Below are 72,089 nucleotides of genomic sequence, written 5' to 3'. Positions count from 1 at the left end.
CTGTCAGTGTGATCATGTGATGTATCTGACCCCAGGAATGTGTCAATAAAGTTTCCCCTTCCTGGGACAATGAATTCACGGTGTTCTTATTTCAATTTCCAGGAGTGTATATGCTGGGTGAGTCACTTACTATTGTCACCAAGAATAACTCCGAAAGTATGATAGGAACTGAAAAGTGTGTGGGACAGAAGATGAATGGGACAACAGGGGCCATAATATGCTGCTATGTGGGCTCGCTTCAGAGATATTTCAGAGATATGAAGGTCAACTTTGTTTTTTTTTAAATGGGATGCTTTGAAGGTCAACCAAGGTCAAAAAGGTGGCATGAACGTCCAGTTACAGAAGGCGTTCGAGGTGATGACCATTGGTATCAGTAAAGTGCTGCAATCTTCTTGTAATGGATTGAGTGGTATTCCTCATAAAAACGGCAGTTTGCAAGCTTGCTACTCTCCTTTAGAATCTGGACTCTAATAAAAATGGCACGGTAATGTTATTCAGAACACCGTGGCTTTGCGCGGCTTTCTCGCATGTTTCACTGAAAACAAAACGACGGACATTTATCAACAGCAGTAGAAGTTCTCCGTCTTCTTCCTGGTACACCAGCATGGGGTCAACCACCCCCTCACTGTCACTCATCTTAACGCAGCTGGAGGCCGCGCCCCATTACCGCTTTCTCAGAGTTTGAGTCGCCCTAAGCTGCCTATTGTTGCTTCCCTTCGCCGCTCCCCAGCCGCGCGCTGCCATCCGGCCGCGGTCAACTCTGAATACTTACCTGGGATAAACTAGCCTCCAGTAAATCGACGCGTTTTCACAAAGTTTTCATGTCGCGTGTATTACTTTAAAACCATCACCCAACATTAATTATTCCAATACGTCCATACTATACCCTCTACAAGATGCATTGTGCCTTGTCAGTCATTTTTGTTCAGTCCTACTTTTCACTCAACGTGAGTTCGGTGATCTTTAATGACTTCATGTAAGGGGCACAGTTCTTGCCATCTTACAATCTAAATGACAATAGATTTATTCAATCTTAACTTAACAAGACAAAAAAATAACTCGGACAAACGCTTTCACTAACATGGGGTCTATGGTGGACAAAGTGATCAGCTGGGGGTCGACACACGACACTAACCAGAACACTAATCGCTCTACCTGACTTCATACTCGTGAATCAGAGGTATGGCACAACTACCCCACAACCAAACATCTATACTCTACAATTCCAAAAAGAAAAATATGCTTCGAAAGAATAGGGTGCTGGGAAACATATATTGGAGACCTGCGCCGTAGCAGCGAATACTTTACCCTCCTGCTGGTCTGGGCCGCACACTTCGATGCGTTCGGCGACTGAAGTCCTGGAGGGCCGCAATCTGTTATTAATGGCGCGCGCCCGAAAAATCCAAGTTCGCGGTCTGGCATTCGGGTAATTGGGAACCCAGGTACTTTCCTATGAGCCTCTGAAGCCCCGGTGGATTCCACTGTGCAGGTGAACCCATTTGCTGGTCTGCTAAACCAATTTGTCTCTGTGCCATGACTATGCATGACAGAATGTTTCAAATGTTTGGACACACGACTCAAGGACAAATAGGTACACCCACACATTACTCGTTGTGTGCGTGATGCTAGACAGTAGTACCTCTGACGGTTCAGAAGGTAACTGGCACAGACTCTAAGTGGAACGCTAGCAAAGGACATAAGTCTCACCATTAGGTAGAGAGCTGCAGTTCGTTACTAGCGAAGTGCCAGTACAAGAGTGATTTCTTCTGTTTCTGTCCCCTTCCCCGTCATCTCGGTAGCAAAGCACATTTACATCTTAGATTTCCCGCCCTTTAGCACAAACCAATCATGAGCTGGAGCGCGACATTCGAAGCTGGGAGAGCGTCCTTCGCTCTGCATACAACGATTTGACCAATCAGATACTTTAAAGCTAAGTGGAAAAAAAAGATTCAGCTTTGCGGCCTCTTTCCCACACGTTTAAGCTGTGTCTTTTGCTAACAAGATGGCAGGATGGAACCACACCCCTCCATAAAAATCTTGTTATCTCCCCTGTTGCATTCATTTCGAATTTTCCAAAGAACGGCCATAAACATGCTAGAAGCCTCATGCTTTCACAAATATGTTTTGTAACACAGTCTGGACGTCTGGGCGCCTGTGACCTGTCCCATGGAAATTCGGAGAACGCTCACAGTTGTCCTGTTGGCTCCCTGTCTAACAAGGGCCCATCTTCTGCTTTATTGCCGGTCTACAATGCGCTGGCCATTGCAGCGGCGACTTCTCTGTGGTAGTCAGTCTACCTGGACACGGCTGCCTACCGACCGGAAATGTTTCCACCCAGGTTCCACAGAAAAAACGCGCTTCCCTTGGTCCACTGTCGCCGTGTTTTTACTGCAGTCGTTTAAATCAGCACCCTATGCCTTTGAATGCATTATTCCTTCCCTACAGCACGCAAGCAAGAGCATTAACTACTGCCCACCATTTCATCATGATGTATGAAGTCAAATTACAATAAAGATCATATTTCCTAAGAACATGACGCGGCATAGCACCAAATCAGAAGTGAGAGTGCCCTGCAATCTCTCAACTTATCGAAGCACGTGCTCTGATAATTCTCTCTCGTATATCGTGCAAATAGTAAATAATCGCGGAATATGGCATATCCATCTTAAGAGCCATTGACATGTAAACACCATTCGACGGTTTCGCAACACAACACTAACATGAACGGTAAGACTAGTATCATGGAAACAAGCAAATGTGAATGATGTATTCATTCGAAGAACAGCTCGATATGCTTCTCATTTACAGAGAATGCCAAAGAAATTTAGTGAGAGGTAGAGACTTATGCACTGAAAGATATCGTCAGTGTACACACCACAGATGCCGTGCATTTAAATATGTGTATGACAAATTGAGAACAACTGGGTCTTTAATGCATCGGAAATTTATCCGGCAAAGGAAAGTTACTAATGAGGAAATGGAAATTGGCACTCATACTCTTGCCACTGTGGTTTGAGAGCCTTGTGTTAGTTCACATCAAATTGCAAGGGAATCTGGCATGAGCCACACTACTGTTGTTTGTGCTCTGCATCGCAATAATTATCACCCTTACCACATCAGCCTCCACCAAGAATTAACTGGTATGGATTGTATGGGTTGCATTGAATTCTTCCGATGGTCTCAACTTCAGATTCAGAAGGATGACGCATCTATTAATTTGATTTTATTTACTAATGAGGCTACATTCTGGAACCATGGAAATGTTAATTTGCATAACATGCATTATTGGACAACAGAAAATCCATGTTGGCTGTGGCAAGTTGCACACCAAAAACCATGGTTGGTGAATGTATGGAGTGGATTTCTAGAGGACGGAATTATAGGCCACTATTTCATCGAAGGAAATCTTAGTGGTAGGAAGTACACCACATTCCTGCAAGAAACATTAGGTCTGTTATTGGGAGAAATACCTTTAGGAACAAGGAACAGAATGTGGCAAGAACACGATGGGTGTCTGGCACATTTTTCGCTGATGGCTAGAAATGAGTTGCAGAGACAATTCCCATATAGTTGGTTTGGACGCGCAGGAGACGTGTCGGGGCCGGCTCGTTCACCAGACTTGATGTCTCTGGATTTTTTTCTTGTGGGGATTCGTAAAAGACATTGTTTATAAATATGTTCCAACTACACCTGAAGATATGCAAGAGAGAATTGTCAGAGAATGTGCTTCGATAAGCGCCGATGTGATAACGAATACCACTCAGTCCATGATAGGAAGATTGCAGCACTGCATTGATACCAATAGTCATCACTTCGAACACCTGTAACTGGACGTTCATGCCACCTTTTTGACTTTCTTTGACCTTCAAAAACCTTACCATTACACATCATTGGATTCGTTTTGTTAGCAGCTATCAGAAAATATGTACCAAGCTGTAACATGCTATTTAAAAAGCAAAGTTGACCTTCATATCTCTGGAGCGACCCCACCTACAATAAAAAACCAACGTCATATTATGGCCCCCATTGTCCCATGCCACACATGTCTCTTTAACTTTTCAGCTCCTATCATAGTTATTCTTGGTGGCAATAGTTAGTGACTCACTTTATCTTTTATATATATATATATATATATATATATAGAGAGAGAGAGAGAGAGAGAGAGAGAGAATGTGGATTTTAGTTTCAGTGGAGCACATAACACAACTCCTTTCTTCATAAACTAGTAGACAGTTGCACCCACTTCACAGGTTTGACTACTAAGAAATTTTCCCTTTAACTTAGTTTGTACTGGTGGAGTCTTTACTTCGGATGTGCTCCAGCAGATATGCTGGCAACATGCCCGACACTGGCGATCAGCTGAGTGGGGTCCAATGAGCATTTTGGTTATGGAGTTCAGGTATGTTTGTGTGAACTGTATAAATTGTGAATGTTTGTGTTTTGGCTGCTGTGAGATACGTTAGACGAGTTAAACTTTTTCTTTAAACATCCAATTATTGCTGGTCTGACATATTGTTATGTAAACGAAATTTAAATATAATGTAAGAGAGTGAACCGTAAATGTAGCATGTTAGTAGTGTGTTATCTACAAGGAATGTTACTATTATCATACAGACGCCTGACAAGTGTTGCGTCCCAGGATGTTTAAGCAATTATCATTCCACTGGTGATAAAACTACATCATGATGTGATGGCTCTTGACAAATACAAACAAGCATTGTGAATGGCTGAAAGCAATTCCGAGGTAAGACTGGCTGCCTTCCAACAGATCTCTAGTCTGTGCAAAGCATTTTGAAGAAGAGGATATAATCAGTTTGATACATTTGTTAGAAAATGAGCAGAAATACCCATGAGCTCGACGAAAATTTGGGAAACAGATCAATAACAAGAATTTTCTCTATCCACGTAATTATTTAAGAAAATCACTTAAATCTAACTCAAACGAAAGAAAATTGAAACGAGAGGAAGATCTCTGTAAGATAAATGAAGAATGGCTTGCAGAAGATACAATTAAAAGTTTTACAGATGTGTGTGATACGTAGATATGGTTGTGCAAAGTAACACATGGTGCCATACCGTAATTAAATATTCTGTATATCTCTAAAGCTTATCAATGGAGGGCATTCCAAAAATTCAAACTATTCTAAAGACTAATAGTGTTTTATGTGTGTTCAGGTATGGCAAAAATACTGCAAGCCCCCATGATCAGACTTGAAAGTAACTTGGTGATTACACCTCAAAGACATTTTGCAGAAGTATATAACCACTTAAATATTCTGTGAAACTTCTTAGTACGATTGTGTCACAAAACTGAAGAGCTGTGTTGCATGTTTGAAGTAAAATTTTCCTGAAGGCAGTCAAGACACCGTTCATATCAATTTCTGGTATGAAAACATATGTTATGTGGTATGATAAAGGAAAGATACTTTGTCAATATGTTAATATACTATTTCTTAATATTAGAACATTCCAGTTCTGCATGTGAGTACTCTTCGACTGTTTGCTCCCTTAAACAGTTCAGGAGAACGTAGGTCCAGTAGTTATCATTTTCTGAAGAGTGTAGCAACCAAATTACCTTACTTTAACATTGGATGATATTCATGTGACTCAAAAATTTCGCTTCAAGGGAGAAGTTATAATTAGCGTTGTGAGAATTCATTAATAACTGAAGCTTCAATAGTTCTGACTTTTCTAGTGGTATCCGCATTTGGCAACATAAAATAATTTTTTTCATTCCACCCATTGAAATACGTATCTGGGCACGAATTATATGAAAAAAGCGCCAACAGTTTCGCAGCTTGTAATATCTTGTGGCGTCAAATTTTGAACTATAATTAGTGATAACACTGCTATTAATAGTAATTTGTTTCTGGAACTTATAGAAATCTCTGAAAGCAATTATTAGTTCAGTTTTTTATGCTAATTGTGATGTGATTATTCCATGTATGACACTGCAAATCTGCTTAAGAACATAATAAACAACTGGAAAAATTTAGCAGTTCTAGACAAGACAGGCATGTTTCCATCATTGGATCAGAGTTGTGCAAAATTTTTTCAGACTGAGCTTCTTGCTTGGCAGACTGAGCTTTAATTTCTGCCGATTGAGTTTCTATCTTGCTAGACTGAGCCGTGATTTTGTTAATCAAAACATTCAATAAATCAGTTAAATCCACGGAGACAAGCGGTTTTACTTCCATAGTGGGTGCCTCTTTGATTGTCCCCCCGTATTCGTCATCAAGGGGTTCAGATTTGATTTTCACTTCCGATTCCGAAACATTTTCTAAAGTTTGGAATTCCATTCCGGCTCTTTGTTGCATTTCGGCGGTCGCGTCTTTCATGCTAGCCACCTGCCCCTGAACAATGGGTTCTGAGGTGCGTGTTTCTCACTGTCCGACCGATTGTTCTGTACCCAAGTCTACCAAATTATGGTAATTGTTGCCTTCACTCATTTTACTAATTTTCAGTATAAATGCCAAATCTCAAATCTAATTATGATTGCTCCCACTACTTATTCTCGCTGACGTAACGACCTGTTCGTAACCAGTACTTTGTTGTGAGATTTGCACAATGCAAAATTCGTGTCCAGAACAAACTCAAATGTGAAGATTGTCCTGTCACCAGGTCGCCACGTGTAACCTCCCCCTCACTTATCTACCTTAATGACAGTGAAAATTAAACAGCATGCACCAAATGGAAATTTAGGAAAAGCAATCGTCACCGAAGTTAATTTGTCGATATAGAGGGAGGAAAGGGTTACATCTAAATGAGAGGAAAAATGCAAATGAAATTGGTGAAAATTAATTTTGAGAAAAGGGTAAAATTAATAAAGAAAGTAAATGTGCAGTCGTTACATTAACAATTATTTGGCGTTAATTAGATATTTGAGATTTGGGGAAAATTACGGTCGCCAGTCCTAAGGACAACTACTATAATAACTGAAAATGAAAGATTAATGCACATATAATTAGCACTAAAGGCATGGCAACTGAAGGTTGACACGTGTTGTGTGAAAACTGAATGTTTGTCAGAAGTAATAAATTTCATTACACTCTGACTTTTTATATAACCTTTTCATAATTAATATTCTTGTCATGAGAGTGCACTTAACGCTGAACAAGAAAATAATACACAGCAGATCGAAAAGACATACATATTGACAGCAGAATTCTTTCACATCAGCTGTCCGGGAAGAAAAACAACTCCGCCTTCCGTACCCGCAAGTACAAAGAATGCCTATAGCGGCACAAGAGCCGACAGCGGCTCCGCCTCGCCAGTACTGTTGCGCCCGCCTGTGCGGAACGCTTGATCTCACTCGCCTGTGTAACGGCATCTCCAGAACGTCCATTTCACTGAATTCTTTCGGAAAAACTCACTCCCGAGTAATCTCATGAGGTCCATTAATACTATCACAGTGGATAACTCAACACTGTCCAACATCATACGCATGTACTAGCCTGAAACTTAAAACAGCGTCTAAGTACATCGACAATGACTAGTAAAACACACATTCATGAAATCTTACAGCTATTTACAAAATCATATTTACATTCCTTAATCTACTGTGACTCAGCTGAAAACTTAAACTAGCAGTTTGGATTTTTCAATTGATTAATAATCAGTTCCTCTTAAATCATTTAATCAAAATTAATTACTTATTAATTACAACTTCTTTAATGACCTCTTGGTCAGGCAAAAGTATGGCAACCTAGCAAATCTTTATCTTACACTCTATTACATCCTGTACAAGTTACCCACTCTGTGGTATTAATCAATTCTTGGTTGGAACAATTTCAAGTCTACAATGTTCCGTATACCTAATAGTTTTCCAGAGCTTGGATACTCTAAGCAATAAGCATTTGTGTGAGGTATACCAATGACTTCATGTGGTCCATTATAAACAAACTTAAATTTAGAGGTTTCATTGTCTATCTCGGTCGATTTCTCATAAGCATCTACAAGTACTTAGTCTCCGATTGCAAACTTAGCAAAACGCGCTTTAGCGTCATGACGACGTATGCGAGCATCGGCTTTTAGCTTCATTATTTCTCGCAAACGATCTTTTTTCACACCAAGACTAATGTCAATCCGTGGAGGGAATTTGATTATCTCTTCCACTAAACTTTGACTTCTGTCATCTAACAGGATTTCCTCTGGAGAAAATCCCATAGACTCATGTCTCAAGGTATTCATAATTCTCTAAAATTCTGCAACATATTTGCCCCATGCCCTATGGTTGTGGTGGCAATAGGTACAGCAAAGTCGGCCTATATCTCGCATACGAGGTGCGGCTAGAAAAAAACCGGACTGATGCTGGAAAAAACATTTATTTACAATTATTTACAATTTCTTGTTATCTCCTTCAATGTACTCTCCTCCTCGGTCTCTACACCGCTCCATACGAATTTTCCACTGTTCATAGCAATGTTGCAGATCATGTTCGGTAAGTCCATACATTACATCCGTCGCTTTTTCTTTTACTGCTTCAACAGTCTCAAATCTAGTTCCTTTCAAAGCTGACTTGACTTTAGGGAAAAGAAAAAAGTCACAGGGGGCCAAATCAGGTGAGTAGGGTGGATGATCTAAGATCTTGTCGATCAAGTTTACCGATTTTTTCAATGTTTGCATCAGTTTTTGCTGACAATGGTCTGCCAGTGCGAGTGTCATCACTGGTGTCTTCGCGGCCATCTTTAAATCGTTTAAACCACTCAAACACTTGTGTTCACGATAAACAATCATCGCCGTACACTTGTTGTAACATTACAAACGTTTCACTTGCAGATTTTCCTAGTTTGAAACAAAATTTGATGTTAACACGCTGTTCTTTCTGTACACTCAACATTTCCGACGCACAGACAAAACGTCAACTACTTAAAACAGACGCCACGGGCAGACTGAGTGCAGGAGGCAGATGAAACTCGAGCAGTAGGCGGAGCGAGAGTCACGTGACAGGCCACGCGACTTTCAGCCTTATTGCATTCGTTTTATTGTTTGACCGGTACTAGTCCGGTTTTTTTCTAGCCACACCTCGTATACCTTTTAGCGGGATTTCCAACCGGACAGTAAGCTGAAATATGGATCACCTCGACCCCATTACTTTCCATGCCTTCATTCCACAACTTAGAAGTAAATTGTGCCCCATTGTCTGATATAATAGCCTTGGGCTTACCAATATGAACAAAATAATCGTTCAGAAGCTTACTGTAGACCGCTTTGGCTGTAGCTTTCCTAATCGGGTATAATTTGATGAACTTGGAAAAAGTTTCTAGCACTACTAAAATATAGGCAAGGTACCTGATGACTTGGGCAAAGGTCCGTACAAGTCCACGCACAGTAATTCAAAGGTGTCATTAGGCCTTATACATTGCATAGGACCACGACTCGTACAGTTGGTAACCTTTACCTTCTGACATAAATCGCAAGTTTTCACTCTCCCAGTACCTCTTTGTCATGTGAGTCAGTGTCCATTAGACATGGCACAGGCCAGGGCCTATTCCACACAATACCTAAAATTTACTGACAAATTCGTCAACCTGTCTCGTCTTGGTCTCCAGCTTTGTTAGAAAAAATATTATTAAACAATCTGTGCTGATAGTAATGTGCCTGTAAAGCAATAATGTAAATTTTAAATGTGCCACATCATGGCGCAGATGGCACTTCTCCAACGATGATGTTTTTGCTCCACTGCAGACAATGCTATGATTATGAAAACTGGGATTATTTCACACAGGTTGAACACTTCTATGAACAGATCTTTTAATTTATATTATTTTAGGTTAAATGCAATAAATTTTTAAAAGTATAAGCAAAATAATTTAATTAAGGTCTTTCATTGGTTGTTAAAGGTTTTTTTTCAACTTTCAAACTCTGTCAAAAGTTTACTTCATACTGTTTCCACATGTATGTTTACATCCTCCAAATTAACATCTTTATCGAAGTCTGTACCCTGTAAGCCACTAGATGATATGTTGTACTTGTCGACTATTCAATTCATTCCCTGGAAGAACAACTGTCAGTACAATTCTTGTAGGGTAGTATCACACCAGTTTTTTAATTTTGCTCATTCCTGAAGAGTAATGAGTGCATTGAAACACAGTAATAGCTGATATCCTGTACAATTTCATGAAAATGAATTTAAAATGTGTATTATATAAATGCACTTTGTTTCGCTCGCATACGCTATTAACATGTCTTAAGCTCATTTTTGGAAATGTCAAATTTCCTATACAAAGAGGATACGTATTCATCTTATTTTTATCACTAGACATGCTAATAGTTTTACGCTTTTACTTTTTTGACAGGCACAAATATCCTTACATACAACGGTAAAAGAACAAGTAAAATTATTTGTATACACCATGCGATCAAAAGTATCAGAAACAAACAAAAACATGTTTTTCATATTAGGTGCACTGTGCTACCACCTACTGCCAGGTACTCCATATCAGCGATCTCAGTAGTCTTTAGACATAGTGAGAGAACAGAATGGGGTGCTCTGCAGAACTCAGACTTCGAACGTGGTCAGACGATTGGGTGTCACTTGTGTTATATGTCTGTGCACGAGATTTCCACACTCCTAAATATCCCGAGGTCCATTGATCCCCATGTGATAGTGAAGTGGAAACGTAAAGGGATACATACAGCACAAAAGCGTACAGGACGACCTCATCTGTTGACTTACAGAAACCTCCAAAAGTTGAAGAGGGTCATAATGTGAAATAGGCAGACATCTATCCAGACCATCACACAGGAATTCCAAACTGCATCAGGATCCACTTCAAGTATTATGACAGTCTACATGTTATTAAAACATATATATTGATAGCGACTGGAAGTTTAAAATATAACGTTTTACATGATTAAAAATGCACCTGCACTGTAGTAGAACTGTAACAATGATTCCATCTGTACACAGTACATATTTTTTTAGCCTGCTGTGTTGTATATCTTGTAAGAATTTACATACAATAATATTTGGTATGCTTGAACAGTTGCACTGAAACACATAATATTTGGTATTGGCCAGGTAGTTTGTTGTAGAGCTGTATTCCTGTTTGCAAATGTTGATTTTCATTCATTTTTGTATGTGAATGTTCTGTATGCATCAATTGCTAATTCTTCCTGATATTGTAGATGTGGATTTTCTGGTTTGTACCAACAAGTTGGTGTCAGTTCTCTCTAATTTTATTTACGAATTATGTGATCTGTAAGGCAATGTAAAGCATTTTGTACTTGCATGAGAGTTTCCCCAAAGAATTACTTTATTTTAACAATGATTCCATCTGTACACAGTACATATTTTTTTAGCCTGCTGTGTTGTATATGTTGTAAGAATTTTCATACAACAATATTTGGTAGTTAATTTATTGGCTATAGAGTTCACATGTGCATCCTACTTTAAATTATCTTTATCCATTGTAAATGGAATTTAAATTCATTAGCAAATTCTAGTTTGTTTTTTGACAGAATTACTTCTGAATTTTGTAGGCTTTTTTGTGAGGCATGTAAATGACTACAAACTGTTTAATCTGCATTTTTCTGCTGCTTTTGGATACTTGTAAGACATTTCCAGGGGCAGATGTGGACTCTGACCACAATCTATTGGTTATGACCTGTAGATTAAAACTGAAGAAACTACAAAAAGGTGGGAATTTAAGGAGATGAGACCTGGATAAACTGAAAGAACCAGCGGTTGTACAGAGTATCAGGGAGAGCATAAGGGAACAATTGACAGGAATGGGGAAATAAATACAGTAGACGAAGAATGGGTAGCTTTGAGGGATGAAGTAGTGAAGGCAGCAGACGATCAAATAGGTAAAAAGACGAGGGCTAGTAGAAATCCTTGGGTAACAGAACATATATTGAATTTAATTGATGAAAGGAGAAAATATAAAAATGCAGTAAATAAAGCAGGCAAAAAGGAATACAAATGTCTCAAAAATACGATTGACAGGAAGTGCAAACTGGCTAAGCAGGGATGGCTAGAGGGCAATTGTAAGGATGTAGAGGCTTATCTCACTAGGGGTAAGATAGATACTGCCTACAGGAAAATTAAAGAGACCTTTGGAGATAAGAGAACCACTTGCATCAACATCAAGAGCTCAGATGGAAACCCAGTTCTAAGCAAAGAAGGGAAAGCAAAAAGGTGGAAGGAGTATATAGAAGCTCTATACAAGGGCGATGTACTTGAGGGCAATATTATGGAAATGGAAGAGGATGTAGATGAAGATGGAATGGGAGATATGATACTGCGTGAAGAGTTTGACAGAGCACTGAAAGACCTGAGTCGAAACAAGGCCCCAGGAGTAGACAACATTCCATTGGAACAACTGACGGCATTGGGAGAGCCAGTCCTGACAAAACTCTACCATCTGGTGAGCAAGATGTATGAAACAGGCGAAATACCCTCAGACTTCAAGAAGAATATAATGGTTCCAATCCCAAGAAAGCAGGTGTTGACAGATGTGAAAATTACCGAACTATCGGTTTAATAAGTCACAGCTGCAAAATACTAACGCGAATTCTTTACAGACGAATGGAAAAACTAGTAGAAGCCGACCTCGGGGAAGATCAGTTTGGATTCCGTAGAAATGTTGGAACACATGAGGCAATACTGACCCTCCGGCTTATCTTAGAAGCTAGATTAAGAAAAGGCTAACCTACGTTTCTAGCAGTTGTAGACTTAGAGAAAGCTTTTGACAATGTTGACTGGAATACTCTCTTTCAAATTCTGAAGGTGGCAGGGGTAAAATACAGGGAGAGAAGGGCTATTTACAATTTGTGCAGAAACCAGATGGCAGTTATAAGAATCGAGGGGCATGAAAGTGAAGCAGTGGTTGGGAAGGGAGTGAAACAGGGCTGTAGCCTATTCCCAATGTTATTCAATCTGTATATTCAGCAAGCAGTAAAGGAAACAAAGGAAAAATTCGGAGTAGGTATTAAAACCCATGGAGAAGAAATAAAAACTTTGAGGTTTGCCAATGACATTGTAATTCTGTCAGAGACAGCAAATGACTTGGAAGAGCAGTTGAACGGAGTGGACAGTATCTTGAAAGGAGGATATAAGATGAACATCAACAAAAGCAAAATGAGGATAATGGAATGTAGTCGAATTAAGTCGGGTGATGCTGAGGGAATTAGATTAGGATGAGACACTTAAAGTAGTAAAGGAGTCTTGCTATTTGGGGAGCAAAATAACTGCTGATGGTCGAAGTAGAGAGGATATAAAATGTAGACTGGCAATGGCTAGGAAAGCGTTTCTGAAGAAGAGAAATTTGTTAACATCGAATACAGATTTAAGTGTCAGGAAGTCGTTTCTGAAAGTATTTGTATGGAGTGTAGCCATGTATGGTAGTGAAACATGGACGATAAATAGTTTGGACAAGAAGAGTACAGAAGCTTTTGAAATGTGGTGCTGCAGAAGAATGCTGAAGATTAGATGGGTAGATCACATAACTAATGAGGAAGTATTGAATAGGATTGGGCAGAAGAGAAGTTTGTGGCACAACTTGACTAGAAGAAGGGATCGGTTGTTAGGACATGCTCTGAGGCATCAAGGGATCACCAATTTAGAATTGGAGGGCAGCGTGAAGGGTAAAAATCGTAGAGGGAGACCAAGAGAGGAATCCACTAAGCAGATTCAGAAGGATGTAGGTTGCAGTAGGTACTGGGAGATGAAGAGGCTTGTACAGGATGGGGTAGCGTGGAGAGCTGCATCAAACCAGTCTCAGGACTGAAGACCACAACAACAACAACATTGGGTACTTATTCAGCAGTCTGTGACACATATGTCATAGGTGTGTTAAATAACTCTCTTATTATGAAACCTTGTTTCATAATTTCACTAGTATTACTACTACTTTGAAATGTTCTCCACATCACTTTTTATTAGACCAGAAGAATGCATAAAACCACGCTTGCCATCAGTGCCCCCTTTAGCCTGGCAGTATTACTTGTGTAAACTTTTTAGCTGATTTAGCAATCAACACTTTGCTTTGGTATGTAATTTACTATGTATTATCACTAAGCTTTATTTGGCAGGTTCTAAATTTGTCAGGTATGGGTTCACTTTTATTAGTTGGTAATATTTATTAATGTTTCTCATTAATCATGTTCTTAATTATAGTGTCAGAGTCGAAATGTGTAATTTGAAATTATATACCAGGCAGTTGTCAGACGTGTTCAAGCACATGGGTTTACTATAATTAAATAGAATTGAAGACTGACCACATTGTACAAACACTATATCCACATTCTTTTGCAAAACGTTAATGCCCATAATGATTATTTCAACTGAGTGGCAAACTGCTTCTCGACAAATTGTTAATAAGTCCCTGTAAAGATTTACACTGGTGTAATGTGTGTATTTTTTATACTGAAGTTCAATTGTCCACCAAAGAAAACTCTGTCTTTCATTGAGCGCCAGTCACAATATTCAACCTTGGGCTATGAAGTTCCTAGATAGATAATAATGTTGATATTGTTCAGATGCGCCATAACATTGACTGTCTAGAAATGAAAGTGAAGGGTTGCATACTAATACTGAGAGCATCACCAACTTTGGAAATATATGGACTGTTTGGAAGTATGGTGCTGCCTGTGAGCGGAATCGATAATACTCTTGACAGTTTTTTACATGCTATACAGGTAAGGATATTGGGTTAGATTTACTTTTTTCTGTTTTTGTGTTGTAAATGAGTTCAAAACAAGACGAAAGAACATTATTATTAGAGTACATCAATATGTATAAATCATTGCATATGTTAGGGCAGATGAGTATAAAAACAGAAATGTAAAGAATTATTTCATGACAATTTTCCGTAAATATGTCTCAAATACTGTAAAGTGAAAATGCACTTGTGAATTTCAAGTCTTCAAAAGAATCGCCAGTAGCCAGGTATTGTTGCATAATTGTTAAGCCCTGACTTGGTGGAACTCCATCTCTCATTGAATTATTTTGTTTTTTGATGATGGGACTCCAATAAAAATGTATCTATTGGAGGGGGAGGGGGCAACAAGTGCCTATGTATGGAGGTACCAATCTATGGGAAAAACAAATTCCAGTAAAAATTTTGGACTGTCAACACATAAAGTTATGAGAATGTTTTTTTACGTTCAACCACATTTCCCTCAACAAGTTTTCATGGGTGAACTTTCATTCCCCTTGAACCAACTTTTCTACATTTGTTTTCTTCTTGCAACAAAGTAGAGCACTTATCAAAGCAGGAGAGTATTTTACCGTTCAACATTCGAAATCACAGTATTACTGCACAATATTATTGACAGTATTATTCAGCTACCTAGGGAGAAACACAACAGTATTGCTTAATATTATGTGCAATATTATTGACTCTCCAGGAGCTGCTTTATACCTCCATATGTTCAATGAGAAATATCTCAACCTGCCTGGTGGCAAGATTTGTGGAGAAACTGTATCTCAGGAGTGTAGTTTGTCAGACTATAGACCATGTATTTGTATAAAGTTTTGTTAGAAATAGTGTAACTGAGTTGATGTCTGATTGTTGTTCCCCAAAAGAACTGCTTTGTTTACACTTATTATTAGTATGTTTGCTTTAGAAGTCGTATTTTGTATACTGGAATTCGTGACATGTTCATCACATGAGACATGGCCATTATTTAAGAAATGGCAGGTGTGATGTCGCCTAAACTGGTTTAAACCTAATCTAAGAAACTGGTGTGCGGCTGAAACCGGTCGGTATGTGGGTTTAAAATAAAAGCAGCTGATCCTCAAACATGCATTTTATACATTACTTGATGGCTGGTGATAGTTTCCACCCAAAAATGTTTAAATAATGATTAATACTATTGGTTGGTGGCAGAACTTATGGTGGACGCCACGTTTTATGTGCACAACTGTAACAAACTTTAAGGTATGTCAACTCGCTTCGAAGATAATACAGCAGATGCATTTGTAACACTTCCCTCCAAAATGCACATAAAACACATGCAACCGCAGCAGCATTAATTTAAAAGAGATAGCTTAAATAAAAGAAAAATCCTTACAACTAAATTTCGGTCGACAAAGCTACATTAAAAGTTAATAGTTCACTTCAAGCACTTTTATTTATATAGTAAAAGTTAGGAAAGGTAAACATAGAAAATAGTTTTATAATGAAACAGACGATTTACAATACGAACTATTGAGTTCTGTTAGTCTTTAACTTTGGAGAGTGCACGGCAATGCAGCTTATCTGTTCATTGTTGGATATGCGTGGCAGGATGTTAAGATGACAGTGGTGGCTTGTGACGTTGCAAAGTTATTATAACAACTCTGTTTGTCGTATTTCCATGGCGAAGTAAGCTGGTGACATCCATTCTCAATTGGGCTGCAAAGTTATGTGTAGTGCCACTTCCTGAATAGACATAACTGTTGGTGTGATCCACATGTTTAGTATGTGCACATTTAATACACGTTATACACACTCAATTCTCGTTTCAGTACTTTATACGCTCTTTGTGATAATTCCCGATCATGATACGACTGTTTGTCATGTTTGCATTCGACTATTGCAATCCCAAATTCACAGTCAGTAAAATGGTTATTACACCTGATCTACATTTCTAATATTTCTAATTACGTTAATCATGACAGCTACGGCTTTGAACACTCGTCTGTTCACTAAGAAGACAAATACGATATGTGATTTGAAAGTTTTAAGAATAGGCTTGTAATTGTACAATGGTGGTGCTTACATGCCACTGTGATGCATCACCTTCAAAATAATCCCCTTCTGACTGAACACACCGACTCCAACGGAGTTTCCACTTTTGGAAACATTCCTCGAATTTTTTTTCTGAAGTGTGTTAAGGACCCTCTCTGTATCTGCCTGGATGTCTTCAATCTAGTGAAATCGCTCCCCTTTCAGATAAAATTTCAGTTTAGGAAACAGGTAGAAGTCCGCAGGGGCCAAATCAGGGGAATATGGCGGTTATGGAAGCACAGGAACTTTGAATTTCGTCAATAATACAACGATGGAGAAGGCACGACGAGCCAGATCATTGTCATGGTGTAGCACCCAACTCTTGTCTTTCCACAATGCAGGCCTTTTCTTGCGCAACTTTTCGCGGATACGCTCAAGGATGCACTTGTAGTAATCTTGAATAATTGTCTGTCCTCCAAGGTTAATTTTATGATCCATCGAAAAAAATCACTAACATTGTCTTCACCTTCGACCGACTTTGCCATGGTTTTTTCGGCCATGGTGAACCTGGAGTCTTCCACTGCGAAGAATGCATTTTGGTATCAGGATTATATCCAAATACCCACGATTTGCCACCTGTAATTATCCTAATTAACAAATCTGGGTCATTTTTAGTCCGATTATTCAGTTCTTGGTACACTTTAAGTCGGTATTATCTCTGGTCACCTGACAATACTTTTGGAATGAATTTTGCGGACACTCGACGCATGTTCAGATCTTCAGTTAAAATTTACTGAACTTCATAGAAGTTCATCAGCCATCTCCCTAATTGTAAGTCTACAATCAGAGCGCACTAAGTCGCAAACTTTCACAACAGTTTCATTCGTTTTTGAGGTGGAAGCACGACCGGACCATGGTTCATCTTCAAATGATTCAGTGCCATTTTTAAATCTGTTGAACCAGACAAAAACATTTGACTGGCTTATACAATTATCTCCAAAAGCTGTTTTTAATAGTTCATAAGTCTCAGAAGCTGATTTCCTGGTTTTAAAACAATTGCGCACAAACTCGTTGCTCCGTTTTTGCGTCCATTTTCACGCAGACAGAATCCGGCAACAAACCCTAACAGACCCGCACTCAGCCAGCTGTCACAACGAACTGAATAAAGGAAACGTAGTTTCCTGTCAGAGGGCGTTCAAGGACAAGGCAATGGCTCACTCTCCATCCTCTATGTACCTGCCTGCCAAACCAGTAAGCAGTAGCGGATCCATTCTTAAAACTTTCCAGTCACATCTCGAATATTGCAAAGCGTTATGGAGCATTGGCTCTCGCGATGTGGATAAATATAAAAGGAGTTTCACTCATATGGTAGCTAGAACTGTAATGTCTACTCGCGATAGCACTATCAGTACCAGTTAAGACACAGTTCATGTAGTAATACTCACATTGTGCAAACTTTCTCTTCATAATGAACACTTCAACTTTCATAACACTCTGCCTCAGTAATCTGAATTATCAATCTTAAAGTTACACGATTCTCTGTTTCACCAAGTTTTTCATTTCTAATCCATAATGCACCCCTCACCATACTGCCACCGCACACATTCTAACACTTTCTCACTGTATATATCACAGCTCAACTATTCCTCTTGATATTGCTTTTGTGCTTTCATGTCTGTGATTTACATAACAGTTCTTCACATAGCAGTTAATATTATAAATGTGTGTAACGCAAACAAAGGAATTTAAAATCTTTCCATATTCAAGCAAAAATAAGGAAACATATTTACCTCTAAGAGAAAAAGAAATAAATTGCATTTATGTTTTGACATTAGTACCACACACAGCTATGCTGCACCATCAAAGATATAAATACTTATTATAAGAAAGCGAAACAAATTACAAAAAAAAGAGAAAATTCACAATCACTAATGGCTATTTCTTCATATGCACCCTTAATTTTATCATAAGATGTTCCCAAGAATCTATCAGGATAAAATGTTCTTGACACATGTCAGATATTCAGTACCCCAGAATTTATCAAAGTTTTTGTAAGTATTAGCTTGTAATGTTCAAAATTACTGAAATCCTTTTTTACATTAAAGATCACCTAAATAAAGAAAAATTAGTGGGCAGTTTTCTCAGCAATAATGAACACAACACCTTACATTACATAAACAAGTCTTTGAATGATTGATTAAGTGCTACATTATAAAAGTAACACGAAGCAATGTGTGAGTTCTAGTTTAAAATTTCAAAATTAATAGTACCCTTATACTCTGGTGAAGATCAACATTGTTGATTTTTCACTTATCAGTTGTCAGTTAAAGTATGAATGTCAGTGTAACTCGTCCATTTTTTACATTTCAGTATTTCCTTTTACTCACATATGTCAAATTACACAAAACAAAATTAAAACCAAGTGAATTACACAATATAAATAATAAAAAATTGCCCTTTAAATGTATAACTCAGCTAATGTAACATGGCGGCGAGTGAGTGACGTGCGTTAGCTTGGCTCGCAAGTTTACGTGAAATCTGGAGGTGTTTTAAGCAGTTAGGCTAGTCTACATATACTAAAGCCGTATATCTACTGCCGAGTGTCGTATTTTGCATCACATACTGAGCACCAATTACACGGAATCGCACTTAAAATGGAAAATCGCCGAACAACGCGCAGTGCAGCCAACGGCCAGGCCGGCGACAGCGCAGGGGTGGAGTCTACACAGGGAGCTGCGGCCGCTCCGCCCGGCATCGCTGACGTAGCCGCACTCGTGAAGGCTGAGGTGAGTGCCGCGCTGCAGGCTAAGGAGACGCTCGAGCTCGTTGTTCAAACCATCACTGATGCTGTCACTGCAGCAGTGACAGACAAAATACAGAAAACTCTGGAGGCAAATGCGAGCGAGATCCGTGCACTGGACACATTGTTAAAAGCAAGTGAGGAGAAAGCACGACTGCTCGAACAAAAATTGACCGAGAAGACGGACGAGCTCGAACAATATCAGAGATGCAACAATCTCAGACTGTTCGGCATTCCAGAGAGCAGCAGAGAGAACACAGATGAACTTGTGATAAACCTTGTCCAAGAAAATCTAGGCGTGCAGGTGACTCTGGGTGACATTGACAGAAGTCATAGAGTGGGTCGTAAGTCGCCAGGTTCTACAAAACCAAGACCTATAATAGTGAAATTTATGTTGTATAGGAAAAGATCTGAAATCTTCAGAGCAAAGAAGAATCTCGCGAAGTCGGGTCTGACATTACGCGAGGATCTGACCTCTGAAAGACTAAACATTTTGAAGAGCGCGATTTCGAAATTTGGGCTACAGAACGTATGGACAAATGACAGCAGGATAATGGCTACGACCGAAAACGGAAAGAAAACAATTTGCAGTGTTAATGAACTTGAAAGCTTGTGCTTTAGAAGCTAAATCATGCCTAATCTTGCTGCCACTAACCTGTATGTTTATATTGTTTACACTGTCAACCATATCTTAACTAATGTATTATCAAATAGTTCATTTCTCTACATAACTATTTTTTTTGTCTCTAATTTTTTTTCCTCGTGTAATTTTTGTTATTATTTGTATTATCAACTTTTCGTTTCTCCACATAACTATTTTCATCTTTCATTGTTTTTCTCATGTAATTTTGTTAATTATTAAATAAGGTAGTCTCACTTCCATCCTTAATTAGCAACCCACCATCATACTTTAGTTGTTATCCTCATAAGTGAAATTAATATCACACTCTGTCGTAACGTGCAGATTACTCCTGTTGTGTTTAGCGAAATTCCTTCCCCTGCCAGCCCATGGCTATTTCCAGAACCGTTGCAGACCTTGCTGACCTTGGCCACAGATCCCGTTGCCTCCCCAGGGACCTACCCCCTCCCCCTCCCGGCCACTTTCACTGCACAGAACTGGGAGGACACTCCCTCACCCCCCCTCCCTCACACGCCTTCCACATTCCTCATGTCAGACCCTCTTGTCACCGCTAACCACGACCCGCAAACATTGGTCGGCAGCCTCCTCGGGCAATCAACCCCCGAACGCAAAAAGCTGCATATTGCACATGCAAATGTCCAGTATCTGCCAGCTCACTTCGACGAGTTCAAATATACGAGGGCGGTTCAGAAAGTAACCTCCGATTGGTCACAGTGCGGGTTGTGGGGGGAGTAGCGACGCCATCTGTGCGTTCACCCACTCAACAGGTCAGTCGGCATCAAGCCCCGGTCGAGTGAACGTCGTACCTGCGCTAGTTTAGTTTTTGTGGCAGTTTGAAATGTGTGCTGCAATAGAAAACCCCACCAAATGTGAAGTGCGTGCTGTCATAAGGTTTTTAACAGCCAAAGGATATTCTGCAGCAGCTATTCATCGTGAGCTTTGTGCCGTGTACGGACCAAGAGTTATGAGTGAAGGAGTTGTCCGTGAATGGGTACGTTTATTTAAAAGTGGACGAGAAAACGTTCATGATGAAGAGAGGAGTGGTAGACCATCATTGGTGACTGACGAACTCGTTCAGACAGTTGATGCAAAAGTTCGTGAAAATCGACGTTTCTCAATGTCGGAGTTGTCTACTGGTTTTCCACAGATTTCTAAGACTCTCTTGTACGAGATAGTGACAGCAAGATTGGGTTACCGTAAGTTCTGTGCACGATGAGTGCCCAAAATTCTTACCGACCACCACAAAACTCAAAGGATGGCCTCTGCATTAGACTTTCTGTCACGTTATGAGGACGAAGGAGAACCATTGTTAAACAGAATCGTGACCGGTGACGAAACCTGGATTAAGTACGTGAACCCTGAGACAAAAGAACAATCAAAGATGTGGGCACATTCAAATTCGCCTACCAAACCAAGAAAAGCCTCGCAAGATTTTTCTGCCAGAAAACTGATGGCAACGGTGTTTTGGGATGCCAAAGGGGTGTTGTTGGTTGAATTCATGGAACGTGGTACGACCATTAATCAAGACGTGTACTGTGAAACAATAAAAAAGTTACGACGGGCTATACAGAACAAACGCCGTGGTATGCTGACTTCCGGTATCGTTTTTTTGCACGATAACGCCCGTCCTCACTCTGCTCGCAGAACAACGGCCCTTCTTGAGTCCTTCAAGTGGGACGTTATCAACCATCCACCTTACAGCCCAGACCTGGCGCCAAGTGATTATCACCTCTTCATGCATTTGAAGAAATGGCTTGGGTCACAGCGGTTTGATGACGACGAAGAGCTCAAAGATGCGGTCACAGGCTGGCTCCAGGCACAAGCGGGTGATTTTTGTGCAGAAGGAATTTCAAAGCTTGTGAAGAGATACGATAAGTGCCTCAATCGCTATGGAGACTATGTAGAAAAATAGTGCAAAGGTGTAGTTGTAAGATGCATATATTAAAATATTTTTATTTAACTTGGTGCATTTTTTTAAATCAACCGGAGGTTACTTTCTGAACGGCCCTCGTATATTTCAAACTGCTGATATACACGTAATATTCATGTCAGAGACTTGGCTCAAACAAAGTATTCCTACAACTTCCGTAAACCTAGAGGGCTATATCTTTCTCAGGCACGACAGATGCAACAGACGAGGGGGCGGAGTAGGGGCGTACATACGCTCTGATTTGTCACCTACAGTACTACACACATCCGACAACAATGTAGATAAACAAGTGGAATATATGTTCATAGAGATCAAATCACTTAACAGAAAGTGCTTAATATGTGTCCTTTACAAATCTCCTAAAGTAGGTGGGTTCGCCTGCTTCGAAACTGCCCTCTCCAGTCTCGAATCGTCATATGAACATGTAATTATAGCAGGTGACACTAACATTAATTTTCTGTGCAATAGTCCTTCCACTGGGAAATTTAAGAGGATGCTTTCTTCCTCAAATATGACGCTACTACAGCTGGCACCTACTCATCACACGACTACCAGTCACACTTTTATAGATACATTCGCAACGAAATCTCCGAACAGAATAATCTGCACCTCTCAAATATCTGCACCTGGCATGTCTGCCCATGACAACATTTCCATGACGTATTCACTAGAATGCCCTAGAAAGAAACAAAAACTGTCTACATACCGAGACCTCAAACGCATAAATTTGCCTGAACTCGAAACTGAGGCACAAGAAATAGTTTGGGGGATGACCTCTACTCCCCTCGTGGACATAAACGAAAAACTCCAGGATTTCACTAAGAAAATTACTCAACTATATGACAAATATGCTCCAATAAAGACCAGAAAAGTAAATAGGCAACCTGCACCTTGGCTGACTGATGAACTAAAACAGCACATGAATCTCAGAGATGCTGCACATCGAGCATACAAGATACACCCTACACCTGAAAATCATGCTGTATACAAGCAGAAACGAAACAAAGTCAGTCAAGCGGTAAGAAACGCTAAGCTCAGACATGCCCGCACATTAGCTTACAATAGATGTACACCAGCTATCCTGTGGAAAAATCTCCGTAGTCTCAGTTTAGGCAAAATAAAAGTTGCAGAAAATCCCATGGTCCCAGCTGAAGAACTAAACCGATTCTTCACATTACCTACAACCAAAATTGAACCGCAAAAAAAACTTCATGGGGATGAACGACTGTAGCAAAGAAAAATTCTATTTACAGCACGTCACTTGCAGTACTGTCAAGAAAGCCATAATGCGGATTAGACCAGCATCTACTGGACATGATGGTATCACTATCGAGATGGTAAAACTTATTATTGACCAACTACTGCCCTCTATAACAGACATTTTCAACGATTCATTAATCACAAGTGTTTTCCCTGAGGCCTGGAAACTGGGACAAATTAAGCCACTGCCTAAAAAGGACATCGCCACAGCACCCTCTGACCACCGCCCCATCTGCCTTCTTCCTGCACTATCAAAGGTCTTAGAATATATAGTTCATGACCAGCTCACCAACTACCTGACTACTAACATCCTACTAGACGAATACCAATCAGGTTTCTGTAAACATCGAAGAACAACATCCGCACTGATACAGGTGACAGATGACCTGAAACTTGCCATGGACAGACAAGAAGCGACTATCATTTGCTTCTTAGATTTCAGCAAAGCATTTGGTACTGTCGACTTCGACATCTTACTAGCCAAACTTAGCGGTCTAAATTTCTCACCAAGTGCAGTGCAATGGTTTCACTCATACATGACGTCTCGTCAGCAATGCGTCCTGTCTGGGAATATAAAATCACAATGGCGGCAGGTAGTGTCAGGCGTTCCCCAAGGCGCAGTATTAGGTCATATACTCTTTTCTCTGTATGTCAATGATGTGTCATCGGTTCTGACCTATTGCAAATATCATATGTATGCTGATGACCTTCAGTTGTATCTAAGTGCGAAACCAAGCAATCTCAAGAAAGCTATTGAAAATTTCAATACTGACCTCGATGCACTGTCAAAATGGACACAGGACATAGGTCTAAAACTAAACCCATCTAGAACCCAAGCAGTACTTGTTGGTCACTCTAAGCTCATTAGCCCAAAACATCCGGAATCCGTACCACCTCTTATCCTAAATGGAACAAATATTAACTTCTCTCACTCAGCAAAGAGTTTGGGAGTAATAATAGATGAAAATCTAAATTGGACAGAGCACGTAACTGCAGTGTGCAAAAAAGCAGCAGCATCCCTTCATGTCCTACAAAAATATAAAAAACTCCTCCCTTTCGATCTGAAAAAGAAATTAGTACAAATGCTTATACTCCCAATCATTGACTACAGTGATAGTATCCTACAAGGTCTGTCTCAGGAAAATTCCCGACACCTAGAACTGGTCATGAATGCCTGCGTCCAATATATCTGTGACATTCGACCTTTTGATCACATTTCACCAACATATGCAAAATTGTCCTGGCTGCGTGCAGACAAACGCGTAGATTTCCATACACTCTGTCTCATCTACTGCCTTATAAATGTACACTGGCCCTCATATCTCTCCTCGTCCCTAACGCTCATGTCGGAACAACATGACAGAAACACACGTTCCCATTATAATAAAATCCTCTCCGTTCCACTGCATCACTCAGTCACCTTCTCCAAGTCCTTTACAGTAGCGGGAACTCGACTCTGGAATAACCTCCTTCGTTATGTTAGAGAACTTAAAAACATGTCCGGCTTCAAAAAACAATTAATGACGTATCTACTTAAGCAACAGTAATGCCTTTCTCTGTACATGAATGCACTTCACCTCATTGCTTCCCTCTTTCCCCCTCCTTAAATCTCCCTTCGCCAAAACTCGCTATACTAGTAAACATCTACTTTACACACAACGATATTAATGTACATCTGCACAAACCTTCATTACTATTGCCAATCTTTCTCATGTTTGTCATTATTATTTGATTTTTTTACTGTTATTATTATTGATTTTATCATAATCTGCATGTATAGCACCTGTTGTAAAAACACTGCCAGCATTTACTTTATTAGGTCTTAGTCATGTTTATCATTATTATTTGATTTTTTTACTGTTACTATTCTTGCTTTTATCATAATCTGTATGTATATGTATAGCACCTGTTGTAAAAATACTGCCGCATTTACTTTATTAGGTCTTAGTCACTACTCTTTATTCATATTGTCACTAGAGTAAGCTAATTTTCTCGTTTAAACTATGGTCATGATGTAACTCTGATGTGTGAAATGCTGCATGTGTGGAACACTGGTCTGAAGTAAGAGCGGGCCTGATGGCCCTAATCTGATCAGGTTAAATAAATAAATAAATAATTAAAATTGTCATTGTAGACTACTTTTCTACCATTCCCTCTGGATCCCCTGTACTGCTCTCAATGCACCACATTTCATAACAATCATCTTCACAGACTGTGCCACTGTAGCCTGATACAACTTTAAAATCCAGTATGACCTTAAGACCAAATTTCTACCTTGACTTTAGATAAAATAAATGGCTCTGAGCACTATGGGACATAACATCTGTGGTCATCAGTCCCCTAGAACTTAGAACTAATTAAACCTAACTAACCTAAGGACATCACACACATCCATGCCCAAGGCAGGATTCGAACCTGCGACCGTAGCAGTAGCGCGGTTCCGGTCTGAGCGCCTAGAACCGCTAGACCACCGCGGCCGGCCGATAAAATAAATAGAATGCATTCAGGTGTGATACATTCATCACCTCAAATGGACCTATTTATACATAACAGTTTTAATATCCCATTATTTATTTCTCTGGATTTTTCACATGCCTTGACTAATGTTGAATTTTCAATTTAAATATCAACCTTCTTTATTTTCTCATTATATCTTCTCTTTCACTCCTCCAGTTTCGTTTCCACCAATTCCCTCATTCTTTTCTTATTTTCTTTCCAATTTAATTCATTTGGAAGGGGAAAAGGCGGTTTCTCTTCTACAAAACTCAAAGATCTCTCTCCCTTCATAATCTCATTACATATTCAATACTCTCTGCAATATCTCCATATGAGATATAATTGTTGCTACAGTATGTGTCTCACAAATATCCAAATTCCCGCATATAACACACTTGTGGATCCTCTGCTGGATGATAGGTTGACATATATGTTACTTTTATTATGTGATCGATAAGACCTTCCTTCCATTTTTGATATGTTAACTGTGACCTGTTATCAGAAAGCATGGCTTTCGGTTTATTAAATTTAATAAAATATTCCTTTTTATTCCTAACTTGGTCAAAATCGCTTTGCCAGTTGCTTTACACAAAAGATAGAGCTTTATAACTGTAAAGAATACTTCCAACATTACAAAAATATAGGCAAAACCTCCTTTTGTCTTCAGCAAACGGACATAAGAAACCACTGCTAACAGTTCCATCAAATCGTTGTATGGGAAGTCTGAAATGTGGTTGGTAGCCTTCGCTCTCTGACACTTGTCACACATTTTAATATTATTATTTACCCTTCTCACCACGTTGTCAACAATTACACACTCTCTCAGTTTTTGTATACACTTCACAGCACCTACATGTCCGAAACTGAAATGGACATAGCCAATACATTCTCATGAATTTACAAATTCCTTCTATTTTATTCTCTTCCTGAACTCCTTCCATATGAAACAATTTTACATGTACCTCATCTACATCTTGTCTTATCTTATTATTCTCACCCAGTGATAGTCTGGATAATGCATCAGCTACTTTGTTCTGTGTACCATTGGCATACTTGATTTGAAATTCAAATTGTTGCATGAACATGGTCGATCTTGTCAGTTGTGTATGCATTAGTCTAAACTTCTTGAAAAAAAATAAGGGCTCAGTGATCAGTATAAATGATAGTTTTGTCTCTTCACAGATAATCTCAGAACTTTTTATTTTTAATTATCCACTAGTTTAATTATCCACTACCACCCCATCGAAAATTACTTTCACTTCTGATCTTTCACTACTGAAATTGATAAAATTGTCTCCACAATTAATTTCTGCTCTGAATTCCATTAAGCAATCCATCCCTAAAATAATAGCCACACTCAGACCAGACTAATGCTCCCAAGACCGAATTCCAAAATAATTTGATGCTTAACAGCTTTCACCAACAGCCTTGCCACAGTGCTCACACCAGTTCCCATTAGATTACCAGAGTCAAGTGCTGTTGGGCTGGGCTAGCACTAGGATGGGTGACCATCCGGTCTGCCGAGTACTGTTGGCAAGCAGGGTGCATTCAGCCCTTGTGAGGCAAACTGAGGAGCTACTTCATTGAGAAGTAGCGGCTCTGGTCTCGGAAGCTGACATACGGCCGGGAGAGCATTGTGCTGACCACATACCCTCCATATCTACATCCAGTGACGCCTGTGGGCTGAGGATGACACGGCGGCTGGTTGGTGCCTTTGGGCCTTCATGGCCTCTTCGGGAGGAGAGTTTTTAACAGCTTTACTCAGTTTATCTTCAGCCCTAATACTCTCACATCAATTACCTCATTATCATATGTTATACAATTATAAAATTCCTCAGCAACTGTACCAATTCCCAAAAGAGCTTTTTCTTTCCTACCATGAGACCTTATTCTCACAAATGGTTGTACAGATTTAATGTCATCGACATCCTCTTCCTCATGTAACAAATCTCTCTCACTATTGCATGTTCCTAGTCTCTATAACCTTACTTTGACTTTACTTCTTCTCCTGACTCCTTTGCAGTTGCACATAAACTTCTTTCCTCCTCCTTACAAGTTGCTATTCTCCTGCTTTTACCAGTGATGAAAACTTTATCCTTCTCCTCTAAATATGCTTCAATGTCACTGTTTATAGGATCTGTAGAAGTTTCCTCTCCAACAATTTCAGATATTTGCCCTTCTCGTTCCTTAAAACTTTCCTCCAACCTACCATGCTTCTTCATTACAACTACATTCACCACTATCTCGTTCCTCACTATCAACACTTTCAGTTTGTATCATTTTATCTTCATTTCTGTTATCTCTCCACTCCTCTTCATATTCTTTAATACCATCACACATCTGGAAAACACTGACTTTACATTAATTATTCAATTAACTTCAGGCACTATCTCCTCAATCACCAAATTCTGACTTCCACATCTCATATGACAATGACTAATATTACGTGTATTGTATATTAGTAAACTTCTTGCCTGACCATGGCGACTTGTAATATTGGAATGCCTGAACATCTGAGCTACCCCAGTGTTGGCCATCACTATTGTTAGGTACCATTTCCCATCTGAAATTCTCCTCTTCTGTCATAAGCTCTACTGTTACCTCTAAAAAATATTCGACCTCTTCATCTGTGCTTCTCACATTTATTTGCTTCACTCTCTTTGTCTACTGTCAGTTCTTCTGCAACCACTCAGACTTGCTGTTTTCATGAAATGAACGATTTGTTTTCCATCTCCTACATCCCTCACATTATTCAAAAAGTCTTTAATATTATTGTTATGCCCTATAAATCTACAATCTTGTTAGGAGGTAAATCCCCCATTAATATTTCTTTAGTTCCCTATCAATCCAATTACTACCCAAATGTTTCATATTATTGATCTACCTCTCCCTGTTTCTCCTATCCTAGAAGAGAGCTTTCTTAAAAAAATTTTATAACATCACTTTGTTTTTCTTTGGACCAATACCCTGCCAGAAAAGATGGCTGAAACTCCTGAGAAGTTTCATATTTATCAGGTACATCTGCTCACCAATGCAAACATTCTCCTTTTAAGCATGCACTGGCCATCCTTATCTTATCTTTCTCTGTTCATGATTTTCATTCCCTTTGTGTTATTATAACTACTGCCATTTCTCACATGTACTATCGCAACTGAAGCTGCATCACTTCTGCATTGTACGTTTCTGTCGAACCACACAAGCAGTTCTTTTGAACTTCTTTCATTTCCACCTTAGTCTTTTGGCTTTTGAAAATGCTGTCACAATATTCGTTCACTTCAGTCTCCCTTTTTCCGCTTTTGGGTTTCAACATTTTTGGCCAAGCATTCTACCTTTTCCTTTACTATGGTCTCAAATTCAGTTTCCTTAAAAGGCTCTCTAACATCATCTTTGAATTAATCAGAATCTTTATTTTCCTCCAACTTGAGCTCAGACATCTTTTGTATCACATCTTCCAACTCCCTTTTAAAATCCTTCAAGCTTTGTTTGAATTTTTTATCCAGCTCCTTTTTTAACTGATCGAACTTTTCCCTAACAGTTTCTATTTGTTCACTAAGTTGTTTCTTCAATTCTTTCTGTTTTTCGCCAACAGCAATTCAAACACCCTTTGTACTCATCCCTTTCCATCTACTTCTCTTTTGACACCTGGTCCCAATTTCATGGTTGTTCCTTTTTTCTGCATATTCCATAACAAGTCCTGGACCTGTATCTACCAATTGTTCACTTCCTCCTGTCTGTAACTAGCCACCCAATAATCCTCTTTAACTGTAATTTTGTACACTCTATGAAAACAACACGAAACAAAACAAGTCACCTCCTACCAAATTCCGTACTTTGATCCTAAGATTAACAAATTCGTCAAGACAGTATTAAAATGGCACTCTCCTGTCACAGCATAGTTAATATATGTGGAGAAAACTTATCACAGGAGTGTACTGTAAGCGATTGCAGGCCGCAAATTTACATGAGGTTTGTTAGAAGTTGATGTCTGATTATTTCACCTCAGAAAAACTTGTTTTACTTCTGGATTGTATTGGTGTGGAGAAAGTGATTCAACCTACTCACTGAATTATGTAAATCACACACAGTTCCGGTACTAATCCTGTGAACACTGTAGGATAAGACTCTACTTCCGTTCACTTATCCCTGTTATCATTAACAACCATGTTATTACACCTGAAAGTGTGGTAACATGACTCCAAGTACGAAGTAAACATAGCCTGCATGGTTTGACAGTTGTCACATCCAATTTGCCCTCACCGTGAAGCTTAGACCAGTAGCAAACAAGTAGCTTTAATTCTATTGGTCGTTGGTCAGAAATTAACGATGGATGTCACGATTTCAGTGCATTACCGTATCATACTTTAAGGTATGCCAGTTCGCTTTGAAAATAACACTGTTCATGTGTTTACAAGACTTCCCTTCAAAAGGAACATAAAAAACGTACAACTGCAGCAGATGTATTTAAAAGAAAGAAATAGTTATAGTAAAAGAAAATTCTTGTAACTAATGGTGGGTCAAGAAAGCTATATTGAAAGTTAACATTTCATTCAAGTACTGTTATTTATGAAGCAAAAGCTAAAAAGAAAGAAAATAATTTTATAATGAAACAAACTATTTGCAGTCTGAACTACAGAATTCTTATACTTATAACTCGAAAGAGCACATGATAATGCAGCTTATCTGTTCGTTGCTGGAGAGGTGTGGCAGTATGTTTAGAAGATGATTATGGCTTGTGATGCTGCAGACAATGTTATTACAGCAACTCCATTTGTCATATTTCCATAGAAAAATATGCTGGTTATGTCTCTTCTCGATCAGGCTGCAAAGCCAGCCACATAATTGTTGGTGACAATCCGCATGTTTAGTATGTGCACGTTTATTACTCATTATACACATCTAGTTCTCATGTCAGCATTTTATTCACTGTGTGTGATGATTTCCGATCACACCATAACTGTTCATCACATCTGCGTACTACTATCGCAAATGCAAATTCACAATTCACAATCAGTGAAATGTTTCTTATACCTGGTCCACAATTGTAATTATGTTCACCATGACAGTTAACTGCTTCAAACAATCGGCTGTTCACTAAGAAGACAAATATATTACTCAGGTTTAAGGAACCTTGGCTCTCTCGATGTAGTCAAATGGCAGAAAAAACTGTAATATCTACTCTCAAAAGCATTGTTGCTACAGGTTGAGACACAGTCCATTTCGTAATAATCAAACCATATAATCTTTTTGTTTATACTGATGACTTCAGCTTGGATTATGCTCTGTGACAGTGATCGGAATCGTTAGCTGTAAAGTTCCACAATTCACTGTTTCAGCAAATTTTTCAGTCCAATTGAAGAACACACCCCTCGCCATATTTTAGCACACATATTAACACTCCCTCACAGTATACTGCTGCTCAACTGTTACTCTCAATATCGCTCTCTGCACTTTCATGTCTAGAATTTATGTGGCAGTTCTTCATAACACAGTTAATATTATAAATTAAGATAAAATAAACAAAAGTATTTAAAGTCTTTCCATATACAAGTAATAATAAGTAAACATATTTATCCATTAGAGAAAAAGATATAAACAGCAGTTACATTTTAATATTATTACCAAACACAGCTATCCTACACTATCAAAGCTATGCATACTCAGTCTAATAAAGTGAAAGAAACTACAGAAAGAAAAGAAAAAAATTCACCTATCAGTTATTGCTATACCTTCACCGACCAAAAACAACTCTTAAAATGGCAAGGGTTGGAAAAGTTACTTTTTGAAAGTAACTAAGTTACAGTTAAAGTTAATTCCCAAGAAAAGTAAATAAGTTACAGTTATAGTTACTATACACCAAAAGTAACTTGATCAGTTACTGCTTGTTCTTTTTCAACAAAAATAGTTTTTTAGATGTTTCATCTCTCAATTTCTTCCTCATTGCCTTAAAAACAAAACCTCCTATACTGAAAGGTCATTTTATATGTTCTCTAGTTGGTATGTCTGCATTATAATTAAGAATGAACGTATTGATCGTGGGAAACTTCTGTATATCTTCTGAATATCGTAGTACAAATTATTGAAGGTCCTGTTGACCATATGAGGTAAATGTATTAGGTCTACAACTTTGCTTGCGCCGTTTTGCAATAGAGGGCAGTAGCGGCAAGTGGGGTTCGGGTGGTTGGTCATAAGTGTAATACAATAAGCTTAGGCATCGGTAAACATGTTGTTGTTGTTGTGGTCGTCAGTCCTGAGACTGATTTAAAACAGCTCTCCATGCTACTCTGTCCTGTGCAAGCTTCCTCATCTCCCAGTACCTACTGCAACCTACATCCTTTTGGATCTGCGTAGTGTATTCATCTCTTGGTCTCCCTCTACGATTTTTACCCTCCACGCTGCCCTCCAATACTAATTTGGTGATCTCTTGATGCCTCAGAACATGTCCTACCAACCGATCCCTTCTTCTAGTCAAGTTGTGCCACAAACTTCTCTTCTCCCCAATCCTATTCAATACCTCCTCATTAGTTATGTGATCTACCCATCTAATCTTCAGCATTCTTCTGTAGCACCACATTTCGAAAGCTTCTATTCTCTTCTTGTCCAAACTATTTATCGTCCACGTTTCACTTCCATACATGGCCACACTCCATACAAATACTTTCAGAAATGACTTCCTGACACTTAAATCTATATTCGATGTTAACAAATTTCTCTTCTTCAGAAACGCTTTCCTAGCCATTGCCAGTCTAAATTTTATATCCTCTCTACTTCGACCATCAACAGTTATTTTGCTCCACAAATAGCAAAACTCCTTTACTACTTTAAGTGTCTCATTTCCTGATCTAATTCCCTCAGCATCACCCGACTTAATTCGACTGCGTTCCATTATCCTCGTTTTGCTTCTGTTGATGTTCATCTTATATCCTCCTTTCAAGACACTATCCATTCCGTTCAACTGCTCTTCCAAGTCCTTTGCTGTCTCTGACAGATTTACAATGTCATCGGCAAACCTCAAAGTTTTTATTACTTCTCCATGGATTTTAATACCTACACCGAATTTTTCTTTAGTTTCTTTCACTGCTTGCTCAATATAAAGATTAGATAACACTGGGGATAGGCTACAACCCTGTCTCACTCCCTTCCCAACCATTGCTTCCCTTTCATGCCCCTCGACTCTTATAACTGCCATCTGGTTTCTATACAAATTGTAAACAGCCTTTCGCTGACTGTATTTTACCCCTGCCACCTTCAGAATTTGAAAGAGAGTATTCCAGTCAACATTGTCAAACGCTTTCTCTAAGTCTACAAATGCTATAAACATAGGTTTGCCTTTCCTTAATCTAGCTTCTAAGATAAGTCGTAGGGTCAGTATTGTCTCACGTGTTCCAATATTTCTACGGAATCCAAACTGATCTTCCCCGAGGTCGGCTTCTACTAGTTTTTCCATTCGTCTGTAAAGAATTCGCGTTAGTATTTTGCAGCTGTGGCTTATTAAACTGATTTTTCGGTAATTGTCACATCTGTCAACACCTGCTTTCTTTGGGATTGGAATTATTATATTCTTCTTGGAGTCTGAAGGTATTTCGCCTGTCTCATACATCTTGTTCACCAGATGGTAGAGTTTCGTCAGGATTGGCTCTCCCAAGGCCGTCAGTAGTTCTAATGGAATGTTGTCTACTCCTGGGGCCTTGTTTCGACTCAGATCGTGCAGTGCTCTGTCAAACTCTTCACGCAGTATCATATTTCCCATTTCATCTTCATCTACATCCTCTTCCATTTCCACAATATTGTCCTCAAGTACATCGCACTTGTATAAACCCTCTATATACTCCTTCCACCTTTCTGCTTTCCCTTCTTTGCTTAGAACAGGGTTCCATCTGAGCTTTTGATATTCATACAAGTGGTTCTCTTTTCTCCAAAGGTCTCTTTAATTTTCCTGTAGGCAGTATCTATCTTACCCCTAGTGAGATAAGCCACTACATCCTTACATTTGTCCTCTAGCCATCCCTGCTTAGCCATTTTGCACTTCCTGTCAATCTCATTTTTGAGACGTTTGTATTCCTTTTTGCCTGCTTTATTTACTGCATTTTTATATTTCCTCCTTTCATCAATTAAATTCAATATTTCTTCTGTTACCCAAGGATTTCTACTAGCCCTTGTCTTTTTACCTACTTGATCGTCTGCTGCCTTCACTACTTCATCCCTCAAAGCAACCCATTCTTCTTCTACTGTATTTCTTTCCCCCATTCCTGTCAATTGTTCCCTTATGCTCTCCCTGAAACTCAGTACGACCTCTGGTTCTTTCAGTTTATTCAGGTCCCACCTCCTTAAATTCCCACCTTTTTGTAGTTTCTTCAGTTTTAATCTACAGTTCATAACCAATAGATTGTGGTCAGAGTCCACATCTGCCCCTTGAAATGTCTTACAATTTAAACCTGGTTCCTAAATCTCTGTCTTACCATTATATAATCTATCTGAAACCTGTCAGTATCTCCAGGGTTCTTCCATGTATACAACCTTCTTTTATGATTCTTGAACCAAGTGTTAGCTATGATTAAGTTGTACTCTGTTCAAAATTCTACCAAGCGGTTTCCTCTTTCGTTTCTTAGCCCCAATCCATATTCACCTACTACGTTTCCTTCGCTCCCTTTTCCTACTACCGAATTCCAGTCACCCATCACTATTAAATTTTCGTCTCCCTTCACCATCTGAATAATTTCTTTGATTTCATCATACATTTCTTCAATTTCTTTGTCATCTGCAGAGCTAGTTGGCATATAAACTTGTACTACTGTAGTAGGCATGGGCTTCGTGTCTATCTTGGCCACAATAATGTGTTCACCATACTGTTTGTAGTAGGTTACCCGCACTCCTATTTTCCTATTCATTATTAAAGCTACTCCTGCATTACCCCTAGTTGATTTTGTATTTATGTATTTTGTATTTTTGTGTTGGTAAACGTAATACCATAAAAATATTAGTTGATTCGTGATTGCATCATGAAGTTATTCTCGATGAAGTACGTCAACTTACGTACCCATTTCTCGCCATTTGCGGGATGTTTTAATTTTCTTCTTTAACATGAAGAAATCTGTGGTTGGGGGTCTTAAAATGCTGGGTAAGACCAATGGTGAGGGAACTATTAGTGGAAGAACGTGCAGAGAATGTTTCCAATGCCCTAAGAATGGTGATTTTGATGTTGAAGACCAGCATGTCGGAGGAAGACAGAACGTTGTCGTAGCTACTGAAACATACGAAGATAGTCACAGGACATCATTATCAAAACGTCCCCCCCCCCCAAGTAGCTGAGTGGTCAGCGCAAAAGAATGTCAATCCTGAGGGCCTGGGTTCGATTCCCGGCTGGGTTGGAGATTTTCTTTAAATAAAAATGTGATGGATACCATTGTTTTATTCAAATAAGGAACATTCTCAGCATTATAAATACAGTAGGCTCTCCACAATGCAGCTCATCACTATCTGACCTCTGTTCTATCTGGGCAACTTAATTAATATCATAATAATACTTCTCCATGATAAAATAATGGTTAATTTACTGTATGTACTGTACTTTTCGCAGGCTCTAGGAAACAGGCGCCAGTACAATGCTGTGTGGCCTTTCAAAATGTTTTATGTTTCTTTTGTCCTTCTGACACATCTGGAGTTACAATTGTAATGTAGCAAACATGCTCTGTTGTTAATATTAAATCAGTTGTTGGAACCACTCTTCAACAAACGATACTTAGAAGTCCTTTTCTAGCACTTACAAACAACAATGACCACATGTAAAAATCAGCTCTGTTGACAACACCGTGTTCTTTCTTTCTACAGCTGTATGTCAGACACCCAAAGTACATGCATTGTTAAATAGTTGTTTTGTGCTGTCCTCTGTTTTACTTAGATATTCCAAAATGGGTGATAACTGAAGAAACTTGTAGTGACTGTGAATGGAAAACTGATTGCTGTAATGTTGCCAAAAAGATTCGAAAATGGGTGATAAACGAAAAAAATTTGTAGTGACTATGGATAGAAAACTGAATGCTGTAACTACTAAAATCATTGTTTTTGAGTTAGGGGTAGTAAAAAGTACTGCTGGAGGCTGGAAGAAAAATCGAGGAGAAATTCAGAACTGGTGTACTTCCCAAGCTAGTGGAAGTGGAATAAAATAAGAAAGGCTACGTTGAGATGGAAGCATGGAGAAGTTGAGGAAGATTTATTTTTGTTGCATGAATATTGAAAAGAAAAGGTATGCCGATTGCAGGACCTATAGTGCAGCAAAAAGCACTATCATTTAAGTGGCACGTAGAAGGAGAAGATTTAGAATTTCTTTTGGCCTGTGATGGATGGCTGGAAAGGTGGAAGAAACGATTTGGCATTTTCCAGATTACAATTAGTGGAGAGGTTTTATCTGCTGACAAAGAGGCTGTGTCATTGTTTAAAGATGATTTTTCGAAGTTAACAGATGGCAAGGGAATTTCTGGTGACCAATTTTACAACTGTGGAGGGAGTGGAGTAAATTGCAAGATGCTCTCTACAAAAAGTTTGATTAAAAAAAGGAAGCTGTAACATCCAGGTACAATAAAAATAAGGAGCAAGTTCCCATATTCGCTTGTGGTAATACAACTGGCAACCACAAGCTGAAGCTTACATTAAAAGGGAAAACTCAGAAATCTAGAGCTTTCAAAAAGAAAGCATGAATGAATTCAGTAATCTTTAAAACCTCATTCCCAAATTAATATTTACCAGTTGTAGAGAAATATTTGAAAGACAACAGTTTACTGAGGAACACTCCGCTCTCTCTTGGCAACACACATTTACATCCTGCCAGTGCCAAACTCACAGATGGAGATATCAAAGCCTTATTTTTACCACCAAACATGACTGCTTTTTGCCAGTCAATGGACTGTGGGATGCTGAAGAAAAAGTATCGCTGTTGTTGATACCAGTGATTGATAATAATGAATACTGTGTAACCATTCTGAAGGGAATTGACCTACCAGATGTCATAAGGTGGTTGGCCAAAGTATGGGAAGCAATTCGAAACACATGACTTGTACAGTCTTGGAAAATTAATTTAGACCATGAAGGTGGACATTTCAACTTTGAATACAAATGCGAAAATGAACTCAATGATATCGTTTCGTTGCTCAAAAATTTACTTGGCTGTATGTCGACACAGAGGACATCAAAGGTTAGATGACAAAAAATGAAGTTGAACAATAAACTGACAATGACATTGCAGAAATGGTGATGCAAGGGGAAGTAACACAAAAGTAGGAGGCAAATTTAGATGACAGAAGAAATCTCATCCAACATTGGAAAGGATTCAAAATGACTGAGGCAGTGCTGCATTACATTATTGATAAGGAGAAAGCAATTCCAAATGATACAATCTGTTTGCATAAGAGAAGGAACACTGCAATATGGCAGATGTCTGAAGGAGGGAAACAGTCATACATCAAAGACTGTTTTAAAACCTAAATCAGTAAGTGACATATATTTTGTTAGTCCTGGCTTTTCACATGCACATAATAATACATTTGTGCCTTCCAGTGCAGATCATTATATGTTTCCTGCAATAATTTTCGAGGGATACAATATGTACATAACGAACACTGGCTCTGATCAGACATACAGGTTGGTGCCTACAAGTGTTGTGATGTTGCAGTTATGCCTAGTCCCATGTAGTGCTCTCCCTTTAATATTCGAGAAGGACAATGCTGAGAGTCTGTAGTTGCCTAGTTCGAGCACTAGCAGAGTGTCAGTAGCGACATGTTGTGTAGATTTTCGAGTAGTTCTTGTTTTCCGTCCTTTATTGAGTTATTAGTTTCGGTAGCTTGACTCAAAGTAAAAAAAATGTGTCTTCTGATATTGTTTGTGCAATTTATTTACTGAATGGAAGTATTTGAGAAAATGGAAGATCATGAAGAAACATAGATTTCCCCTGTGCCATGTGGGTCAGGTTTCCAAACAACCCTAATAAGACACGCATTGACAATAGAAACAATGCAACAGAAAAAGGCAACTGAGTTTTGGCGGCAAAGTGAATCCATAACCAACAGTGTCTATAAATATTTAAAGCATCTTGTAGACAATGATGGTGGAATGTTAACATCTACATGCACACTCATTAGGAAAGGTAGACAAAATCAACAGCAAAGATGTCAATAAATGTAATCATATGTTACTGAAAAAAAACACTGTAAGGAAAAAAAGTCTTGATTCTCCCAGGAAATGTTAAACAACACAGCTCTTTAACCAAACTAAATGACTTTAGCAAAGACACCCTCATGCGGAAAATTTATGAATTTTAGGACTAATTTTTACAAGTTTAACAAATTTTTACAAATTGAGAAAAACGTTAATTGAAAAAATAAATTTTACTGGATTTGCTAGTTCTGTTAGATGCATATGGAACTGCTAGATCTGTGTGACGCATATTCAATGATTAAGCATTTAAATACAAGCATCAGAATGATGGTAGACAATTTTTACCTGACTGCAACATTATAGTGGCCTCCAGAATTAAATTTTTGCGGGCAATGAATTCGCTGCCAACTTCAGGTGCCATATTCTACTTGGATGAAACTTGGGTTAGTCAAAACCATTTGTTAAAGTACACCTGGCTGAGTTCTGGCCAAAGTGGGGGGCCTTCAGATACCTGTTGGAAAAGGGGCCAGGTTATTTGTTGCGCATGTGCGGTCTGTGAAGACTGGCTTTCTTAAAGGACGTAAATTAGTTTATAGATACAGCAAAATAAACAAGTCAGGAGAGTACTGTTTGGAAATGAATGCAGCTAAGTTTGACCAGTTATGCATTATTGTTAGTGTGCTAATTTGCTTGAAATTCCAGTAGTTATATTTTTTACACAAGTATACACTTTTGTCAATGATTTACTTGCGTTTGCACTTCATATAAACAGACAATACCTAATGTTATCTACAGTAATTTTATACACTGTAGAATGCAAATATTGAATTGAATGGTAAAGCTTTTAAAATGTTTTTAAATTCAAATAATGTACACACAAATTGCTTACACAACAATATGATAGGTATAGCGTAAATCAACATTTCACTGCAGAAACATAGTTATATTTGTGTTGACCAAAGAATAAATTATTACAACGAGTAACAGAGGTGCATGTGACTACCAAGTGCATGTGACTCATGATCTGGCATAACCACACTAACAGCCACCTGCCAGTGTGCCTGACCAGAGCTATAGCATGTATTATGTAAGAAGTAAGAAAATGTTAATAAAATTAGTTTTCTGTATAAGAAATGTTTGTTTTGAATGGTACACCTGCGGTCAGAAGGGAGAATTAATAGAACTCTGATCTATATGGGATTTTTATTAACCAGATTGACCTTCAGTCCCATTAGGCTGGACAGTGAAGAGACTGTACAGACTTCAAAAAGCTAATATATTCAATTCTCACTTTCGTTTAGATCAAACATCCACATTCCCTAAAAGAAACTGAGGAAAACAAAGTACAAGGCTCGAAAAGGAAGTGCAGCAGTACCATAATGGGTCAATGTCAAAACAAACAACACTTAACTCTTGGAGCAACCCTTCAGCTTCACAGTATGTAGCCCAAAGTACAGCTGACAAAGCAAGAAACTGCTCAGTCGTTCTACATAGTAAAGGAACCATCATTTAAACATCTTGTATGTCTGGGATTCCAAAAGTCTCTGTCAGTTGCACTAGCAAAACTGTAATTGAAAGATTAAGTAAGTGATTTGAGAGAATGTAAAGCCAAAACTAAGGTGAACTTGAAAAGGTGGATGAGGTGTCATCTACCATAAATGTATGGAATAAGGGAAAAGGTATTCTCATAAATACCTCTTATTTTAGATAACATCATTTATCTTTTATTTATTTTCTAGACATATTTTGTAATTTAATGTGGAGATCACACTTTTCTTGTGTCATCAAGTTCTAATCATTGACTTTTCAATTGTCTTATGTTATGGTGTTTCAGGAGCTTCACTGGACTAACTGGTCACTGGCTTGATACAATCACACTAAAAAGAAAAATGACAGACTTAGCATGTAGAAATATAAAAGGAAGACATACATATGATGGCATGGCAAAGGAAATAAATGACACATTGTTAGGATATCACGTAACAAATAAATTATTCACAACAGACAATGGCACAAACGTTGGCAAGACTTCTAGATTGTTCCAGAGGGAAAATATTGTTGATGAGTAAGAATACAATATGAAACTCATGATGATTATAATGATTTTCATTTTATAAATGGTTTCAATATATTAGACTCAGTAAGTGGAACAGAAAGCGCTGAAGATGAGACACTAATGACCTCTTGCCAACCTTATGCAACTCATACGTTAAATTTGATTACCATGAAAGATTCTGAACATGCAGTTGGAAATATAAAATTCAAAAAAGTTTCAAGGAACTCTGTGGTAAAGTGTTACAGGCTTTGGGACAAACAGAATCAGTCAACCCAAGTTGCAGACCATACTAGAGGTGCTTGCGGTGTCCATTTGTAATTATGAATTGGAATTCAATGTATGAGGCTGTCCAATGGGCCCAAAAGTTGATAGATAGTGGCAATGAATGAACAGACAGTGGCATGGACCTTTTGTTAATTCCCAAGACTAACCCTGACTCCTGAAGAAGTTACTTTCCTAAGAGAATATTGTGATGTTTTGAGTTCACTGGCACAGGCTCTGAACTTGCTACAAGGCTAAACAACATTCTCATGGAATTCTTTCTCCCAACTCTGACTGCTTTGAGACAAAATCCAAAAAATTTATCCTCTAAGCTGACACAGTGCAGAACTCTGCTTGATGCAGTCATTCTGCAGTTGTATCTGAAAATAAGACCTAATCCTGTCTGCGTGCTTCCTCCAAAAATTCAAAACCAACCAGTTAAATCAACCACATTTCTGTATAGACAAGGCTCACGTGCTGGAACCTATGCTCCAAACAACAACTGTAAGAGACACTGTCAGAGAAGAGTCAGAAGTACTCGATGATGAGGAGACAGATTTTTTCTGCTTTGAGAGACATAATACTAGGTCTACAACTTTGCTTCCACCGTTTTTTCTCGAAGTTCGGTGCTTTATTGTGAAAAACTACAAAAATTTATGATTCATACTATTGCCCATCGCTGGCCACTACATTCTCCCATCTTTTGGATAGCATAAGAATCCCGTCGCGCAATAACTGGGCGTCTTTTGTGGGGATCCATGAATCGATTCAAGGAAGGACAAAAGAAACATAAAACATTTTGAAAGGCCACACAGCATTGTAGCTGGCGCCTGTTTCCTAGAGCCTGTGAAAAGTACAGTACATACAGTAAATTAACCATTATTTTATCATGGAGAAGTATTATTATGATATTAATTAAGTTGCCCAGATAGAACAGAGGTCAGATAGTGATGAGCTGCATTGTGGAGAGCCTACTGTATTTATAATGATGAGAATGTTCCCTATTTGAATAAAACAATGGTATCCATCACATTCTTATTTAAAGGCCTAATGCTAACAGCAAGCAGGAAATTAACCTGCACAGTTTTTTAAGTTCACTGTGGAGCTCCAACTGCTTTGCATTCTTTTCCCAACGGCGCACTATCTGCAACGACAGGAATCATTTACTTCCATCTGATGTCAAAAATTCAACTACGTCAGCATAATCCAGCCAAAACATACTTGTGTCATCTTACTTCTCCATGGTGTAGAGACGTGTGAAACCAAATATAACATTGGAGACTGCATGTTATTCATAAGTGACGTTTCACTTGACTGTATCCTACTTGTTGTTGTGTACCAGAGCATATTTTCAAATAAAAATGTTATGAATAAATGAGCAGGCATTAAATGCAATAACAGAGCTAAAAATTATAATTCAGTCATTTCATATGTACGTTGTTGAAAAGATTTAATTTCTGAACAAATGTCGCCTTTTTTAAACTAAAGGACGGTATTACCTGTCTTATGATACTTACAACAAAATTTGTTACCTGTGATAAAGAGTAACGACACTTTCATTAAGTCGTTACCAGTGTTGCCAACTGTTAAAGTGAGCTCATCACCTGTTTCAGGTGCAAAAAAACACCAGAAAACCACTAACAAAAATACCCCTACTCCCATAATCGCTAAAATTTCCAATAAAATATTTTAATTATTACAAGAGAAAACAGTAAGTAATTAGTAATTAGTATCTTTTATTATTAAATAAAGTCTTCACAATCATTAAATGAACATACAATAAATCAATCAGCAAGTCAAGATCAGGAGCATATAAAGAGCTCTGTAACAACAGCTAATCATTTAAATGAATTCGCCTTCTTCAGATGAATCAATTTTGTGTGCATCATCATCATCATCATCATCATCATCATCAGTTTCAAACTGGTATGATTATTTGGTACCGAATTTTGTACAACGTATATCGGAATTTCATATTCGTTGCAGCATTTTCCTTCCAGCCTTAAACCGCAGCGTATTCGTAATACAGCAGTTAAAAGATTTAACTTCATTCTATTCCCCTGCTTGTTTTTATGACATTCATATTGCTACATAGTCTCTCAACATCGGCGTTGGAATGAGGCAGTATTAGGAGAGTAATCGCAAAAGTCACTAATTCCCTTCGACCATAGATATTGGTAGACTGGTCATGACGTATATTTCGTGGCACCAACATCTCTACTGCTATACCACGTGACTATTGGCAAAACAATGGTGGTATCCTGTTGTGCTTATGGTTGTACCGAGCGTTTTGTGAAGGGAAGTAACATTAAATTTCACGTGTAAGTATTATTAGTTTAATTTAGCGGCATTTCTTGAATACTGATAAGCTATTGTGTGTATCATATCCTTACCCAGAACGCCACAGTTACGTAAATTGAAGTGCTGTGTGTGTTTCCAGGCGCACATTGCAATGGTATATATTTCTTGAAATGGTAAGCTACAAAGCTGCTTTTTCTCTTTCGTATAGGTTTCCAAAGGATGAAGGGCGCAGGCAGATGTGGATACAGGCAGTGAAACGAAAAGATTTCAAGCCTACTGTGCACACACGCATCTGTTCGAAGCACTTTGAAGAATATATATATATATATATATATATATATATATATATATATATATATTGTGTGTGTGTGTGTGTGTGAGAGAGAGAGAGAGAGATATTTATTACCAATAACCCTTCCCACTCCAAAAGCAATGGCAATGTACATTGCTACTACATAAGAAGAAAGGATGATTTTTACTATCCTAGATTAAATCTGACTTTGGTACAAAAAGGGGGTGAATTATGCTGGTATTATTTTAAAGAACAATTTGCAAAAACAAGTTAGGGGTTTGATTTCTCATCAGGGTTTAGTTTTATTTTGTACTTCCCAGTTACAAAACATACGAATATCAGAAACAGATACTGAATACCATTTGCAAAAAGGTAGTTGTATGGCCTATGTTAGTTTCCAGATAATAAGCTGTAATGTATGGGATAAATAATATGCTGCTACAAAAATCTTTGGTCATTTACCAAAAAGCATTAAAAGCCTGACAGATAGCCAACCAGCATTTAAAATCAAACTAAAAGAATCTATGAATGACAGCTCCTACTCAGTAGACGATTTTTTAGGTATAAATAAGTGATTGGAAGAATTGTCATGTAATGATAGGTCTACCTTTCATTAAACTGACACATCATTGCGAAGTATCGTATTCATGATCTGTGGAACAAGTATTCATGTAAGTAAGTACTGATTTTGTAGATATCTTATTTGATACACCTACGAAACAAACTGTTTAAACCAAAAACGAGCTTTCAAATGAAACTGCTTTACGTTTTGTGGGTGAACGACACAATTGAGTTCGTTACATTCGATTTGAACACGTGTGTTTACGTTACAGGTTTCGTTGTTTATGCCGATTTATGAAGTCTATAACACTTTCTACAATCAAGGCACTAAAACACACACGCGCAATATTTACATTTTATGCAGTGCATAACGCGTATTGTTAGTAGAGAATGCATCTCATAATTGGTAACACTGAAATATTCGCGGCGAATATATTGCCGAACATCGAAAGTGTTTCAGCAGTTCACAAAGTTCATTGTGAAGTAATGGCTGTAAAACTAAATTTGTACAGTGGTTACGCAATAATTTATCACTTCTAGCTGTGTTTGCATAAGCTACATTTAATGTGGTGAAGTTAGCAGGAAATCCACTGAGAAATACTGGAAGTGAAATCAGGAATCAGAATGCTGCCTTGAACTCCCGCCGACGTTCTGCCAACAGTCACGTGATTCTATGTTGCAGCCACGCCAGATGTATAGCCGCCGCACTGCTTGCCCAGTCTATTAGTATCTATGGTCGAAGCTAATTCCTCAAATGTGGATTCCCCCTGAGCATCTTTGAAACGCAATATTTCATTCCAAAATTTTTTGTGTCTTTGGTTTCGTGCCAGTCCAACAAATTAAATTGTCGCCACTGATCATCCACTCTTCCTATAAATTCTACACTTCTACTGAACTGAGCCATTATCAATTAGATTTTCTTTGTTGTGATTAAGTGCTTGTTCAACACTTATCCTAGAATTTTTTTCATCAATTTCAAATTTTCTGCCAACCAGTTTTTTATCTCTTCAATTAGACTTGCTATAAATGTTATGCACCGATTACACATCATTTCTTTGTCTTGCCATGGTTATACATTTTCTCTCATTTCAAAGCGGAATCCGCGATAAACATCTTCGATCGAAGAAATCATGAATATTTCTAGTAAAAATATTAACTTTATTTGCAGATAAGGTAACTTTGCTGACAAGCATATCTATCAGGTTGGTCAACTCTTCAAAGAATTTGGTGTGATCTGTATCTTTCGATTCGTACATTTTATTCACTATGTTTATTTCAATTAATATTGGATATAAAAATGAAATATATGCGTTATTAATCTCGTTTGCACACACAGCGTGCAATAACTCTGCCATGTGACACCTTTTGCGCACTTTAGCTGATGAAAAATTTGTTTTTAGCTCTGATCATTGTGCGCATGTTCTTGATACAGCGGATTCTATTGATAGCCACCTTCTCTGACATGCTTGAACTGTTTTTGACGGTTTCTGTCTATCGTTGATGGTTTTGTATAGCTCCTTATAAAGAGATTGTCTGGTAGAGGAGCGACTAAACCAATCATACGTCTCTTTAATTAAAAACTCCAAATTTCTTCGTAAAAATTCTTTTGCAGCAGCAGAAACAGCCAGTTGCAATGAATGGCACAAGCAACGTACTAAAATTAGGGGTGGTACCTCTTCTTTCAATTTCGTAAATACTCTGTTATTTACTCCAACCATGACAGAGGCATTATCTGTACCAATTTTCATGTCACAAATCAGATCGTTGAAGTGTCTTCTTTCTAGCAGAGACAATAGCTTCAGCATTACATTCGTGCAGTTGAGAAAGATCAAGGCATGTAGATACTAGTTTTTAGTCTAATTTACTGTAATAAACTACAATCAATCCGAAGTATTTCTGTACAGTAATATCAGTAGATTCATCAGTTAATAAGCTAAATGGTTGATCATTACAATCTTGTTTTAGAACGTCAGTGAAATGCAGTGCTAACACCTTTTTTTTGTAACTGAGGTGCACTTAGTTCCAAGTCTTTTTCATGACTGTGATAATTACCTGTCCCACATGGTCAGCTACATGTATACTTAGGCTGACCAGAGGTCCGGATTAATCTGGACATGTCCTCTTTTTTACGTCTTTGTCCGGGGTCTGGGCGGATTTATACAGTGTCCGGCTTTTTCGCAAAGTTGAGCGTAATACAGCTAAATTTACAATTCGTTCCGTTCTATTGCTCTTTTCTTAAATACTTTAACTATTGGCACCAAGCCCCTACCTCGCCGTAGCGAAGAAGTGAGGCAACTGTCCCCCAATTGAAGCAGCTGATCGCCGCCATTTGCAGGGATGAACCCAAGTACTGGTCTTGTGATTTGAAGTATATGAGACGCAACAAGAGCAAATTGAAGCACAAATTAAATATGTTTGTTAAAAAAATACTGAGTATTCGAGTCTATTTTGAAAGTATACTTAAATGAATGGAGTTTCCTAATTTCCGAAATACGTCTGCATAGATACGCAAAATTTAAGAATGTAAGGCTCTTTCCTGACAAGGTGCAGCGAATTTACATCGAGTTATTTGAATTAGATAATTACATGAAACTTTTAAAGTAGCAGACAGTATGGTTATTATTTAATTCACGTAATTTTTCTGTCAGGTCCTGTTTGCTTTTTGCCAACTACTGTGTACATTTTGCACGCTTACTTTTGTTTAGCACAGTATTGTCTACACTCGATTTTTGGTATGATTAATTGTAATAGCCCATATCGCTTTAAATAACGTAGGAATTTCATTCGCACTTTAGTTTTTAACACTGATATCACCTCTGAATGTGGTTGAGTTTGCAACATTTGATCAAATATTTGACCATTTACGAAGTATAATCACCACCTGACAGCACATGTTAAGTATCTAAACGCAATTATTCGACCTACCTCCGATTCATACTTAATATATATTTGATTAAAAATCTAAATACCTATCATGTGCCTAGTTCTTCATTCAGTTCAACTTAGTACATTAACCCTGTTAGTATTTTTAGTAATTTATATGCAAGTACAACATAAGTACTTGACATGCAACAAAGTACCTTTGTCTGTAATCTAACACTGCAAATTTTTCCCTATGTAGCTTGCAATTTTTGTAGAAGAAAGTTTATTAGATACAGTATAAAGTATAAATTTAGACATCAAGTTGGGCTATAGAACAATCTTCTGTCAGCTACATTTAGCATTAATTGGCTTTGTGAACAAATTGTTACGTTCCAATTTATCCTACAACTCAGAGGCATCACATATTGGTTTATCACAACCAAGATGTAGTGTCACTTCAAAAATATCCTGTAACAAACTATTATTGGTATTTTGACAACTATCCATTAATACCCTATATCATTATCAAGATTTCTCACTTTAAATAAATGGTGAAGGCAAGGAAATAAAATACTAGGACCAAACTTTCAGTAACTTACCAGAGCACATTAAATGTCATGTAGTGGAGGTCAAAACAATCAAAGAACTTTCTATGTGGCAACTCCTTTAAATCGATTCAGTAAATCTTCAATTTATTATTTTGGTTATAGAATTAGCACTTTAGTACAATGATGTAATGACGCTTCACTGTCTTACACCGACATGTACATCCCTAACTTCATTCTACACCTCATGGAATACTACTGATGTAATGTTTATTAGAAGGAGGTAAGAGATGTGAGGAAGGACCACCACACTACAGACATTAATTGGCATAATTAGGTTCACAGGATTTAATTTTGTACACATACATAAGAAAGACATTTACAACTGTCTGAATTATTCATACATAGGTGGTAAAATGCAAGAGTTGAAATGATACAACAACGCTATTTTTAATTTTAAACAGTTTTATTTTTAATTTAAAAACATCATATTTCACCCATCACTGATTTTGAAATAAAATTGATTTTGTCAGTGTCTGTCTAATAACTTTTTTGTGTAATTTTGCATTGCATGTGTTTGCAATATGGTGACAACAAACAGTAACATACTGCCTTACAATTGATTTTACAATAATGTACAAATGATTCTCTGGGAAAACATTTTCCATCAGATGGTCCTTCAGTTCAGGAAATAAGTCCTGCTGCATTACTATTGGCACAACATGTGACATTATTTCAATGAGTGTATTACTTTTCTGAATTACATTAGTTGATTTCACAACTTGTAGCAAACCACAATTACTCCTGCTGATGGCACAATCAAGCCACCATTGTTTTTCCTCCTTAACAAATCAGAGAACTGAACTGCTTCTACACTAAATAAACTATGTACACAAGAACAGCAATTCAATTTCTTTACCATATGTTCCACAACAAAACCTGCAATATTTACAACAACATTACTAGTCTACTCTGTTAAGTTATTTGGCAATATCACATAATCACGGTCAGACAAAGACTCCACATTTCTTTCATCAGTACAGTCATATCTCCTGCTGTTGCAAAACTCAACTGGGTCATACCAAACACGATTATTTTTCCCATGCCAAGGTAAAAGACATCATTTTGAACCTGACAGCTAGCAGTTGCCTTAGGTCTGATCTCATTTGAAAGGAGGAGGTTCCTATATGCTGCTCGGAACTGCAGGTAGGATGGATTGTTATTCCATCCTAACCTCGATCTAACTAAAGAAAAATACATTTCCAGATGATTCTGGATAAACTTGTACATCAGCAAGTAGTTCATCTTTTTTTGTCATGATTTCATCATTATACACTCCTTTAATGGTTTCACACAGTGCTAATATCCCAAGTATAGCTGTCTTTCTATTACCTTTACATAATAGCTTCCCATATGTATCTGTAAGGGATGTCAAATAAACAGCTACTGTCTCGAGGAAAGGCTCCCAAACACACTTATTACTCTCCCGCATTGGTGCTTTGTATCCCTTAGCCAAAGGATTTTTTGAATTGAACATATCAAATATTTGATCAAAAATAAGACAAAATTCTGCTGTCTCTTCAGATCCCTGAAATTCCTCTAATTTTAAATCGCAGAATAAATATTGCAGTGCAGAACTAACTGAAGCACTTAATACCTGGATAGCTAACTTCACTTTCATTTTTTGTTGTCTAGAGTTCAGGTGCAATAATTTCAGTCTATTAGCTAGAGTAAGCCCCTCCCTTTCTTGTATACAATGCAGCTTTTCTGTATATTGCCAGGAGACTTTCCTTCCACTCCCATCGACTAAATTCTTATATGTACCAAACATATTTCTAAGTAACTTGATCACATGGCAAGGATCTAAAATTGTATATACATTGTCACCTGTAACAGGATGAGAAAAATAGGGTTTCATATCTTCAACAGCAATATTTGCCCCTAACTCCTTTGCCATTGCAATATTAGTGGAAAGTCCATCACAAGTAACAGCTAACACACTGACATTTACATCATACAACATTGTAATGGCCATTCCAATAATTGTTTTCTTCTCCCAGGCAGAAACACCATCAGTTAGGAAGTATCCTGTAGGGCTCTTCCAATGATCATTGACACCTACTGCCATAAGAACTAATGCTTCTTTACATTCAACACCCTCTAGTCCTGATGTTGGCACACACCAAAAATTAACATAGCCTACAAATTCACTTCCATCCGACTCAACACATTTTTCATTGACATTTCGTCAAACATTAATGCACAAAACACTTCACGAGACGATTTTGCAACTCTTGCCTTTACAATGTCAAAACTTTCTGACGTAAAACCTGGCAAATCTTCAACACAATTGTACCATCTCTGTGAAGTACTTGCATGTGGTAGGGATAAATTAAATGTAGGCTACTGTGAACATACCTGTAAGCAGCAGGTGAATAAAAATTTAAACTTACAGCAAAAGCGTTTAATCTATCCGAATATTGCTGTTATCTGTTTTTGCTTCAATCTAGGATCTCCAATAACAAGTCACTGTGAGTAGCGTTAATAAGTGAGATTACTTTACCGTTTACTAAGTTTTTAGCTTTTAGTTCTTCTAAAATATCTGCTAATTTGCAAATTTTCTGCGTCTGTCTTTTGCACTTTTCGTTCACTGTATTTAACTTAGTTTTATATTTCACAATTTTTGCTTCCTTCCTTTCTTCAAGTTTTTTGGACTTTTCCTTCAGCTTACTTGGGCTTGATGGAAATGAATAATTGTCGTCTCTAGTGTAACCAGAAACGTGCACATCCACACACATGTTTTCTGTTATCTCAGCATTTCTTGGCTTTGAAGGTTTCCTTGCCTTGGTAACCTGGAAAAGGAGCGTTCAAAATTATACACTCTGACAGTATTTCCACACTATTTAACCTAGGCCTACATTGCACAATTTCCAGGACACTATACCTTTTTCAAATGAGTTGGAAATCCAAATACTGTCGGTATAGCATCGTGCTTCAGTTGACATCTATTTACATAATTTTCCATGTAACAATTCCCTTCAAAATGAAGAGAGCACAGCAGATGATTTGCTGTCGATTGGAAGTTCTCTCTCCGAGTAGCAACTATCCATTTCCGATTTAGAAAATCATTTGTAAGGGAAAACCTAAACAAAAAGAAACGTTCATGGTGTATTATTTCTCCTTGAAAATACCATATACAAGTAATTGAAAGTAACAAACAACCAGAAATGACTGACCTGTGAAATGTAACATTGTTTCTGTCTACGCCTTTGCTTCCACTCTTACTGTTACAATTAAAAGCAGCACACGAACGAACCATGTTTACGCACTGTTTCCCTGCTAATGGCTGCTTCTATCACTTTCATTGTGGAGACGCGACGCTAGCGCCAATGCGCAGTCTAGTTTTTAGTTAGTAAGTCTATGATTGGCACAGCCTTCGTGATGAACACGCACGAAGGCGGTGTTAGTAGGTGGATCCAGGATCGTCGATCAACCTATAAACGAATGCAGATATCGATTATTTAAACTTTTCGTTTCTTCGTTTTGTATTGGCTTGGCTTCCTGTAGTGCACGTGTGATTTGTGAGTGTAATTTTTAACCGAGTGAGTTACGTAAAATATTTGGCTATGCCTACACGAAAGTGTACATTTTCTGATGTCCTTTCCTGCAAATTTCCGGCTTTAAGAAAGGGAGAAACGAATTTGAAGCGGAATGTAAGATATGTGGAGCTGGAACGAACGTCTCAGTGGCCAATAAAGGTAAGAAATAACTCGACAGATTAACTGTCATGGTTTTATTTCATTGTCATTCAATTTATTTGTATTCGGAAGGTTAAAGTTCAGTTTACATGTCGTCAGCTGTTGCTTGAATTGTAGATGTTGGTAGCGGTGCGTCGAATAAAGGGAAATGAATGGTCTTACGTTTTTCACTTTATAAACAATTACGTGTTGTTGACATAAAACAATTGATGCCACACTGTCACCACAATCAATGTTTTTAATTGTTTTTATATTGCTCAGTTAACCACCACCTGACCATCAGTAACAATTAACTACTAGTGTTACCGGTAATTCCCGGCAGTCACATGACTTGTCCAAAGCTGACGGGTGGTATCCACATATGCAATTGACCCGTTTGATTTTTCCTCTTATTTCTTACTTTGTCCTCATTTTTGAAGCCGTTTGTTCTCCTTTTTAAACAATTGATCTGGTCACCCTATGTATACTAGTATGCAAGGCTGTGTTTAATACAAGTCTTGCTTCTTCCTTTTTTTCTATTCCCAATGGGTTCTGACTTAAAAGTAATTTTAGGTTGCTTAGTTACAATCTGCAGCAATTTACTTAATCCAAGAGTGGTCAAAGACGTAAAACAGATCAATGAATGGTTAATCAATTTGGAAAAAAGGTTGCTTACCTTTTTATTTTGTAGAGGCTTCTTTGACACCTCATGAGACGTCACATCTCCATAGTGACTCCTAAAAACTATACCACAAATATTGCAGTTGACTCCCTGATCTGTAGTACTTTCAATAACTTGATGCCAATTTTTAAATGTGGGTCTTCAAGCCAAGAATCCAGAAACTTTTGCGTATGTTGTGGTTTCGGCATAGCTATACACGTATCAAGTCGTGAAATAATACCGTTCACAGAGAATCACATTTGTATAGTGCATACCACGAACGACGACAGTCAAGTTCCTTTTCCGGCACGTCTGACGTGACGCACCCTGTCTGAGCCACCAAGCGTTCAGTGGTTATTCGAAGCGGCAAAGAAATAAGTGAGCACCCATTGTTTGAAACCAGATGCTGTACTCCCTACATCTGCACAAGCCGCCTTCGCTCGTGAAATGAACTATAACTATGTGCTACTAAATACTGTTCATTCTGCAGGGAATCCCCGCATGTAGCCTATCGAGTGCGATGGTTGGTTCGATGCCACATCGTTACGCATCAGTGTTGTCTTCGCAGTAAAAGTTAAATACTCCTGAAATCAAATAAAGTAAAAATAACGTATTTCGAAACATATAAATAGCTTATTGGTTGAGAGATCGCATTTTCAGTAACTGAAACTATAAGATCCACCAGCCACTAGAATCAATATTTCGCCACTAAAAGGAAGGTAGAAACCACCAGTTTTAGTGGAAAATCCACTAAGTTGGCAACACTAGTCGTTACCGGTGAGAGTAACTTAGCTACAGTTTACCTTTAAAAGCTTAAAGCTAACTGTTGGTAGTAACGTCGTTACAAGTACGCGTTACTCACCAACCCTGAAAGGAGCGAGTAGTTTTTCGATAGAACTGCAATTAAGAATATCTTTTGGCGATCTAGAGAAAATTGTGCACAACGCTCGTTATGATTATAGATCCGTAACGGGAATTTATTTTCTGTAACAATAGAAAATTTTATTTTTCATTGCAGTAACTGCTGCATTTTCATAGCAAATAACGTTTTATTTTGATGTTATGCTCTTGTTCATGTTTTATTACTGGATTATTACTGTCCGGCTGAAGTAAAATGCTTTGTTGGAATACATAATATTAAGGGGATTTCAAATTGTATTTCCGCGAAAATAAAGTGCATCTTTGGTACCATAGGTCATATTTGAGTATTCTCTGTGCAGTATTTACATATAGCAACCTTGTATTTACATTACACAGGACATTCAGTCATATAGTACACTGTTCAGAGTGGAAGTTAAGCGCGTGAGATGCGTAGTGCAATAATTGCGTAACGTAGACATGTCGTTCCAGCAAATAAATCCTCGACAAGGTAATGCAGATATCAGGATGTCAATAAATGCCAGTTGAACGTAACTCATAATTTTAATAATGTGCGGACAGTTTTTTTTTTTGTTTGTTTGTTTGTAATAGGATGAAGAATGTGTTAGTAAGACAGTGTAAAAGTGGACTGATGTTTTCTTATAACCTACATTAGTTTATGAGCATTAGGAACTTTAACGTTGGTAAATAGGAAAGAAATGTTAATTACCAAACAAAATCAGAGTGCTCGCACGAAATAACTGAACAATCACACATTTGCTCTGCAGAATTAGATACGTTAGGGAATCATCCACCTCAAAAGTGAGAAATTCATTCCATTGTCAATTAACCAAATGTAATCATAACTTAATGACTGCAACAATCGGTGAAGTCTGAGGAAACACTGAGGCACCCCATATCACCATTGAGACTTTTTGAACAGAACATCTTTACCATCAGCTCCGTAGTTGGAATGTTTTTTATCAGATTGTGCTACTAGTGTAGTAGGGCTTACTTAGAAAGCACTCAAAACTTTACTGGATTCTTAGTTAATATAGGATTTCCTTTGTGAGAATCAGTGTGCCATATTGGTAAAGATCCATATTAGAAAATAGTGATTCAAAATTAATATTTGCAATGTTTCAAACTTGCTTGAAGTGTTGTATGTGTTGGGAAGAGTTTTTCTTGTATGGATAGCCCATTCTGTACAGTTCAACCATGGGTAACTCCTTGTATCATAAGCATTTACAACCATAGTTCGTGTATATTTTCCTCGGCACTTTATAATGGGATAAGATATAATTAATATTAGCTTTATCTTGATATTTTAGTGTTGCCGGCCAAGGTAATGGAACTAATGTGTTGCTGCAGTTCATATTGATAACTGATCATATTGATATTTAAGCAGTTATGAGTAATGTTAATGATACATTTAAAATTATATCACCCCCACGAACGATATACGTTGGATGTTGCTGTTGGTTGGGTTGCTTGTGTGCATGTGTAGTAGGCCTACAGATAGCCATACCATAGGTGCAGCCACATAGGAGGCTTATCTGTTGATAGGCCAGACAAATGTGTGGTTCCTGAAGAGGGGATGCAGCCTTTTCAGTTGTTGCAGGAGCAACAGTCTGCATGATTGAATGATCTAGCCTTATAACATGAAGCAAAATGGCCTTGCTGTGCTGGTACTGCAAAAGGCTGAAAGCAAGGGGAATCTATAGCCATAATTATTCCTCAGGGCATGCAGCTCTTCTCATAATGGCATCCTTAATGGTAAAATAGTCCAGAGGTAAAGTAGTCCCCCATTCAGATCTTAGGGCAGGACTAATCAGGAGGATGTCATCATTGGGGGGGGGGGGGGACTGGCATATGTATCGGAACGTGGGATGTTAGATCCCTTAACTGGGCTGATAGGTTACAAAAATTAAAAACGGAAATGTGTAAGCTGAAGTTACATATTTTAGGAATTAGTGAAGTTGATGGCAGGAGGAATGGGACTTCTGGTTAGATGAATTCAGGTTGTAAATATAAAATCAAATAGGGGTAATGCAGGAGTAGGTTTAATAATGAATAACAAAATAGTAACATGGGTAAGCTACTGAGAAACAACTTTGTGAAAACATTATTATAGCCAAGAGGGAGACAAAGCCTGCACCTATCACAACAGCAAAAGTTTGTGCCAACCACCTCTGCAGATGATGAAGAGAGGAAATAAATGTATATGATGTAATGGGAGGACTCTAATTTGATGGTAGGAAAAGGAAGAAAAGGAAAAACAGTAGGTGAATGTAAAATAGGGGAAAGGAATGAAAGAGGAAGCTGCCAGGTAGAATTTTGTATAGAGTAGGAACAGTTTAATCATCGCTGGCACTTCGTTTAAGAATCATGAAAGAAGGCTGTAAATGTGGAAGAGACCTGGAGACATTGGAAGATTTCATATTGATTACATAATGGTAAGTCAGATTTTGGAACCAACTTTGAAGTTGTAAGGCATTTCCAGGGGCAGGTGTGGACTCTGACCACAATTTATTGGTTATGAACTGTAGATTAAAACTAAAGGAATTGCAAAATAGGAGGATATTTAGCAGAGGGGCCTTGATAACTTAAAAGGACTAGTGTTGTGACTATCATCAGTATAGGAAAAGATAGATTGCTAATTACTGTAAAGAAGACATGTCATGTTGCGGAAAGGCACAATTGAGACACTTGAATAAAGCTTTTGGCCACAGCCTTCTTCAGCAAAATGAAACTTACACCATCTATACTCACTGGCAAGCACACGTGACCACCAACTCCGGCAGCTGGGTTGGAATGCAGTTGAAGGCCATGACCGAAAGCTTTATGGATGTGTCTTTTAATTGTGCCTATCTGCAACGTAAGGTCTCTTCTTTACGGTAAGTAGCAATCTGTTTTCCAACATTGTTCTTAGTTTAAGAGAGAGCATTGGGCAACTACAGGCTAGAACAGGGGAAAGGAAAACAGTAGAAGAGGAATGGGTACCTTTAAGAGATGAAATAGTGAAGGCAGCAGAGGACCAAACAGGTAAAAAGACAAGGCCTTGTCAAAATCCTTGGATGACACAGGAGATGTTTAATTGATGAAAGGTGAAAATATAAAAATGCAACAAATGAAGCAGCAAAAGGAATACAAATGTCTAAAAAATTAGATTGACAGTGAGTGCAAAATGGCTAAGCAGGAATGGCCAGTGGACAAATGTAAGGACGTAGAAGCGTACATCACTAAGGTTAGATAAATGGCACCTATTGGAAAATGGAGACATTTGTATAAAAGAGAACCACCTGTATGAATATCAAGAGCTTGGACTGAAAACAAGTCCTAAGCAAAGAATGAAAAGGAGAAAGCTGGAAGAAGTGTATAGAGGGTCTTTACAAGGTAGATGAACTTGCAGGCAATATTATCGAAATGGAAGAGGACATAGGTGAAGAGGAGATGGGAGCCATGATACTAAAAGTAGAATGTGATAGAGCACTGAAAGACCTAAATAAAATAAAGGCCCCAGGAGTAGATGGCATTCCATTAGAACTACTGACGGCCTTGGGGGAGCCAGCCGTGCCAACTCTTCCATCTGGAGTGTAAGATATGATACGGGAAACACCCTCAGACTTCATACAAGAGTTTAGTAATTCCAATTCCAAAGAAAGCAGGTGCTAATAGGTGTAAATATTACCAAACTATCAGTTTGATAAGTCACAGTTGCACAAATTCTTTACAGAAAAACAGGTAGAAGCCAACCTATGGTAAGATCAGTTTGGATTTCAGAGAAATGTAGGAACATGTGAAGCATTACTGACCCTATGACTTATCTTAGGTGATAGGTTAAGGAAAGCCAAACCTAAGTTTATAGCATTTGTAGATGTAGAGAAAGCATTTGACAATATTGACTGGCAAACTCTTTGAAATTCTGAAGGTGGTAAAATACAGGGAACGAAAGACTATTTATAATTTGTGCAGAAACAAGACTGCAGTTAGGAGTCGAGGGGTGTGGAAAGGAAACAATAATCGAGAAGGGAGTGAGACAGGGTTGTAGCCTGTCCCCAATGTTGTTCAGTGTGTACATTGAGGAAACCAAAGTACAATTTGGAGAAGGAATTAATGTTCAGGGAGAACAAATAAAAACTTTCAGGTTTGCCAATAATGTAATTCTGTCATTGATAGCAAAGGACTTTGAACAGCAGTTTGCTGGAATAGACAGTGTCTTGAAAGGTGGATATAAAATGTATATCAGCAGAAGAAAATCAAGGAAAATGGACTGTAGTCAAATTGAATCAGGTGATGCTGAGGGGATTAGATTGGGAAATGAGACACTTCAAGTAGCACATTAGTTTTGCTATATGGACATTAAAATAACTGATGATGACTATAGTAGAGTGTACATTAGCATTTGCAAGAAAACCATTTCTCAAGAAGAGAAATTTGTTAACATTGAATATTGATTTGTTATGAAGTCTTTCTGAAAGTATTTGTGAGGACTGTCGCCAAATATGTAAGTGAAACACTGACATTACAGTGTAGACAAGAGAATAGAAGTTTATGAGATGTGGTGCTACAGAAACAGCTGAAGGTTAGTTGGGTAGAGCACCTAACTAATGAGGAGGTACTGAATAGAACTGGAGAGAAAAGAAATTTGTGGCACAGTGTGACTAGAAGATGGAATCAGTTGATAGGACACATTAAGGGATCACCTTAATATTGGATGGAAATGTGTGGGAGGAGGGGGGGGGGGCTAAAAATCATAGAGGGAGACTTGACAGATGAATACAGTAAGCAGATTCAGAAGGTTGTAAGGTGCAGTAGTTGGATGGAGATGAAGATGCTTGCACAGGATAGAGGAGCATGAATAGCTGCATCAAACCAGTCTTTGGACAGAAGACCACAACAGCAACCCTTGTATCTTTTGATATTGTGTATTCAGAACAAACCAAGACACTGTAATACTCCATATTCCACCACTTTTAAGCTAGTATCTCTTCCAGGTTCTAGCGTAGAAACTGTGTTAATTAATTCATAGTTGTTGATATTCCAACCTGGACACAAACATTTCTAATACAGAGGAATAACTAAATGATAAGATAAAAAGAAAGTTTGCCTATACCAGATTTCAGTTCTAGAAAAGCATGTAGATTGATAAACTATTGCGCACCAGGTGAAAGATATAGTAGTATCTGAACTTATAAAACTGACTAATACTACATGAACTCATAACTGAGACATGGAAAAGAAAACATACACCAAAATATCATAAAACTCTATCATTATATCTAGGCATAAAAAAAAGAGAAAAGTTGGCTCGTAAGAGTCCTGTCGTTTGAATACAACATCAAATATCATTTGTATAGAAGTGGAAAAAGGGTAAAGAGTACAAAAATATCCCTGAAAATGTGATTTTCAACCAATTAGAGGTGCCTCAGATCAGTTTTGTCACTTGGAGCATTAAGAAAACAATTTACAAATGACGCTCAATTACTTGATGACTGTAAACACCAATTTGAGAGCTCTTCTTGTGACAGTGATTTGTAGCATTGTTTGTTTTCACATTTCCCTATTGGCCTTACTCCCTCAGGTTTCATCTTTTTCACCCATACTTCATCTGTCCTGCCTTTTTGTGTTTTTCCCACGTATTTTTGAGCTTGTCCCCATTCATTTTTATGTAATTTTTGTTTTTACGCTTTTTTTTATCCTCCAGCATGGATCCTTGTTCCTTCCTTCTGAACAAAAACAGAAAAGTTTCCTTATCCGTAGGCAGAACCCAACCCCACATACTGTTCACAAGTTGTTGCCGAGCTCATGGAATCTCTTCCCCCCCCCCCCCCCCCCCTCCAATCAAATTAAGCATCTCTGGCTGCAACCAATTTTCATAATGACCTCTATTTGTCTAAATTTTGCCAGTCCATAGCCCTCATTAACCTTGTTCCACAAGACCATGTAAATCGGGCCCAAACATCCTTCCAATGCCTCCTCTCCAGCCATAAAATTCTCCTTCTCTGCAGCCCCAAATTACTGCATCTCATGTCTCTCACTGAAACTACTATCCACCACCGCTAAAACAGCCTCAGAACTTTCCTCATATCCCCTCATAGCTGACAACCCTGCCTCACAGACCTATGCTGTTTACCACTCTCACAAGCTACCTTACACCGCCATACAGAATCCAACCTAAACAGTCCCTAAACACTGTTGTGAAGCTTTGCTCTAAAAGCCATTTAGTCCCACAAAAGTATTGGTCCTTTCCAGGGGCCTTGTCTTTTGCCACATTCTCAAAGTCAGTCACACTGGAATTGTTTAACATTTTCTCTCCTCCTCAATCCGTACAGTGGAACACTTTTTTGATGCCAACTCTTGTCACTCAACCTAATGCCAATGTTGAGCCCTGTCTGACTCAGTTCACTCCTCCAGTCAACCATGATGCATCCCACTGCCCTTCAACTCACCCCTATGAACATTGAAGAATTTACTAATCCCAAACCTTGCCTCACCATCATTTTCCAAATCCCTTAACATGGAAACCAACCTTACATCTACAGAATGAATCATAATCCACCACATAAAAACATAACCCTACCTGCTGACAAAGGCTCAGCCTCTGTGGTTTTGACCTGCAGGGATCAACTGACAGAGGGACTTAGCCAATTGTTAGATTGCTCCACCTACAAATCCTGCCACAGTGACCCAAATCCAACAGGATATTGAGACTCTCCTCTAATTCTTAAGCTCTATGCAGAACTCCCCCTGCGCTCCTACCTTCTACATGCTTTCTAAAGTCCATAAAACCAACCACCCAGCATGCCCATTGTGTCCGGTCATTGTACCCCTGTTGAGAGAATGTCTAATCTTGTAGACCAACACTTTCAGCATATTACCCATATCATACCCTCCTATATAAATGACATCAATCATTCCCTGTACCAGTTCTCCACAGTTCTTGTCCCTTTACCACATAATTTTATTGCTACAATGAAATGAGATTCAGTTTAACACAAACCACAGACTAAATTACGATAAAATCCATACAGATATGTGCACATGAAGATATTGAAATTTTTGCAAGAAATAGAAGTGCACCTATGGAAATCTGAAGGCATAGTCCATTTCAATTCAGGCATGGTAGGAAAAATCTTACCTTCATAGTCTCGGATGTTATTGAATTTAGCATACGTTAAAATGAAGAACTAAATAAGGAACACTTTTTTGCTTTCTCTGAAACAGTTCTAGATATTTTATTGGTTTTTTGTTATTTGAAAGGTAATTGCTTTATGATTACAAAGAAATCCTCCATTTGGGCTAATCTGTCAAAGTGCTTTTACAACAGCATTCTGAACTTCTTATAATTTATGAAAAAATTTTGTTTCAGAAATGCCAGTCCATAAAATATTGATTTTTTAAATTATTTTTTTATTATTTTTTCCCCTTTTGATTAGTACCATAGGCCTATAGTTCCACATTCCCTGAAAAGGAGAGCTTTCATATTTTGGTTGAACAGGCTTTATAAACAATTGAAATTTTTGTGATACATAAAATCTGTTTTATTACCACATTATTACACAACAGGCTCATAAAAATCAAACATTATTTAACATAATTATAGTTTTGAAAGATGAGGAAGAGACTCATTTTTCAAGCATTTTAAATGGTCCCGAAATATGTGTGAAAGGTCCAAAGACTTAAAGGTTTCAATTTATACAACTTCTGTGCACTCTGTTTTGCACCAGAATTAGCCAGTCAATGAACTAAAAGTGTGTTCCATTGCTTCAGTATCTTCATTTGGTATAAAGTGATGCCTTCCTGTTGAACCAATAGGAACTGGAGCACTAAAAATCTTCCAAACATTGTGAACGGGAAGTGAGCACTGACGGCGTTGTTGCTGTCCTTCAGCTGGAAACCTATATCCAGCAGCTGGTCTATGTGGTAGCATAAAATTCACTACAATTTCATTTAACTCACAATTGGTGTCTATAATCTCTGCAATCCACCAATCATCATCATACACGCACCCCACAAATATCCCCCTTCGCAGGTTGTGAATCTGAATATTATCCTGCTGTTTCTGAGGTGTTGGCCGAACGAACAAAATTTCTTCTTTCTTGCTCTTTAAAGTGCTTCTTTCTTGCTCTTTAAAGTGCGTGCAATATGAGTTTGCCCATCAGTTTTAATCCAAAAATGTGTCTTCTGAATTCCTGTCACAGGAGTACTTTGGTTGGACCATTCTTCTTTTTTCTGCCCATGGAATTCTTAGATTTCCTCTTTGGACAAAAGAGTGAGGGCTGTGGATGTGTAAGATTTCAAGACTCTCAAAAAATCCTCAGCATTCTGAAGCACAGCTGTATTTGGTCTGGAAAGATTGTTTTGTAGCATGGTGCTTCAGCAGGCCTTCCACACTACCACAAGGCCCCTTCCTGTGACCAGTAGCACTGTATACCCAGTCAGTTGGCACAAGCAAATTACTCAATTCAAACAGCTGGTAACGATTTTTAAAATGACTGGGAGCACCATCAGAAATAATGATCATCTTCTCTGCCCCTGTTTGCAGTTGGATTTTGTGCATTGCTAGCAAAGCATGTGCTGAGTCACGTCCTGTGTCATCACTTATAATTGCAACACTTGTGGTCTTGTGAAAATGTCACTCCTGTAAAAATTGAAACCTGGTCATTACTCCAATGATAGCTTTGTACTTCTTGTGGGAGAACTACAGACCAGTTCTCAGCAAATTCACAGTGAAGCACTAAACATAGGCTAGTTCTTCAGCCTGTACACACCCTTTTACTTCTGCAATGTGTTGTTGCAATTTCTTCAGATGCTGGTGTGTTACTGCTTTCACTGACTATTTACCAAGTTCATCAGTGAAATTGTCAAAGGCAACAGTTTGTTTTCTTAATTAGTTTATTTTCCTCCCATGTCGCATATGTAATTTCTGCAGAGTTATCTGCTATGTCTTCCAGGCCAAGTATCTGTAAAGACAGTCCTCCCTTTCCAGGGCAGTCACCGCATTCTTGAAACAAAGAAGTCACTTGCTTTACGTCACAGACTACTAATGACTTAACACGCCCAACCAAGGTGTTGTATGTCACGTGCTCCAGTAAGTTCTTCAAAGTTACCACACAAAGTTCAAAATTCGTGCAGTACAAACATAAATAGACATCTCTAGGTGGGTATGGAACTACCTACTTAGGTCGTAGTGCATAAAATGTTGATCTTCCAATATGTGAAGTTGTATAGTTGCTCTTATAAACTGCAAAAGTTTCTTTAATACTGCGAGTCGTGTACCTCCTCACTTTCGCAACGTTTTGACCTTCAACTGTTACTGTTTAGTGTCTTTTTTGTTGGCACTCTGGTAAGAACAGTACCATTTATCTTCCAGATAAGATGACTGCACTATTTATACTTGGTATGCTCCTACAGGATGAACATAAGGATCCGGTGTTCCAAAGACTCCTTTTACAGGCCTCACATTTCTTGATTTGTCTACCATGCACTTTGATACTGATGGAATGTGGTTCAAAATTGTTTTCTTTGAAAATGTCTCTGGAATATTAGTTAAAACTTGCACCTTTTTTTACAGTAGGATGCACACTATTAAACAACTGAATTGACATTTGTGGAAAAACTCCTGGCAAGAGGTGTAAGAGTGCTTTGGTTCATTTTCTTCTGAAGATGGAATTCCTACTTTAAAGAGTGTGGTCAGCTTTGCCGTAGTGTATTCATCTGTAGCTTCAGTAATTTCTTTGTTTTCTTGATGTATAGAGCTTATGACTTGACTTCACTGCCCATGGTTTCTTAACAGGCCTGACACCTACCTCTGCAGTTGACTGATTCATGTTATTTATTGGTGCAAAATCTTCACCTGCAACATGGGAGGCTTCACGATGTTCAGATACTATCATTGTTATTCAGTCAAAAGATTTAGAACACAAAAAGTCGTCACTGGAAACATCTTCACCTTGAAAGAGTGTCTTCAAATGAGAACGCTTCTTCCCAACCTAACAGTCTGTGTTTTTTTATCTTATGTATCACTCTTTTATGGATATTCAAATAGTCAGCACACTTCACTCTCCTGTGGCCCCTGTCAGAAAACATTTCAAACAGTCTTTCTCCCAAAACAAACTGCAACTGTGTCAACTGGCAAATTCCTCACAAAAACACACAACTGACTGGATGGTCTCAGATTTCTTATAAGCCTCTTCAGGAAGCAAATTAGCGCTGAACAATTAGAATACAGAAACCTGCTATGAACAACCACAACAAAGACACTGGCAAGAAACTACAACAAAGTGTAAGAAATAACTGCAACAATGAAAGTGAAAAGAAATAACTGCAACAAAGACAACAGAAATAAACATTGTAACAAGGAAATTAGTAAGAAACAACTTTAGTGAATACATACATTACCCTTGGAAATGAAAAAAAAGATTTTTTAAAAATAAAACCTGTCCAAGGTAAAAGTGGAAGCTCTCCTTCACAGAGAATATAAAACTACAAGGTGCTAATCAACAGAAGAAAATCTAACTTTGAACGGGCATTTTGTTTTAAAAAATCCTGTAAATTAAAAAAAATTCAAAAGGTGACAGTAAAAGAACTTTGACATATATGTCCAAACAGAGTATCCATTGTAATCATAAAGAAATTATCTTTAATAAAAATTTGGAAATTTGCATCTTCAAAATGGTGTTTGCAGTGTCATCTTTGGAGGCCTGTATCTCAGGGCAGGAATTTTTTTTGGAGAAAACAAAAAAAATATATCTTTCTTACTTGCTCCTAAATTCAATGACATTCGAGCCTATGAAGGTAACCCCTTGCCTGAAGTGATACGGATTATGCCTGAAGTAATGAAAACAAAGGGTACACCATTTGGACTAACTGTAATGAAAGCAAAGTATATAATAATGTTAAATTCGTAGGTTTTAATGTCATATGGCTATGACTGCTAACAAGTCTCTGAAAGGTGTTGCATGCTTCAGTACTTTCATTCAGTGATGATAATCTGAGAGTATGAGTGAAAGGATGGAAGCTGGAAATGGGTTTTGTGTAAACTTGCAGAACTGCTTAATTACAAGAATAAAAATGTTGATGCTACTATACTGGAAATTCTAGGATGAAACAACAGAAAATGAGGGAATGCAGCCAATCACCATAATCAAACTAAGAGCATTTGAACAGAAAGAAAGCTATGGGCAGTGTGTTGAAAAATAACATGTAGGCCTAACAATGTATTATTGAAATATATACAAGGGTAAGCATTGTTGCTGTTTGGAAACTACAAGCAATTTTATGAAATTTTTGCTTTTGTTTGTATTTTATAATCTTTTGTCCACAGGACACTTGCTCAATAACTGAGAATCCAACTGCTTATCTCTTGTGTTTGTAGTGCCTGTTACAGTTTTTGGTTGTCAGTCCAGCACTAATAAGCTGGGTGTTGGAAGAAATTGCGAAAACTGTGCCATTCTTTTCTCATTGGGAGAGCCAGTTTTATTCCCAATATCTTTCTCACTCATTTAAATACTATTTATGTTTCACAACATCTTATCAGGCCTAGTAATGACATTGCTCAACCACTGCAATTTATTATTAAAGTCCTATATTTTTCCTCAGCCATTATGTGAAAAAACAGAGTTAAGAAATTATCTACACTGAGGGTTGTCATTGTATTGATGGCCAAAATGTCTATGCCTTGACACACACAGGCAGCAGTGAATAGCACTCCCTATCACAGGAATGTAGTGTCTTTGATACAGAACTAGTAGCCATTATGCCAGCTTTGCAGTATATCAGCAGCTGCTCACATTAGACTTTTGTAATTTTGGACTGGCTCTTTGAGAAGTTAAAAGCTGTAAGTTAATGTTATCCATGACACCCACTGTTCACTCAAAACACCAGAAGGCCAATCGTTTCTCCCTGCACCCTCAGCCATGTTGAAATACCTGAACATGTTACCACATATGATTTTGTCAAGGAGAGCACCAAAGACGACACCTTGGAAATAAAGGTACCAGCCCTGGCTTAGGGTGACCCTATTCCATTACATACCAGTGCCATGGCATAGTGAGTGGTATGCTGTAGCAAACATCAGCAAGCTATGTACTGTAAAAGATCCTACATTTGCATGGATGCCTTCATACAGAATGTCCCACTCGGAATCCGTGCTGATGCCATGTCCGCAACAATAGAATGACCCATTTGTATGATCTTAAATAAGCTGTCCCACCTTACTGCAGTAAGGTGAACTATGAAGCCAGTGGGCTCATTATCTGCAAATTTAGCAAGTGACATCCAGTAGAAATTTGTTTTACATTTTGTCAGACAATGTTGCTTATCTGAAAGTCAAACACTGAATTTTGTTGGCACCCAGGTGGGGTGATTCAGCTATATTACCAACCTTTTAAAATGACAGGGGTGTTCACTGTTTGGATGTGGAAGGTGTACCTAGCCCCATTTGTCAAGCCCAGTGGACCTCCAGTTATTTTCAGCGAGGTTATTTTCTGCCACCCAATGGTTATGGTACGTTACTCTTCCAGTGTTTTGGTCCCTTAACCAATCAGTCCAATCCACTTTCATAAGACAGTTAATACTGTATGAAATTTGTTCATTATTCAACATTGATAATGATCAAAATAATTTGTACTTGTATGTTTTTAGATCTTGCAAGCAGGAAGATACTTGAAGAAATCCAGTTAAAGAAACAGATGCTTTTGAAGCAAGGTGTGGCGCCTACTCTTAACTCCTCTTCAATCAGTGCTCTACCTGTCGGAGTAACAAATGTTAGTAATAAACATCTAACTTAAAACACATAGTACTGTACTGGAATTATTCTTAGTGTCTTGTGAAGACAGAAATGGATTAACATTTTTGCTGTTTGATGGATGCAGAATTGAAATATGTAATTCAAACTTATAGTAAAAGTTAAGAGCCACTAGTTTCCTGAGACACTTGCTAGCTAAAAAATATTTGATCTTCACATTCTTTAGCTCTGATAACTTTTCTTTCTGTTCTAGCCATCGTCGATGTCAGCTGAAGCCCATATGCTTTCTCCATCACAGAGAGTTGCTATGCAGCAAGCCAATTCCATGTCATTTGGTTTCTTTATTACTCAGGATTCACTATTTGGCAACCTTATACTACCAGTGCTTCCTCGCTTTCACAAGTAGATAAACTATTGTAAAATGGCGTGCTTGAAATTAAAAGAACTTGAATCTTGGCTTCAAGATATTGACATTTTTGAAAAGCCAAAGGTGTGGCTGGAGCAATATGCGACCTCTCCACACATCGGTAGCCGTATGCTATATACAATGCAGTCTTGTTATGGAGACATAACAGGGAAGTTGGTAGCAGATTTGGGCTGCGGATGTGGTGTTCTTTCGGCAGGTGCTGCAATGCTTGATGCAGCACAGTGTGTGGGATTTGAGATAGATACTGATGCTTTAAGTATTTTTTCGCAAAACATATCAGAACTTGAACTTACAAATGTTGATGTAGTGCAGTGTGATGTGACTAATGGGTTGCCACTATGTTTTGACAAAGTGTTTGATGTTGTCGTTATGAATCCACCATTTGGTACAAAACGCAATCAAGGTGTAGATGTTAAGTTTCTTGAAGTGGCTGTGAAATTAGCCAGTGAGGCAGTTTATTCTCTTCATAAAACCTCAACAAGAGAATACATCCTAAATAAAGCCTCAAACTGGAACATGAAAGCTGAAGTTCTAGCAGAGCTGCGTTTCAATTTACCAGCTTCATATAAATTTCACAAAAAGAGTTGTGTTGACATCGATGTTGATTTCATTAGATTTTCATTTTTATCATAAAATAAATAATGTATGTAAATAGTTTTGTTTTATGGCAACAGTCATTTTAAACTGTGTAATTCCTTATGTCCTATATTGATATGCTCCTAATAACTTTTGTGTGTGTGTGTGTGTGTGTGTGTGTGTGTGTGTGTGTGTGTGTGTGTGTGTGTGTGTGTCCTGCCGCTTTCACTTACTGTACATACAATGACAATTTTGTAATAATTTAAGCAGGAGGCAGTGTTCAGTTTTTATCATGGTGGATCACATTTCCTTTGAGTGTGTTCCTCAAAGTGTTTATCCTAGGACTAAAACTGCTTTAATGTGACATTTGTTCATTGTTTGCATCAAGTGGCATTCATTGTACGGCCAATCCACCATATCCAGTCGTTACACGCACTGCTGTGAAAATTTTTACCATTAGATAACGGGAACGGCATTAGTGCCCCTAGTGGTGAGAAGCCAGCCATTGGACTGATTGTTTTTAATTATTTTTTCTACTTCATTAACAAAGTAGTTCTTACATTTTTGCATTCCAAGCATCCGTAAAATATTGGTAGATTGTGACATAAACATAAAATCACCAATTCAGTGACATAATTTGTAAAGGAAATCATTTCAGTTTAAGCTGTTTAAAACGCTATTTATTGCAAATTTGGCACATTGTTCTTTTCAAGCATGTTGGGAATTTGTAACCCACTCAGTAATATAAAATTGTGACACGCTGTGTAAGAGGCAGTTGCATATGATGGTTTGAATTTATCTGCTGTTCCATATACTGTACACATTATAAAGCTGGTGAAATAATAATATAAACACTTAAGTTTAAATCTCACAAGATATCAGTGACAAAGCTACAAGTTATTCATGAAGATACATTGACTGTGTGTATAATTGCAGCTTACTCTGCTGAAGCAAGAAAATATAAACACACATTTCATGCTTGAGCAACATACATTTCTATTGTCTGTTATTATGATAGGCACTTTCCTTGACACACAACAATTTCACATGATTATTAAGATTTGCACATTCTTACATTTCACTCGACTTTCTAAGACACAAACATTTTTGTAAGTGTAGCAACTTGTGCTTCAGAAGCAAATGTGTTTAAGGTTCTTGCCATTCACGGTTCAGATGTAGCAAAAATTGTGGAATTGGTTTCTTTTGTGTGTGTGTGTGGGGGGGGGGGGGGGACCTTCTATTGCTTCTGATGTTTATCATTCAAATATGTGTGGTCCCCCCCCTCCCCCCTCAGCTACAGTTGGGGTCTAATTTGCCATGTAAATAAGTATTGCATTTCATACAAGTTTCCGATGCTCCACATTCACCGATTTGTTGGGAGTGTAGTTGTTGAGTAGATATATGATGAAAGATAGTGTCTTTTGCTGTTTACTAGCCACTTTTTGTTTGTAAAAGAAAATGACATTCTTAAGTAAACAACTATAAGTCACAAGAGAATCGTAAATAAGCTGCTCTGTAATATACTGTTTCATACCCTTCAGGGTGTTTAGGCACCTAAATAAAGACAGATTGGTGTCATTTTTTATTTAGTGCTGAGTTTTATGGTACTCCAGATACTCCCTTTTCCAAAAACTGTTTGAAATCAATGTAAACAATGCTGTTCACACTCATGACATTGTATTCAGAAATATAACTTTCCGTCCACTTGGAACACTGCTGTCGAAGTGTGTAACAAGAATGAGCAGGAGCATTATGACTGTGTGCGTTAATCTGTGGTATGGTTTTCAATATTGTATAAGAAAAAGGACAAGAGTACTGACAAATGGGTGATTAAAGACTTTTCACCCTTCCCTGACCATACATTCATTGGTCATGATTACGAGCAGGTAAGGGAATATATTGAGTTGTGATGCAAAATCCAGTGTTCTTGTTACAATAAGGCATAAATCCTTAACATTATATACATGATAGAATGAAACTTCAGCAAATGGTCATTTTCAGACATCAGATAACTTAATTGTGCACATGTTGATTTTATTCAAAATATATTATCTTATAATTTATTATCAGCTTGATAGAAAACAAATTGATTAACATTATTCTCTGTCTGGTATCTATAGATATTATCCTGTTGTGTGTGGAATGACCAAATTTGTTGGTTGCTCCAGGTTAGAGTTGGCACTTTAGTCAGCTCTCCACAGGTCGAAGAAAATGGTATCCCACATGGTGCTGCCTGAATGTCACGCTCTTCATCACCATTAAATGCTAGTGACCTCTATCAGGTCGTATGTCAGCCCTTCGCTGTCTTTCAATGACTTTTGCATCTGTTGCAGTTCCCACTCAGTAGCCCTGGCTGAATGCCAGCTTCAAGCTGTCATGTGATGGGCCTCTGTGTGGACTCTTTCCCATGGTTTCCACTTCTCTCCCGCAAAAAAGGGTCATAGTTTCGCCACCATACCATGTTCCATCCTGACTCGGAACCCTACTTGGGTATCCAGCACTTGTAATTGTTGCATAGTAAATATTATTTTTTTTTTTTTTTTTTTTTTTTTTTTTTTTTTTTTTTTTTTTTTTTTTTTTGGGGGGGGCTCCTTTTTGATAAGAAACTGACTTGGCTGCCCATATTCACCAACTTAAGACTAGTTCACATGGAAGGTTAATGCTGTCTGCTTTCTTGCCCATATCTCCTATATCTCCTAGTGCTTTCTGCTTTGAAATTTAGACCCAGCCCATCATCATGGAGTTTGGCCATTGGTGCCTTCCAGACTAGCACTGTATACATTCTCCTTGCTGAAGCTGTGTCCTTACCTCTTTAGTTCCGATGGTATCAACTTCTTGTTTCCTATGCGGTCACCATTTGACTATTTCCTCCTCATCCAACAATCTCATTCCTATCGCATACGAGGGGCATCACCTCCTGATACTTGCCCTCGTGGTATTACCAGTAGGATTGCGCCTTGCAACTCTTTGCCAGAATCTCCACCTCACCTCCCTGGAATTTGCTCCCCAAGTTTCCTTGCATGCCTCCTTTGATTGGTGCCCAAGCCATAAATTAGGATAGATATTTTTCTATGTTATAAAGCATGTCACCCCCATCTCTTATACTCTGTTCTTCAGGAGTTTCTGTGCTCCCATCTTTTACACTGTCTGCTCTAAAATTGTGGATAAGACACAATATGCTTGTCTGTGTCTGTGTCTGTGAGGAACGCAATTTGTTGCCGGGAACATTTAGTGTCTTCACAGCTGAGCTGATAGCTGTTAACAGAGCCCTCCGCTTTATCAAACAGGTCTCCTGTGGCCAGGTCTTAATATGTAGTGGGTTACTCTTTTCACCTGCTGGTCTCTACTATTTAAGACCTTCTTGCTCAGTTGTCTTTGTGTGTCCTAAGTCATATGGGTATCACAGGGAACGAGGGAATGAACTGACCAACCATTTTTGGCTAGAGGGGCGATTACCTGCCGCTGCCGCCCCCCATTTACTTTGCTGATCCTAAGTGCAGATTTGCATGGCAAATAAGACCTTTGCTCACTCAGAGATGGAATGACGTGGTTAGCTACTGCACCCACTAACAATCTCCACACTATCAAGAAGACTACTGCTGCATGCCATTCTTCTTTGTTCCCCGTGAAAGGAATCCACCATTCTATGTTACCCCTGTATTGTTCATAGTTTCATTTTACATAATGAGCCACCCCAACATTGTACTTGTGGTGCCTTACAAACAGTTGCTTATATCCTGGTGGAATGCCCCTTTCTTTAGGCCCTCAGTGCTGAGTGTGGCCTTCAAAATTCTTTGTCTCAAATGCTGTCAGACAATTCATGGATGGTAGTTTTTGTACCCTACTTTCTGTTTTAGAGGTCTTTGTTGAATGGTGGGAGTTTAAAGTCTTGACTACAGTGGGGCAGGAGTAGGTGGGATGACTCCCATCGCCCATTTTTTTGCCTTCTCACTTTTACTATTCTGACTCTGCTGACTGGAAGGCATTCGTTGCTCTGTAACTTTACACCCTTCATCAGGCTGGTTGGATTAGGATGTAGAGTTCGGCTTTTCTTGCCATTGGATGGTCTCTGGGAGACCCCTTGTCTGCTCTGACTTACGTACCAGCCTGATACATACACTTCTCCGTAAATTCTTTCTCAGCTCTGACATCAGTGTTGCCTTCAATGCCTCTGTCTTACTGCTCATACGTACTTTCATCCTCAGAACATGTACTTGGTGGATGTCTTGTGGATGAACTACTCCTGGATCAAGGGGCTGATGACCTTGCTGTTTAGTCCCTTAATCCCCAACCAACTGATGGCCAAGAGCAGAGTTGACCACCTAGTGCTGGAGCATGCAGCCGAGCAGAACATACTCAACTTCAGTGGCTGTTTAACAACACGCCACAGATCTTTTCCCTGAACAGCAGCTTCTCTGAATTAAATAGATTGGAATTGCCCTTACAACACAGCCTTCAGTCCCTCCTGGCCTTAATCTTCACTGACCCGTGCCCATAAACCTAGGTCTCTCTCTGCCCCCATTTCATTTAGCAGTTTCTAATCTCCCTCTTGCTCTTTTCTATCCCCTTACGCCATTCAACTCCTCCAATTCCTTGTGTGTCAAATAAAACTCCCCTTCTTGCACCAGGGCATGTGCACTAGTGCCACATTTCTATCCTGTCTCTTGATACATCTCCCTCTCAGTTGTCATCCACCACTCCTCTCACCAGCTCACACCAAAACAATTCCCTGATCCCAGTTGAGCTGCAGTGCAGAGCATGATATGTCAGAGACCTCAGCAGTGTACTCGTGCTTATTTAGGTGTGTATCAACTGATCAACAACTCATCTGTGTAGTGAATAGTTACTTTTCTCCTTTTAATATTTGTATTCCACTTAGGATCTTCCATTACATTTTTAAATAACACAACTTTGATTTTAAATTATAGATTGCTTTCCACTCTAATAGAGGACTGGAAAAACAACTGACAGGAAAATACTATAGAATCAGAATTGTTAAATCAGTTTCCTTCCATGCATTGTACCACCAAAGTGGTGGTGTTTTGAGTGATGAGCAGAGGCAACTGTTAGAGTATTTTGTTTTAGTGGAGTGCGTGGAAACATCTTGGCCTCAAGGCCAGGAACATAAACTGGTTGTAACACTGTTGGATGCAGTTTGTTTCATATGCATGTAGAAATTGGAGGCTGAGAAGAGTTTAATTTAGAAACTGTTACTGGCTTTGAATTTAAAAAGGCGTTTGATAAATGCAAAAAGTATACGCTCATTGGACTAAAAGGTGTTTCTTTCACTATTAAGACACAAAGTCCACATCAAAACACACATTTAGGAACATCAGTTCAGACAAATCAAGAAAACATGGAGCACTACTGTGAAATTAAGATATTTTTGGATGCTATAAACACAGAAACAAAACAATCCTGTTTTCCATCATAGCGGTAAAGTAGTAATTTATGTGCAGACACTGTTATGGTAGTTACACAGGCAAAAGATAGCTTATAAGGGCAAAATTCTTTTTAAAAAATAGTTTATTAACGTGGAGTGGCAGTACTCCCACATTATGCAAGTGATGGCTGGCTGTGAAATATAAACTGCGGAACACTGAAAATAGCTCACCCAGAGAAGAATGGTAAAAATGTCCACAGTGACAGTGCAATTAGGCAAGGGGCCCTATTTAAATGGCACATAGTGGGCAAGTAATACATGTTACAATCTCATCCCAACTCAGAGATGACATTAGTAGGCCCAGAATGCCAGGTAGACATGTTAATTACATTTCTCACAGTACAGCCAGTTTGAGAGGGACCTAATCATTGGCATGAAAACTGCAGGTTGGTCAATATGTCAGGTCGACAATCATTAAGTAGAGGTCCAACAGATGATGATGATGATGATGATGATGATGATGGGAGCAGTGGCCACGAGATGGCACACACAACATACTGGGTCTGGAGCAACCCGAAAGACGACGATGAGAGGGTTGAAGGATTGTGGGGCAAGCAATCGTGGATACTACAGTGACTCACTTCATGATAAAAGCAGATGTAAAGGTGCCAGATGTTCCACAAATGATATCCAGGCACCCTTGTCATGTACTGCTGTTAACACTGAGACATCATCGACTCAATCTTCAGTGATGCTGAGCCAGAACAATGTGGACTGCCACAGACAGGCAAAACATAGTGTATAGTGAGGAATTCCAATTTGTTTTGGGGGCATATAACTGCATACGGATGTGGTGAACAGTACAATTCCACCCACACAGCTGGTGTAAT

At 38.3% G+C, this 72,089-nt stretch overlaps 2 protein-coding genes across 2 annotated transcripts; both read left to right on the top strand.

Moving 5' to 3' along the window:
* Positions 1-52,444: 52,444 nt before the first annotated feature.
* LOC124615654 (SOSS complex subunit C homolog) lies at positions 52,445-65,269 on the top strand. The gene is made up of 3 exons (XM_047143669.1): positions 52,445-52,573; positions 64,711-64,832; positions 65,067-65,269. The coding sequence occupies exons 1-3, from the start codon at positions 52,543-52,545 to the stop codon at positions 65,217-65,219; spliced, it is 306 nt and encodes a 101-aa protein (XP_046999625.1). The 5' UTR covers positions 52,445-52,542; the 3' UTR covers positions 65,220-65,269.
* Positions 65,235-65,895, top strand: LOC124615653 (rRNA N6-adenosine-methyltransferase METTL5). Its single transcript, XM_047143668.1, has one exon. It carries the CDS (start codon positions 65,235-65,237, stop codon positions 65,871-65,873), a length of 639 nt encoding a protein of 212 aa, XP_046999624.1. The 3' UTR covers positions 65,874-65,895.
* The last annotated feature ends 6,194 nt before the right edge of the window (positions 65,896-72,089 follow it).

Source organism: Schistocerca americana, chromosome 5 (genome assembly GCF_021461395.2).
Source record: "Schistocerca americana isolate TAMUIC-IGC-003095 chromosome 5, iqSchAmer2.1, whole genome shotgun sequence".
Classification (NCBI taxonomy): domain Eukaryota; kingdom Metazoa; phylum Arthropoda; class Insecta; order Orthoptera; family Acrididae; genus Schistocerca; species Schistocerca americana.
This window is presented reverse-complemented; position numbering and strand designations above follow the sequence as displayed.

Coding starts and splice junctions, on each gene's coding strand:
- LOC124615653 (XM_047143668.1), top strand. CDS start 65,235: ATGGCGTGCTTGAAATTAAAAGAACTTGAATCTTGGCTTCAAGATATT.
- LOC124615654 (XM_047143669.1), top strand. CDS start 52,543: ATGTCGTTCCAGCAAATAAATCCTCGACAAG. Junction 52,574..64,710: donor GCAAATAAATCCTCGACAAG/GTAATGCAGATA, acceptor GTATGTTTTTAG/ATCTTGCAAGCAGGAAGATA. Junction 64,833..65,066: donor TACCTGTCGGAGTAACAAAT/GTTAGTAATAAA, acceptor TTTCTGTTCTAG/CCATCGTCGATGTCAGCTGA.